Raw genomic sequence first — 69,651 nt, forward strand, 5'->3', positions numbered from 1 at the left:
CTCCCCCACACCACTCCCACTTGGGCTGCTAGCCAGGTGGCCCGGTGCCATCTGAGCTCTGAAAAGGATCAGGCGCCTCGGTAACGTCTTTGTTCTTGGGGCCTTGTTACATGGCATTTTTAGATGGCTTCTGGAGCTCATAACCTCTGGATTTGCTGCATGTTAACACCTTTAAGTGGCTTAAAGCACTTGTTATTTGGCTTAAGTTATGCCACTCCAGGGCACAATGGAGCTCAGTGACCATAGTAAGGCAGCCTGGGGTCAGTTCCTGCTGACACCATGCTCTACCAGGCTGTGCAGGGTCTGGCTGCTGCCTGTCTCAACCTGGCGCACCCAACAGTGACCACAGTTGGCAGGCACCTGAAGCCCCTGAACCCCCTGTAGCAGCCTGTCTGGGCTGGGGCTGATGCTTCCTGTCTGGGCTGGGGCTGCACAGAGCAGGTGGGGATGCTGCAACACTCACAGCCACCTCCCAAGCCTGGTGGGTGCAGGAAATCCAATCCCTGTACCCATGCTCCCAGGCTTGCTGTTTCCACTGGGCAGAGCCAGTGCTGCAGCCCTAGAGCTTGCTCACTCTGCTCAGGCCCAGCAGTCTGGGAACGTGACTGGGGGTGATGTACAGAGATGGGACTTCCCACCCACGCTGGGTGTGGGACGCAGCTCTGAGTGGTGCAGCTTCCCCACCTGCTCTGTGCAGCGCCAAACCGGACAGGCAGCCAAGGTCTGTGCTGTGTGCCCAGAGCTACCTGGCTGCTACAGGGGGTCTTCAGGGGCTTCAAGTGCCTTCTTACGGCAGTTGCTGCCAGGACCTTGCACAGCTCAGCAGAGTGCAGGTTCAGTAGGAACTGATCTAATGTGCTGCAGCTGCCGAGCTCTGCCCTCCTCCAAGCTGGCCCGACCCGAGGTTGTGTCCTAGGGGCTGAATCCTTTTTTTTCCTCTGGAGCTCACCCCCTGCATTGCCACTGATGTTTTTTCTCTAAGCTGAACGACACCAAGCTGATTACTGTTTGTTTGTCTTACAGACTAATGTATAACAAGGCTGTCATGGGTGTACTGCATTTTTGCTTGTCTCTCCCAGCACTGCCCTGCTCCTCCCATCTTTCTCTCTCTGGCTCTCCCTCCTCCTCTGGATCTTTTATATTCTAATTTTTGTCATCATCTTATACTCTGCTTTCTTCATGTCTTTTGCAGCATCTGATGAAGTGAGCTCCAGTTCACAAAAGATACATATACACTATCTGATGAAGTGTGCTTCAGGTCACAAAAGGTATCTATGTATATATGCATCCTTTCTATATATGTACACCCATACACACTTTGGTTAGTCTATAAGGTGCAAGTCTACCCTGCCTTTTGCTTGACTTCAGACTAACACTGTTAACTGCCTCTTTGCTACTCCTCTGGCAGTAGGTGGCCGGGGAGAGCCCACAGATGTGTCCCTGGAATGTCTGGCAATTAATTTGAATGAGCTGCAATTAACTTACAAACATATGCAGTATTGGGTGGGAGGGGGTTACACATTTTATTTCCTAGACTTCACTGGTACTTTAAATAGAACAATGGACTTGTATGTCTGTAAGATCCCAGGACAAATGGCTTTTTCCCTGGAGAAATGTTGTCTGTTTACTATAGTTTCTATTCCTGGATTTACCATTAACTTCCTTACCACCTTGGACAACCCATGTTCCTCAGTCTCCTTGTGTTTGAACTGGAGATGATACTTCTCTGTTTCCTATGGATGTGGTGAGGTTCATTAATATTTATAAACTGCTTTGAAACACTTAAATACAAAATACTATAACACTGCTAGATTTAATGATTATAGCATAGGGAAGGTTGATGAAACAGCCTATTCTAAAAATTAACAGACAATTTCCATTATAGCCCATTTCAGTTGTGCAGAACTTTGCCAAACTTTAGCCATTAAGGTGGAAGAATTTCCAAACTAAATGTCTGCATCCAGATGATTTTTAAACGCTCCAGCCACTATTTAAATCAAAGCACAGGAAAAACTACATTCTATTTGTCCATATAAACATTCATAGGGAAGTTTCTTTGAGAAGCTCTAGCTCTTGTGTGACAACAGCAGCTTAACCTGGGGGTTGGCAACATCTTGCTGATGTGGGCTGCCGTGGTGACCCTGTCATCCACAAGTCTCCATGTCTGGGGGTGTAGATCGTAGTCATGTACTTTCTTTTTCATGTTGTACAGACATACTCCATGCTTGGGAGCAGCCAGCTCTCTGCAACCCTTGGCACCAATCTCCATTCCCCCTGCAGTGAGGAGAAGCACAGGTGTGGTAGGGCACAGGGCGGGATTGACCCTTTAAGTGGGCCCTAAGCAAACAAACTTGTGGCCCCTGTCCTTTTCACTCAACAATTATAATATGTAAAGTAACCACAACTGGGCCCCTTTTTCACTTAGGGCCCTAGGCATGTGCTAGTTTGCCTGTGTGTAAATCCAGCCCTGGTGGGGCAGCAGGGTCTGCAGCGGAGGGGAGTACTGCAGAGGGGATAGGCAGCCTGAGGCAGCTCCATGCCACCGACCCCTTGGGCTGAACTGGACTGAATTGGCTGTCCTTGTGGGGTCAGATCTGACGCGTGGCCTGTAGGTCGCTAACCCCTAGCCTAGCTGGCCTGAGTCCTAGTGCAGCCATCGTTAGGCCAGTGGAGGAGACTTGCCAGCACGTTTCCTGTGGGGCCCTGCTTCAAACTGCAGTAGCCGGCAGCCAGTCAAGGCAGGTGGAGCTGGATGTCCAGCTACAAACACGTCCTACGGGTCCTACTGTGGGAGGAGAAGGGCCAAGTGTGGCCCTGCCTCAGAGAAAGGGGCCCCTTCTGCCATGTCCCCACACGCTGTTTCGTAACTGCTAGAATAACACTGCCTGGGAAGAGGCAGGTGGTCGGGCTCTACGCGTCTCTTCCCTAGCCTGGCCTACAACTCCCATGATGCTCGGGGCTGCCCGCGCTGGAAGCGAGGCGGCGCGTGCGCAGTGACGGGGCGGGGTGCATCGCCTTGCTGAGCTCCGCCGCGCCAGGCAGGAAGCTGGTGCCGCTGTGGTAAGTCCGTGGGCGCGGGGTGCGCTCCCCCCGCCCGCCCTCCGCCCTCGGGGCGCTCCGGGCCGTGCCCCCGGGGCTGCGGGGCCGCCTCTCTCTGTCCAGCAACCTGCTCCCCCTCCCCAGCCCCAGCGCCGGGCACTGCCCCCGCCCTGCCCGCGGCAGCCGGGCTGAGCTGGGCTGGGGGCGCCTATACAGGTCCGGCCCCTCGGGTGCTGTTTGGTGGCAGGGTGCAGGGCTGGGGACCTGGAGGAGCACGGGCGCCGCCTGCCAGCCGCAGGTGAGCCGCTGGCTGCAGGGAGAGGCTCTGGCAGGCGGCAGCTCTGGTTAAAGCCACAGCCCGGCTGCCCTGAGCCCGCAGCCCAGCCAGGCCTTCAGCGGAGCACACAGGCCGGTGGTTTGCACTCCTTTGCGGGCCCTCTGGAAGGGGGCAGAGCTGCACTCGGGTGTCTTGCGCTGCTTTGAAGAAGACATTTGTGTCCCCATTTGCCCTCTGAAGTAGCCTGCATGTGTCAGTGCTTCTGTGTGTTCACGCTACCCTTGGTGTCAAAGTAGCCATAGTAAACGTTAGGATATAACTTTGGACTTCCGAAGCTTGGCTTGCAGGGTCAGGGATGCTGCGCTAATGCTTCTGGCCTGGCTTGTATTGTGGGCTGCCTGCACCTTTGCAGCGCATTTGGTGAGGACTGCTCTTCCGGCACGTGCACAGTTAACTGGAGGGTATGTGCTGTATGTAGCAGTGATGTAAAAGTCTTCCGGTAATGAGAACGGCAGCAACTCTCATGAGGCTGCGTCCAAACAGGAAATAGGCCCATTATAAAGGTATGTTTGCATCTAGATGCATAGCTTGCTTGCCTGACAGGGTTCTCAAGGCCCCTTTGCAATGTAAATATTCATCTACTTGCCTGCTTTTCTTTGCCCTGTGGATCTCACGTACAAGTTTGTGTCTTTGGCCTCTGGCAGGTAAATTACAGTGTGGTCTTTTCAAAATACAGCACTGAGTTCACCAAGCAAGAAAGTTGAGTTTTTAGTTAGGGTGGGGACAGTAGATATCAATGCTCTTACCAGGAGAGGTGAGTTAGAAAATCTTTGGACAATCCCTGTATATAATTTAAAACATGAAAGCAAAGTGCAAACAACTAATATGGCTGTATTTACAATAGGATATTACAAGTAGAGTCAGAAAAAGAAATAGTATGTGGGGAACAAAGTTGATTTTGCAAAAGGCAAGGTAATGTGAAAAGGGTTTAAAGTAACTTGCTTTATTTGCAAACATCCTAATCATCTAGATTTTGCTGAGTGGTTCTGTAAACAGATGCACAGAAACTGATGTGTGTGCTGTTAGAAGACAGTACCTGTTGTTGAAAATGCTATATGCATAAAGCAAATGGGACTTTCAGGAGATGTGACTTTTAAGCTTTGCAATTGATTTCTGGTACAGGCTACCTCCTCAGGACAGTCCCTGACTGCAGGATTTTGGGTAATTTGGATTATGTACATCAAGGCTTGTTATTCTGGGGTGCATATCTATCTTTCTCTCACTCTAGGTAGTACCCAAACAGGACATTGGTGCCCATGGTCTTCCACAGATCTCTTCTCTTTGTGGCATACAGAATTTCTAGTGTCAATACATTCATCCATTTAGATAGGTTGACTTATGTCAAGAGTCTCTGTCTTCCGTAATCTGTCCTTCCTTCTGTCTTTCCAGTTGCAACAATATTTTCAGTTTCTGTTTCCTTATAACAGTGTCCAAGAAACTCCAGCTGTCTCTTTCAGATCTTCCATCTGCAGCCTGCTCTTAAGAAAGTATCTTCATTGAAGTGTGACTTGTCCAATATGCCTTCAAGATGCACCTAAAGAACCACATTCCACTTGCTTCAATACTCTTTTCCATACTTGACAGTAGTGTCCAGTAGGGGTGCACTGATAGAGATCTTCTGGGCTGATACTGATGGCTGTTTTTTAATGAGCCATATTGGCTGATACCAATTCAATTGTTGATATGCAACCCAGCAACGGGAAGAGCCTGGTGCTGCTGTTAATTGCACCCTGCAGCGGCAGCCTGCCCTTGCACCGCGCACAGATTCCAGGGGTACATTCCCCTCATTCCCTCCTGGGTTGCATGTAGTGGCAGGAGCTGTGCCCCCCTCTTCCCACACTCCCCAGATGAGCCACGGCTCTGTCCCATGCCACACCCCGGCTGGTCAGCATCCCCCAACCCCAGAGTCAGCTCCACCTCCTCCCTCACTATGGGAGCCTCGGTCTGCTCGTCCCCCATGACAGACTTATCAGCCGGATGTTGCTTTCGATGCTGCCAGGCTGTGCTCCTGGCTGCCTGCATACTGTGCTGTGGCTGCACATGAATGTGGCATTTATTGGTGACATTACCAGCCACATCAGCCAAAAAAAGCCAGTTACCTATAATGTCAATTTTCCTTTTATTGCTACCACTGTAATATAATACAGATGGATGTATCACTGCACCTCTGTTATCCAGCGTTCTGATGCATATGTGAGGACTGCAATCCAAAACTCTTAACTTCATCCCCATAGAAATGTAACTATCAATATCTTTTTCATTTTCAGAAATGCATGTATTGCTGTATCTGTCTACACTGTAAGTTGTGGCATTTATCAGTGGTCATAATACCTGCCCTGCAGACAGTAAAGTAAGCAAGACCTGAAATGCCTTTAAATAGGGTGTATTGAATTATGCACCTCATTCATAGTGTCCCCAGAAGCCTCATCTCTACAGTGTTATTCAATCTATTTCTTTGCTACTTTGTTTTTAAGTAATAGGCATCCAGATATAGAGTCATGTTGGATAAAACTAAAACAGACAATGTAGCAATAGCATGAAACATCCTGCCATTCTGTTCATTTTGCATACTAATTAAGGTTGGGAAATCATGGTGGAGCCCACTAAGCAGAAAGGCAAGCATTGTATAGCTGTGAGGAGTCTCCTACTTGTAAAGGAAACATTAACAGGATCTGGCAGTATAAGTGTCTCCTAATGTATTCTCTGGAAAGATTTTTTTCCCCCCTCTTCAGGTATGTGGGAATGCAAAACTGATACCTAAATTATAGCTGCATGTTAACATTCGTGATTACCCACAAAGACATCTGCCAGTTTAAACTGAGAGATGGCCTTAGTTCATGTCATTTGAGGGAACAGAATATATATGATATCTGGTGCTTGTTTACCCAGAAAAGTTTAGTGTAGAATAATTTAGGTGTGAATATATTTTAGTCCATCTTGCTTGTGGATACATAGGAAGTATAGAAATCTTTAAGAATGATTTTTGTTAGGGAAGTGCAGCTTGCTTTATATATATAAAAAAAAAATTATGGTGAGAAAAATATACAACTTGCACTGAAAAAAAAAATTAGGAAAAGATGGGAATTGACCTAATGATTATGTACAGTTTCAGACCACTCAGTAAATCTGGTAGTGAAGAGAAAATTGCTTTGTATCTTGCTAAAGATACATCTGGCAGCGATAGCTTACTATTTATTACATGGGTGGTTCTGGCACATTCCCAAATGGCACTTCTGTTGAGCAGCTTAGTAGAGTGGTCAAGATTGTAATGGGCTGTGAGCACTTAAAGGCTAGGGACAGGAGTTGCACACAAACTGGTTTAAGTGATCAGAAACTGTCTTAAACCTGTAACAGAACATCAGTTCAGTGCACATAAACCAGTTTCAAAATGGCCAAAACTAGTTTAAGATAAACTTGGTTGAATGTAGTATCAGGTTTAACTGATTTAGGTCAAACTGGTTTATGCAACTTCTGTCTCAGACCCCTTCCTGATTTAAGTTAAACCAAAGTCCTCCAGGATCCTGGTATGCTTTCTTGGCTGGGCTGTGCTCTCTGCTCCAGACAGCAGGGCTGGCCCTGCCCCTCTGTTCTCCAGTTGAACAGGGATGTGGACAGACCTGGCGAGAAACTGGCAGGCATGGACCTGTTAAGCCATAGTGGGCAGGGTGGAGGTTAATTCTTTCCTCCTTCCTCTTCTCCCTCACTGCAGTCGGGGTCTGCCTGTTGCCTCCAAAGAGCAGAGGGGGTGGGGGCTGGAAGACCACGGCTGTGGTCCCTGGGGATTGGAGGGAGGAATTAACCCCCTCGTTCAGCTCCGGTCAAGGCAGCTGCACAGTTGGGCCATAGGGACAGCGCCATCCCTGGCGGCTTCAGCTCAGTGACAGAGTGGCTGAGCCCTGTCAGGAGCACAGTCTGTCCTTGCATGCATGGGCAGTGGCTGGCCAGGCCAGCTTGGAGGCACCAGCAAGCCCAGAGCCTGGCAGCCACCCACTGCAGGGGTTCTCTGTGGACCTACAAGCCCCCACGGTGCCTCTGAGTCAGCCCAGGTAGCCCACTGCCTGGTTAGCTGCTGGCCGTGCACACCAGACTAAGCTGCACGTGCTGGCAGGGCTCAGCCTCCCCGTCACTGACCTGCAGCCGCCGGGGCTGAGCGAGGCTGGCCCAGGCTATGGGGGTGAGGCCATTCCTGGTGGCTGCAGCTCAGTGACAGCCATTTCCTGTGCCCAGGCTGAGCCAGGCTTGCCAGCCCTGCACGTAGCCCCTGGCAGTGGGGGGGCAGGGCGGGAGGATGGGGGGGAAGAGTCCCTCTCTAGCACTGAACAGAGCCCTCCTCCCCATCCTGCGGGGGGAGAGGAAAGGAGGAGCAGGGAGAAGAGTCCCCTTCGGGGGCTGGGCAGTCCTGTGCAGAGCCTGTCCTCCCTGCCCCACATCGGGTGGGGAGGAAGAGGGGGAAAAGTCCCCCTCTTGGGATGGGCAGGGCTATGTGCCCCAACTGCTCCTGGCTGTCAGGGAGCTGCCGGAAAAGCGGAGCTGCGGAGCTATCCCCTCCTCCTTCACCGCCACAGTGGTCTGGACATGCTCACTCCTCCCCCACCCTCAGAAGCCTGCAGGCCAAGGTTGGGGTTTAAACCCTTCCTCAGTCTTACTTGGGCCTACCCAGGCCTGGCCAGCTTCCCTGTGAAAGGGAAGGGAGGGCTGCTCTAGTGCCCCAGGGCTTCTGTCCTGAGCCATCACAGGCATATTATACCTGCATTTCTGGAATGGAAAGGGAATGTCTATGCACTTGCAAACCAGTTCAGTCTCTGCAGGGTAGACTAATCTACAAAAATTGAATCAATTCAGGCTCAGGCTTTTTGAATGTCTGTTCCTAACCAAAGTGTTGCATATTACTGTTCACAGGGGATCACAAGATTACTATCTTAAAATCCAAATTTGCTGGTTTTGTACTCTTGTTGACTTTGCAACAACTTAAAAGCCATGCTTCTAGTTTCAATAACTTCAGATAAGTTAATGACACTTAGAGCATTTAATATACTCTTTGTAAACATTTGCATGTAATCTCGTATGTTGAGAGTTAAAGTTGCCACTATTGTTAGACTTCCCTGGGGAAAAGCTGTAGATTAAGCTTCATTAAGCAGCTGGAGCTGTTTCAGGGTTCTGATTGGTAGTAGGCATCTGCCCAGGCTTTGATTGATGGTGAAATGCTGATAAAGGGGGCTTATGGACCCCACCTCTTCCACTTTAGGTTTGTCCAGAGGCTGACTGGGGAAAGTCTCACAAGTAACAAAGGAGGTGAAAGGGAACTCTGCAAGCACTGGCCAAAACAGCTCAAATTATTTTTATGATGTCATTTCTATTTTAAAACCTGAGTTAAGGGAACTAGCTTATAGTGTACTTCAGTAAAAATTAAGAACTCAATTCCACCCTGCCCCCCAATCGGACCTAGGACTACAGTAATGTTAGGGTCCCGAGAAACTATGTCCTTAGAAGTGCTAGAAACTTAAATTCTGAGGGATGAGTGTTAAAAAAAAAAAAAAAAGCTTTTCTTAAGTCTTTAATACTATTGTATGCTTTATAATTGAGAACACGTGTAGTATTTCAAGTGTTGTGAAGAGATGTGTGAAAATGGATCAGAAGTCTTTCCAAGGATGATTCAGATCATGAATGTAGAAAAACACTCCCTTGTGGTTACACCTCTTCATCTCTCTCCCAGCCTTCAGCAGCATGATGGTGATTAGTTTTTGTACAGTACAACCTCATAAATCTGGATCTCAAAAATACAGAATTCTCGAAAATCCCGCACTTTTTAAGCTTGCATGCGGCTGCTCCCACCGCCATCCAACATCTTGTCATTAACAGGTGCCCCCCGGCCAAAGAAAACCTACTTTGAAACTTTCCGGCAGGTGCTTGGTCCTGAGCATTCTGGATTTATGAAGTTATACTGTATTTTTCATTGCTCTTCGTGGTGTTCTGACCCAAAGCCTTCATTGTCCATCGACAGAAGAGTTTAAAACAAAATGATGAGTAGCAACTTAGTGCATCAGTTTACTTTTAGAATATATATTTCTGGTGTTGAAGGCCAGCAATTATTTTTATTGAAAGTTTAAGTTGATTGAGGAGTGATGGCTTTGCCTGTTCCTGCTTTCCCATGTTAACTAAGTTTCCTGTGCTAATGCACAGAAATGTGGCTGATGAACAGGATAATAAATTGTTCAGGGTCAGATATATTGTTATAATATCTTAGCTTTATATTCCAAGGAGAGACATTGACCTTTCAGGGTTTTCTTTGCGCACAGTTTAAACATTAACATTTTTGGTTTGTTGCGTAATACTGTTCTGTGATGTGTACACCAGCAGCAGGTACAACTGCAATACTAAAGATGCTGTGGCTGAGGTGGTTGATCTTCCTATGTGCTTCCTAGCAGGTGTCAGTGAAAGGTTACAAATGAATGGCAAGCATGAAACCTCCTCGCTACCCTGGAAATTTGCTAGCCTTACAGATGACCTGATCACTTGGGAGTCTTGACCAGCTGCACTGCACCTGGATATGCTACTAGTGGGGCCCCACAGCCAGCTAAAACAGCATTTCGAATTGACATAGTAATCATATATATAACATAATAAATAAAGCCCATGGAAACAAAAATCTTATATAAAGTGGTCAGGTATCCAGGTTGTAGCTGTATTGGTCTAAAGGAAAAGGCAGTCAGGACTCATAGTAGAGATGATATCTTTTATTAGACCAACAAGATTTTTGCAAATAATTCAATAATTTTTTTTGCAAAAATCTTGTTGGTCTAATAAAAGATATCATCTCTACTATGACTCCTGATTTGCCTTTATATAAAGTGGGTAACTTTTTACCCATTTTCACCAAGATGATATATATGTGGAGAATTGTGACTGACAATGTTGTTTGACAAATACACATATGGAACAAACAAAACCCTGTTGAAGAAATGACTTGATAACTACTTATCAAATTGACTTTGCGTGCAGATTTATGCAGCTTTATGCTCTGATAGGCTTGGTAATTTTTTTATCATCTGATCATAGTCTTGCCACATTCACTGACAGTCCTGTAAACTGAATGAGAACAGACATGCACAAGCTTGAAGACTGTATAAAATTAACTTGTCACTCACTATGCAGCTTGGTCACTAACAATGATGTCTAATTAGCAGCAGGAAATGTGGTTCTTCAGGATGTACTTAATGGCTTAAATTGAAAAGAAGGGAAAAAATTCTTGTTCCAGGAGTCATAAGTTTGCATGCGTTTTGAGTGGTGTCTTCTGCAATAATTATAGTTAACTATTCTGCAAATACTGAGAGTCCTTGACAAAACAGCTACAGCAGTACAAGGCTAAGACAACTGTGGCACTTCTTTGTACCTTAAATATTATTGTGTACCGTAAATATGATTGTCTTTAACTCTGAATCACCAGTCTGGAACACGGACAGTTCTTTGCTTGAATGCTTTCAGTTAAAACGTCTCTTCCTAATGGTCTCTCAAAACATAATAATGCTTTTCCACTTTAGCCTGCTGTCGGAGAAGTATAAACTTACAACATGGTAACTGTTAGGACAAGGGGAGTCCTGGCAGAAATTCTTTGTTTACTTTAAATTACTAACACTTTTTCATGGGTTTTTTTTTTTCTTTTTCAGTCTTTAGAGAATTTAGCTTAGGTTTGGTCATAATAGCTCAGAATTTGGATGTCCTGCCAATATCACATGCTCAGTCTTGGTTAGCTTTGGTGTTTTATTGGTAATGTAATGTTTTGCTAAAGAAAAGCATGATAATAATAGAAGAATACCCTGAACAAAATTGTAGCCAACTGTAAATGCAACAATACAGTAAGCTTGTATTTTGATCATGCATGTAAGTTGACCCCACATTTTCAGGTTTAACTTCAGTGAATATAAGTTTGATAACTACAGATCCTTGAACTGTTGCTGCTTTTAAAAGTTCTGAAGGAGAAACAAATAACCAAGAAATGACCCAAGGAGTTGAACATACTGAAAAAACATAAAATAAAGACTGCACCAAAGAAAGTTCTGATTTTAGTATTTAAATTTTCTTGTTGTATGCACAAAGGTACTAGTAAAACAGACTTCTTATGTTCACTTATTGTCCTCCCTCACCTTTGGCATAGCTCATGTGACTAAAGCAGTGTCATGGATGGGTACAAACTGTTCAGAAAGGACAGGCAGGGGAGGAGAGGAGGAGTTGCACTTTATGCAAGAGAGCCATATGATTGCTCAGAGGTCCAGTATGAAACTGGAGATCAGCCTATTCAGAGTGTCTGGGTTAGGGTCAGAGGGGAGAGCCACAAGGGTGATGTGGTGGGGGTCTGCTGTAGACCACCAGACCAGGAGGAAGTGATGGATGAGGCTTTCTTCAAACAGCTAGTGGAAGTTTCCTGATCACAGGCCCTGGTTCTTAGAGGGGCGTTCAGTCACTCTGACATCTGCTGGGAGGGCAATACAGCAGTGCGCAGGCAATCCAGGAAGCTTTTGGAAAGTGGTGTTGTCTCCAACTTTTTGGTGCAAGTGATGGACCGACTTACTAGGGACCATACTCTTCTTGCCTTCTGGTCATGAGCAGGGATGAACTGGTTGAGAATGTAGTAGTCAGTGGATGGCAACTTGAGCAGCACTGACCACAAGATGATAAAGTTCAAGATCCTGAGGGAAAGGAAGGATGCAGAGCAGCAGAGAAAGGACTCTAGACTTCAGAAAAGCAGACTTCAAGTCACTTGAAGAACTCATGGGCAGGATCCCCTGGGGAGCCAGTCTGAGTGGGGGAAAAGAGTCCCGGAGAGCTGGCTGTACTTGAAAGAAGCCTTACTGAAAGTGCAGGAACAAACCACCCCAATGTGCAGGAAGACTAGCAAATATGGCAGAAGACCAGCTTGGCTTAGCAGGGAACTCTTCAGTAAACTAAATCACAAAAAGGAAGTTTATAGGAAGTGGAAATTTGGACAGACAACGAGGGATGAATATAAAAGCATTGCTTGGGCATGCAGGGATGAAGTCAGGAAGGCTAAAGGACAACTGGAGTTGCAGCTAGCAAGGGATGTGAAGGGTAACAAGAAGGGTTTCTACAAGTATGCCTGTAGCAAGTGGAGAATTAAGGAAAGTGTGGGTCCCTTACTGAATGGGGGAGGCAACCTTGTGACAAGATGCAGAAAAGACTGAAGTTTTCGATGCCTTTTTTTTGCCTCAGTCTTCACAGGCAAAGTCAGCTCCCAGACTACTGCACAGGGCAGAACGTGTTGGGGAGCAGGTGAGCAGCCCTCAGTGGTGAAAGAAGAGGTTGGGGACTGTTTAGAAAAGCTGGATGTGTACAACTCCATAGGGCTGGATGGGATGCACCTGAGGGTGCTGAGGGAATTGACCGATATGACTGCAGAGCCACTGGCCATCATCTCTGAAAGCACTTGGTGATCAGGAGAGGTCTCTGGAAAAGAGAAACATAGTGCTCATATTTAAGAAAGGGAAAAAGAAAGACCCTACTGGGAACTACTGACCAGTTGGCCTCACCTCACTCCCTGGAAAAATTATGGAGAAGTTCCTCAAGGAATCCATTTCTAAAGAGAAAAAGTACATGGTATTGTGTATTGTCTTTACATTTTTACACGTATTCCAATAAAAATAATTTATTTCCACAAAGCTTTGAATTTGTTTGAATATAACATTTAAACCACATTAAGTGTGGTATATTGAATGTTTTTCCTTATCAAATATTTCAGTTCAAATACATGTGGTTATTGGGACATAAAATTAACATGGGGAGTACTTTTTTAGTTCAGTTTACTAAATACAAGTCAAATAAACATGCTAAATCAGATCACACTAAATTAGGGCATTGGAAAATTTTCCAATTCAAAATTTTCCAGAAAACCCACATCTCTGAGCAGAATAATTGCTTCCCTTGACCTACTGGCAAGAATACCTAACAATGCAGCCCCTGATGCCATTGGCCGCCTTGGTAACAAGGGCACACTGCTGGCTCAGATTCATGTGATAAATATTTTTAATTTGTTTGATATGTGTACAGGGAAACTATTGCATCTTGAGCTACCAAAGGTCATGTTTTTTGGAAATGCCTATTTGCAGAAGCAAAATGAGTAATCTGTGAAATGTGTATACTCCATGTGTATGGAATAAGACTTTCCACATTGTATTGACAGGCTGGCACAGCTAGACTGACTGATTGCTTGCACAGCCTTCCTGTAGCTTGTTCTGACCAGAAACAGGCCGTTACAAACGTTTTTGCACTTACAGACCTTACCTGGGTCTAGCTTGGGAGTGGCCAAAATGGTGAATCCAGCCAGCATCTGGACTCCATTTCTCAACAGCCCCTGCCCGCATCGTTTTAGTGGAGACCCCAGGAGTGGTGCTGTGACAGAACGGGGCCAGGGTTTCCATGGAGACCAGCCCCAGCATCACTGGCAGGACGCACAGCTGGGCAGAGGCTGGGATCTTGAAGTGGTGACAGCGTGGTCTGGAGCTGGGCTAGAGCCACAGTCCACTGTCTGCATGCTCTTGCTGAGGGTGTGCGGGCAGCGGATCGCAGCTGTGCTCTGGCTCTGGATCATGCTGTCCCTGCTACAAGATCCCAGCTCCAGAGCAGCTCCCCGTCCAGGTCTGTGCCCTGCCAGCACTGCTGGGGCTGGTCTCCATGGAAACCATGGCCCCATGCTGCCACAGTGCTGCCACTGCTGGGAAATGGGAGTCCAGTGCAGGCTGCCCACCCCGGTCTATCTCCTGGTTCCAGAGTCTGTAATCTAATGCACCTCTCTGGTTTTACCACTTCAGCCAAAACTGAATAGTTATGTATTCTAGTTCTCCAATCTAAGCCCAGCCTCTTGTCTTCAGTTTTTGCAAGCTCTAAGATCAGTAGTGATCATTATTCAGTTGTGATCTTGAATAAGAAAAATAAAAACTTCACATTTCCCACTTTATTAAGAGATGGATAGTCAAGGAGGCTTAAATTATGAGCAAACTAATTAGGATAATAAACAAGGGCATACAAGTTACTAATAACTGCAGAAGTTATTTCTGCCTACGCCTGCTGAGTCATAGTCCTGCACTAGTGAGTAATATTTGATTTGTTCAGTCAGCAAATGAATGACTATCAAATTATATGCAGTTTTTGTTTGGTTATTTTGTTTCCTAAATATCAGTAGCCCAGATATTTAAGGAAGCCCTATTTCAGTTTTAGTGTCTATTTGCCTTTGGAGAGTAAAAGATAGTGAGAATTATAAATTAAGTATTTTTAGGTCTAGTTTGTTCTTCAGATGACTTACAAACAACCATCATGGGCCCAAGAACTGACATTGAGACCTTTTTTTGGATTATTTAGCTAAAGTTGCATGTTAAATACCACAAATTTTGAAAATCATACAGATTTTTAGATATAACAAGTCCAGATGCAAAATTCATCTAAAATGTTGGACTATGTAATTTGATAGCCAAACAGATTGCTTGCCAAAGACCAGTTTTGTTTCTATTTTCATATTCTGAAAAGAGTATTCCTGTAGTTAACACTTTTGCTAGCTATAGCATGATGGCCAGGTAGCAGTGTCTGTTGCTAAGGATGCCCAACACTTCTCATTATAAGGTCTTTTTCCACAGTTAGTCTTAACTTTGTCAAACTTCTGATCTGTGGGCTGAAGTTTTCCATTTCCAGTGTCTACCTCTTATCTGATGTATTTTGACGATATCCCGTTTCTTATGAGAACAAGACCAGGAAAAATATGTTTTCAAGGGTAAAATTCTGGAAACTTTCTTTGGAAAGTTCTCTTGCCCTTATAGGGACTTGAAATTTGACAGGGGAGCTTGCATAATGGGGGGTATTTTTGCTGCCCTTAAGAAAATGCATCCCAAACCAGCCAGTTTATAAGCTTGGCAAAAACTGCAGTTTACAAATGCAGAAGAAACTTGGTAGAACCTAATAGCTAAAATCTCCAGATGTTCTGTTGCAGCGAGCAGGCTCCTCATAGCTTTTAGCACTAACCAGACCTTGTATGTGCCATTCCTACAAGACAAGTGAACAGACTGTGGGGAGAGGGGATGGCTCTTTCCAGGTAAGCAGAGTAGGACTGGGATGATAAGTTGCTTTTTTTTTTCCTTTTTGCTAAAGTTTAAGGGCTCTTGCTGATGTCAGTAGCATAAATTAAAATAATACTGACTGTATAAGCCAAAACTTTTTTTTACTGTTCATGATAGTGTAGAATGATGAGAGTCCCCTGTACTAGTGCTAGGATGCCTGCAGTGTTTAGCTAACACAGTGGTGAGCACTATAAAAACGTCACAGTGTGCAATGAACAGAAATATAGTTTTCATAGGAAATATATTTGGAAGTTGGATGATACCTAGGGATTATTATAGTTGCTTTATTGTGCCTCCTCTTGTTTTTGGTTTCTTTTTTTTTCTATAGGTCTGTTTAAGAGCAAAACACAGCCCTTAACTGCTAGTTTGAAAACCTCGAGTGACTGCTGCCCAAGTCATGACGCTCCCATTCCGAAAAGACATAGAGGAATACAAGGATCTTGATGAGGACGAACTTCTGGACAAGCTTTCAGAAGAAGAATTAAAGCAACTGGAAACTGTTCTGGATGACCTTGACCCTGAGGTGGGAATTGGGGAAGTGAACAGTCTTTTGTTTTGTTACAAACTTTTACCTTTTGCTTTAAATTATATTTTCTTGAAGAGTGGCATCTTCTTAACTTGATGGAATTAGAAATAGTAAAAAATGTAAAATAAACGGGAAGTCCAGGACAATTACATCAAGCTCTTTAGGAAATTATTTTTAAAAGGGAACATTTCCAGTTGGTGACATTCCTGATTAGAAATTCACCTGAAGGTGGATCGTTTGACATCATCCTGTTGTTTGCTTTTTATTACTTAAGTTTATGGCTAAAATCAAGCGATGTAACAGAAGATAACATGTTTATAATTTCTCAAGGACTCAAAGAGGATGGATTAGGGTTATGCTATGAGACATAGAGACCTAATAAGGGAAATAGGATCTGACTCTTCCCTTTAAAAAAAAAATCACATTTACAATCTATGAACAAAAAAGATCAATTATAATATAATCTTCTGCTAACATGATTTAGCTTTCATCTGTCAGTTTTGTGCTCACGGTCTAACACCATGACAGTGTCACACTCAATATTTTAGATGTTTGTAGTATAGTCAGTTTAGGCTTAAACTTGATACAGAGGTGCCACTCAGCAGAATACCTTGTTTTATAGCTAGGTTTTTCTTGTGGGCTCCCAAGAACAATGTTACGATCATCTACCTTTAATTTTGGTGACCCATATAATTTTGACTGTGGAAAATTGATGATCAGGGTAAGTTGTTTTATTTGGTTTGGTTGGTTGATTTGTATTTATTTATTTTAATGAAATGATCATTGGAAATCTCCCCTCATATTTTTTTTTATTCCCTGCTTCTCTACACAACCTTTCCTCCAACTTTCTGTGCAGTTGCAGAAAGTATTGAATGTAAATCAGTCTGTTGCACAGAATGACTTTCATGTTGCTGGCTCTAGTTGTGTTGACTAGAATAGACATTTCTTTTGTGGATATAGAAAAAGTTAGATGTTAGTGTTAAAGGAAGCAGTCTAGGGAGTGTTCATTTAGCTTGTAAACTATGGTTCCTTCATTCCTAGCTATTCATTCAGATGGGGGAATTCATATTGAAAAAGAAATGTCAATGACTGCTGTGTGAGCCTAGTTCTGAGAGCTATGATACTTCTCAGGCTAGAGCTGTTGCTTTAGTTTCTTTTGGTTTTTTTTAAAGCATTTGGGCTCTCTCTACACATTACTTATAAGGCATGATTAGCCAGGTGTAATCACACCTTAAGTTGTGACCCAGCTCCATGTTCAAACAATGAACTGCGTGATAAAACAAACAACGAGCTATAAAGTTATTCCACAAAAAATGTGTAATAATTTTGTAGCTTGCTCTAATCACATCGGTAATTGAATATGTGGCCACTGCCGGGCTTCCGGGCGCAGGGGGACACCACCCACCTCTAGACTCATAGCTAACAAGCCTCTCAGTGGTGGCAGCATTGTCAGCTGTAGAGCTGGCAGCAGGAAAAATACTGCCCCGCCTTGTGAGCCTGCTTGGCTGTAAGGCTTGCAATGGGGGCATTGTCTTTGGCTGCAGGGCTTGTAGCAGGAAGAACGCTGCTTCCACTGAGAACTTCCTGAAGTGTGGGGCTTGCAGCAGGGGCAATGCTCCCCTGCTCTGCCCCCACTGGGAGCTCCACAGCCAGTGTTGCTGCTGGGCTTGCCGCAGTGGCAGTGGACCCTGCTGCAAGCCTTGCAGCCCCCAGAGCTGTGAGGGTTGCAGGGGCAGCAGCGGGAAGAAAGCTGCCACTGAGCATCCTGAGCTATGAGACTTGCAGTGGGGGCAGTATAGGAGAATGCTGCCTTCCCCACCTCCCGTGAACCCCACACTTGAGGCTTGCAGCAGTGGCAGCATTCTTCCCGCTACAAGCCCTGCAGTGATGTGAGGTGTTGGCCTTGTAGCAGGAGCATCACAGGGTATGCTGCCATTGCTGTGAGCCCCATCAACTGTGGGGCTCAGAGCTGGTGCAGGGGGAGCCCAGGATCATAATCCTAGGCTCCCCCCTGGACCAGTGATAAGGTATGATGGGATCTAACGTGCAATCCCACAGTCATGCCGCTTGCCATGCGCGTGTAGCATTGTAAGAGGTGCAACTGTTTAGATTGTACATTAGATCCCATTGTGCTTTTACCTGCATGTGTAGAGGGGCCCTAGCAGTGCCCAGTGTGCAGTCTGCTTACTGAGGTCTCCTTGCCTAGACTTGGCCCCCCCAAATCACTGGCATGTCCATTGCGTTCAAAAAGTAGAGTAAAAAGTATTTGACGTAGAAAAATGATAGTATGTTATAATAACTAAGACTTTTCAAACTGCTACAATACCATTTTGTTTTGTAGAATGCACTTCTGCCAGCGGGCTTCCGACAGAAGGACCAAACTGCTAAAAAAGCCTCTGGTCCTTTTGACAGAGAGCGACTCCTTGCCTTTTTGGAGAAGCAAGCACTAGAACACAAAGACAGGGAGGATTTTGTGCCTTATACAGGGGAAAAGAAAGGTAATGATGCTCTTTTAAATAGTAAGTTTACAATCAAGTTCCAGTATTTTCAAAATGCCCTTTACTGGTTGGGTGTATGGACAGTTCTGAAATCCTTCTTTGGTGGACCCACCGGAACACCTCTAGATCAAAGTTTATTTCAGGTGTCACCCATGGCAGTAGCTGCAGATGCTATCCTTCTTTTGGCTTACACAAACATAATGCTCCAGTGGGCTGGATATAAACAGTAACACTACTCTTTTGATACTGAATTAGAACAGAACAGGGTAGGCAATATTTTTTGCCCGGAGTGCTGAAAAACCCACAATGCCTACCTTGGAAGGTGCCAGACTGCTGACATGCCAGAGGCCGGAGCATTTTTTTGTAGCTTCCCAGCTGCAGCTGGCCCACGGAGCTCGGGCTTGCAGCCTCCCAGCCGCCTGCTGGGAGCGGCCTGGGCTCTGTGGCTGGCAGCAGCTGCTTAGAGCCCGGGCTGACAGTGGTGTGCCGAGAAAAATGGCCTTGCGTGCTGGTGGGTTGCTGACCCCTGGAATAGAACAAGAGCATGCCATTGATTCGACATTGGGTGGTAGATGGGACAGATACAGGAATTAATGGGGCCTGAGTTTGGGCTACAGTCCTCCTTTTGAAGACAAAAGGAATACACAATAAAACAATTCTATAACTGCAGCTCAGGACATAGTGTCCAGAGTTTTGGGAGGAGAATTCCGTTATAATTCAGCTCCACCTACTAGTGATCTAAAATGTCCATGTATCTTTGTCCCAGAGTGTGATTTAATACCAGTGTAAATTTCAAGTCTTTTTGACATTTTTGTAAGCTTGGCTACAGATCACCGTTTTCAAACAAATACTAGAATAGGAAGAATATAATTGCTATAATGTGAAAATATGCTCTAAAAATGCCAATTTAGAACTAAAGTTTCTGGAACTGGAATAATTATGAATTAAGGGATTTTTTTTTTTTTTGTAAACAAGACTGTTCAACAGTTTCCTAGTACTTTTTCCTCTGAAAAAATGTCTTTCCCTCTAACTTTTTTAATTGACCCATTCTATCCCTGTTTATCTCATTATTTATGGTGGTTCCAGTGGCATAAAGAACTTGAATGAATTCCATTTGTTTTGTTTTGAAGAAAAAACTATCCTTTGTCTTGATTGTTGTTGAGGTTTTTTTTAATAAATCTATTCTTTCTGTTACTTGGTGTCTTCAGGGTCCTGTCTTCAGCCTTTTTCTGTTTAAATTACTATATTTATTCAATTTGAAGACATTTTTCTCCATTTTAACAAGGGAGATAAAAGCCTGTTGTCTCAGACTCCAGTATGGGGGAAGGTGGCTGCTGTGGCTTAGGCCTCAGCCCTTACCTGGGATTGGGGTCAGGGTTGTAGTTGCAGTTGCTGCTGCTGCCTGCTCCCACCACTACAGCCTCCCTCACCCCTCTTTCCACCCCTCCCATACCTTTGGTCTGTGCTGACAGGCTTCATCCACATTACAGTCCAGCCGCATAGCAGTGGCATGCCGCTTGCACAGCTGCTACGGAGGCTGGGCTGTGAAGCCATACTCAGTGCCCCAGGCTAGAACGGGAACAGAGTCTGCTGGTGTGGAGCAAGGGAGAGGGGGAGCAGAGGCTGTAGTTGGGCAGGTGGGTGGCAGGCACAAGCAGGGGGTAAGCAAAAACGTATGCAAAAGGCCAAACCTTTGGAAAAAAACACTAAAAAATTAAATCCTTTATCAAAACTCCCCATACTACCTGTCTCCCCACGACTGCCCCACTGCAGTGCGGTGGTAGAGGATGACGAGTTAAAGACTACACTTCAATAATTAGATTCTGCACATGGAAAATGTATAACAAATTCCTCAGCCGCTGGCGGCACACGCCATTCATTTTTGTTTGCTGGCTAACTTACATGTGTAATTGTGATTTTAAATATAAATTCAGTCTAGAAGTTTGTGTGAATAATTACTTACCTTTCTCTCAAGTATCTTCTGATTTTATTTTGTTCAGGAATTTTCTATATCAATGTTAAATTTTACATTTTGTCATGTTGTATTTTCGTATTGGTATTTATAATTACTTCATATTGGTATTTATAATTACTTCCATAGTGGCTTTTCTTTTGTAGCTTAGTTCAACTGTGGACACTTTTTTGTGCAGATATAGTCATGGTAACTCTGCACCAGTGTCCATCTGCAGATGGGCAGAAGCAGAATGCTTTGACTATGGGTCTTTATTGAAGCTGAGGTTAGAAGATTTGTCCAGCAGAATTTTGTAACAGTACCCACAGACCTTTCTACCTCTCCTGTTAAATTGCTTATAGGTTTGAACTTTGCTCTGTGTTGTTCTTCTGTTTCACCATTCACCTCCTCCTCCCATCCCTTCCAGGGTTTTCAGTGTAGAGTGCAAATGGTATAATGGTAAGAGAGAACTACATTGGGGAGGAATCCACATAGAATCCTAGGGACTAACATTTCACCAACCCATTTCTCCACTCAGGGAAGATTAAACAAGATCCCTTATGGTCCATAATGAAACTGTCCTTATTTTGTGCCAGAAAGATTTACTAGAATAATTAGTGGTGTTTGCCTCTTTTATTTTTTTCTTCCCTTTACACCTCTTTGCCCACTCCAATCCAACTGCTTCACGAGATTTACACCTGACAATCTGGGAAAGAAGCAGATCTTTTGAACATGGCTTCATTCAGCCAGGCAGGTTGGTTAGTTCCTTCAGCTTTTTCATTATCTGCTTTGTTAGACCTAAGCCATGTGATTAATTCTGGAACATAGTATTGTCCAGCTGTAATATAAATCATAGTCAGGACGGATCAAGTGTCATTTCCTTTATGTAATGAAGTATTCTTAATGACAGCCAGCTATGCAGATGCAATGAAGTGTCATCCTGGCTTAAAGATCTGTACTTCTAAAAAGGGCATCCCTATTTGGTCACATTTCCTTTATATAAAAAGCAAAACTATCAAAAGCTTTTAACAAGATTAGAGATATGAAATAAGGTATTTTGTGACACCTACGGAAGAATTTTGTACATAGCTTAAATAATGGAAATCCTGGTTATTGTTTGTCCTCTCGTTTTTCAGAATGGGTAAGCAAATTACTTACTTGGGTCTTTTTTTCTCACATGGGAAAACAATGCTGACTCAGAGTTCAGCCAAATCTTGCTTGGACTAATATTGGCAAAAATGACTGTCTTCAGTTACTTTAGTTTTGGGGTATCTAAACTGATTACCAGAAAGTACTGAAACCAGATATGGTGAATTGGGAAATCTGTCTGTACAATTTGTGAACTGCCTCTTTTCTTGTCTTATGGCTACTTTCAGTAGCTCTACTTGTCTGACGTGACAGGATATGGGGAGGGTGTTGGGGCATTTATCTAAGAATAAGATTATCAGTACTTTGGATAGCCATTGTCTATGCAGAACAAAGGAGAAACTGTTTCCTAGGTTCAGTTCTGTGACTTCCCCAAGGGTAGGGTTTGAAGCAATGGAATCCCTTCAGAAAATGAGAGAAGTTGCTGCAGTCTTTTAAGCACATACTGGAACCAGGCAAAGGAAGTTTCTGGTTAGACGGAAGAATAAAGAGGAAGATGAAGATAGGGACTTTGTGGGTGCAGAACCATCCAAGGCTGTAAGAGGGAAGGGCAGACAGAATCCAAGTTGCAGAACAGGACTCATGGATACCCTTGAAGATTGAATGAATGTCACAGAATGCTTTACTGAGGAAGTGGAGTCAGAAAATGGTGTATAAAGGATTTTGTTTTTACCTAGATTATGTGCATCTCTAGGCTAGAGATTAGAAGGAAATTCCTATGAGGGTGATCCAGCACTGGAACTTAGAGAAGTTATGGGATCTCTGTCCTTGGAAACTTCCAGAAGCAGGTTAAACATACACTTAGCTGGGATGGTTCAGCCAAGGATGATCCTGCTTGAAGTAGGGGGTTGGACTAGATGACCTTATGGAGGTCCCTTTCAGCTCTTTCCTAGGATCCTTCATCTGATGTGTTGTTTAAAGTAATGAATGAAATCCCTTTTACAAAACTTGTCTTTCTCAATTATCAGGCATCCCTGATGATGTAAATTGTAAGCCAAATTGGTCACAAGATGAGATCTATGGGACATGGTTTGCTTCATTAACTGGGTGTTTCAAGTTGAATATGCACTTCTTTATGTTTTAATGTTTTCTTACTAAGAAATAAAGTCTGACCTAAGAACTTCAGAATGCAGCATTCATTATTCTGAGAAATTTCCCTTATTTCTTTCTGAGCCTTGCATTGGTAGAGAAAGGAATAGAAGCATAAATCAAACCAGCAGAAAAATCTTGTACTTAATACCTTTCTGTTCCAGGCTGAGCCTGTTTAAATCCATTATTGTAGAGGAAGGTAGGACAACTAGAGAGTTTATTTTTGTGTTTCTGAGTTTGGTATGCTTCCTTCAAATATTTGTCAGAAGTGCCTGTAGGTCCTACTTGCTTTATAAATAAATATCTTTTTGTCCATAGGTCTTACTTGTTTTGTAAATAATATATACTTTTGATCAGTTTTCTAGTTCAGGAAGAAATAAGGAAATAACATTGAATACAGAAATAATTGTAGGACAGAAAATACCCTAAAGTTAGGGCCTCTTTAATTTATGTATTGATTCTTGTTCTGCAAATCACTCTTACAGTTTTGTCCAGGTTACTATGTTTAAGTTTTAGTCAGGAAGATTGTGATTTATTCTGTTCTTCGTGTGCATTCCATTATCACTGTAATACCTAGAAGGTTGTGAGTGCGAGGTAGCATGACTGTTTCTGAATAAAGAATTCTTTGACCTAGATACAAATCAGACATTGTGAACAGGATAGCACTTCATGCTTACATTCAGTGCTTCTCCTCTTCATTTTAAAACTTCTGTACCACCTACAGTACAGTATGTAGCTAGCCAGATGACCCCAAACTCAGTCCATATCGATTCACAATGTGGGAATGGTCAGAAGTGAGAACCATTTTTGACTATTTAGTTCATTCAGCTGACGGTCCTTTCCATTGGTCTTGTGATAGGACACCCTAGTTTATATTTTTAACAGTCACCTTAATTCTGAGCTGTTTCTGTCTCCTTTGTTGTCATGTGGTTGGGACAGAGGCTTTACTGATCTGTTTCAGCATGTTCAGCTACCAAATCCAATAGTAGAACAGAAACGGGTCTAAACCTCCTGCCTGAGTTAGAGTATAGAAAAGCAAACAAATTAAGAGGATAGGGACTTACTATAGGTCAGCTGTTCTGCGGTAATGGTCTGCGTGTTTGCTGTTTGCTCTTACCCCATAGCGCATGAATACTGAACCTCAGTTGCCTTGTTTTGGTGAGGACTTCACAGAGCAAGAAGGGGAAACTTAAAGAGGAAAAGGAATAGTAAGAGTTTCCACTTAGAAAATGTTGTCCCATTGGATCTTGTAGGTTAAGCAAGATGGAGCAGGCCAAGCATTCCCATGGCGAGCTCTGGCTGCTTGATAAAGAAGTGCAGGTGAATGAGGCTTGAGCTAGTTCCAGAATGATGTCAACATGTCTTCAGGGTCTTCTGGCCACTTAAGGTTAGTTAAGAAGCTTAGCCTTAGAGTTGTTAATAACAATGTTCTGCCCAAGCACAGGAGGGTAGCCTTGGTTTGTCTGCTGTTCTGCTCAGTACAGGGTTTTCTTTTATGTGGGTCCTAAGTATTTGCAAGTTAATATACACCATCAGATGAACTGCAGGACATACTCCAGCACTTCTGTAGTTTACTGGTGCATGACATTGTTCTTCTACATCTCTTGACCTTTAACTATCTCCCTGTATGTTATAAAATATGGGTAGCTTGAATCATTGTCTGTAAAGCATTTTGAGATGGTGGGACTAATAGCATTCCAGAAGTGTAAAGTGTAACAGATAGTACATAAAATGAGCATAGTACACTTTTTCATTCCCTGGCTTTGTTTCTGAAAGCATGCTATCAGATACCCATCCCTTCCAGAGCATACATAAAAGCGGACTTTGTTTTTGACCAGCTCTGTAAACTAGAGAGTCACATACTGTTCTGATTAAGTTTTGAACCATACAGTAAACCATTGTTGCCCGAGTAGTAATTCACACAAGAGACTGATGTAGTGAATTTTGTCATGAAGGTCTAGTTCAAAAAAAAAGCTGAGCTCTGTTTCTCTGTGGTACCATAAAAATAGCACTGAAACCTTGTAACACAGTACAAAAAGAAAGGCTGAAGCACAGAGCTGGAGGACAGGCTGCCTTGGTTCCATTGCTGGTGATGAGGCCCACAGTGTCTGTTTATCTCAATTATCACAGAATCATAGAAAATTAGGGTTGGAAGGGACCTCAGGAGCTCATCTAGTCCAACCCCTGCTCAAAGCAGGACCGGCCCCAGCTAGATCATCCCAGTCAGGGCTTTGTCAAGCCAGCATTTAAAAATTTCAAAGGATGGAGATTCTACCACCTCTAGGTAACCTACTGCAGTGATTTCATAGATTTCATAGACATTAGGGCTGGAAGGGACCTCAGGAGATCATCGAGTCCAGCCCCCTGCCCAAAGGGCAGGAAGTCAGCTGGGGTCATAGGATCCCAGCAAGATAAGCATCCAATTTGCTCTTGAAGGTGTTCAATGTAGGTGCTTGAACCATCTCCACTGGCAGACTGTTCCAGACCTTGGGGGCTCGGACAGTAAATAAATTCTTCCTTATGTCCAGCCTGAAGCGGTCTTGCAGGAGTTTGTGACCGTTCAACCTTGTCATCCCTTGGGGCGCTCTGGTGAACAGACGTTCCCCCAGATCCTGGTGGTCACCCCTGATAAACTTATAGGTGGCCATCAGATCACCCCTGAGCCTGTGCTTTTCCATGCTAAAGAGTCCCATGGCTCTCAGCCTGTCATCGTAAGATCTGTTTTTCTGACCTCCGATCATGTGCGTGGCTCTCCTCTGGACTCTCTCAAGCTTCTCCACATCCTTTTTGAATTGTGGAGCCCAAAACTGGACGCAGTACTCCAGCTGCGGCCTCACCAAGGCCGAGTACAAGGGGAGAATGACGTCCCGGGATTTGCTCGAGAAGCATCTATGGATGCACGCCAGCATTTTGGTCGCTTTACTAGCCGCAGCATCGCATTGGAGGCTCATGTTCATCTTGTGGTCAGTGATGACCCCCAAGTCTTTTTCTTCTGTAGTGCTAACCAACATAGCACTGCCGAGCCTATAAGGATGCTGCAGGTTTTTCCTCCCAAGGTGGAGAACCTTGCATTTATCGGTGTTAAACACCATCAGGTTCTCGTCTGCCCATTTGCTGAGCTTGTCCAGGTCAGCCTGGATCACCCGCCTATCTTCTGGCGTGGATGCTTTGCCCCAAAGTTTGGTGTCATCGGCGAACTTGGCCAGTCCACTCCTGACTCCAATGTCCACATCGTTAATGAAGATGTTGAACAGTATGGGTCCCAGGACAGAGCCTTGAGGGACCCCACTGGTCACAGGGCACCATGATGAGTGACTGCCATCAATCACAACCCTCTGGGTCCGACTACGAAGCCAATTTCCCAGCCAGCGGATTGTGGTGGAGCCAAGGCCACAACTGGCCAGTTTGGCCAAGAGGTGATCGTGGGATACCAGATCAAAGGCTTTTTTGAAGTCAAGATATATGACATCAATCTCTTCTCCCTTGTCCAGGTGATAGGTCACCTGGTCATAGAAGGAAATGAGATTGGTCAAACAAGACCTACCCGTAACAAACCCGTGCTGGCTGTCCCTTAGAATGTTAGCCTGGGCCAGTCCCTCAAGGATGGCCTCCTTAATAAACTTTTCTAAGATCTTCCCCAGGATAGAAGTCAGGCTAATGGGCCTGTAGTTAGCCGGATCCACTCTCCTCCCTTTCTTGAAGATCGGCACCACGTTGGCCTTCTTCCAGTCTTCGGGCACTACACCAGAGTGCCAGGAGTTTTCAGAGATCCGTGCCAGGGGCTGGGCTATGATGCTTGCCAGCTCCTTGAGTACCCTGGGGTGCAGATTATCAGGGCCGGCTGACTTGAAGGTATCCAGCTTCTCAAGGTGTTCCTTCACGAGGTCAGCATTGATGGAGGGTAGGGGATCCCCCTCACCCAGATTTCCCTGTCCCATAGCAGGCATGGGCATCCCGTGTGACTGATGAAAGACTGACGCAAAGTACCTATTTAATAGGTTGGCTTTTTCCTGGGCGTCAGTTGTCAGTTGCCCCATCTGGTTTAGCAGGGGTCCAACATTGCCCTTGCTTTTCCTCCGGCTCCCCACATATCTGAAAAAGGACTTTTTGTTGTCCTTGATGCCTGAAGCTAGTTGGAGTTCAGTTGCAGCCTTGGCTTTCCTGGTTTGCTCTCTGCAGGACCGGACCAGCGCGGAGTAATCCTCCTTGGAGGTGAATCCCGTCCTCCATCCTTTGTAGGCTTTCCTTTTTAGCCACAGTAGGTCCGCTAGGTCTCTGGAGAGCCAGGGGGGCTGCTGTGCCTTCTTGCTGCCTTTCCTCCGTGTTGGAATAGATTTAGCTTGTGCACTGAGGATCGCTTCCTTGAGAAGCAACCACTCTTCTTGAACTCCCATCTCCCTGGGGTCACGGTCCCTGAGGGCCTGACCGACTAGCCTCTTGAGCTTGTCAAAGTCGGCTTTTCTGAAGTCAAGGACTTCTGTGTTGCTGACTGACTTGCCAGCTTTACGGTGGATGGTGAAGGTGATCAGCTCGTGGTCGCTGTCACCCAACTTCCCATCAATCACTAGGTCGCCGATTAGGTCGTCCCCCGTAGCCAGTACCAGGTCAAGCAGCGCTTTGCCTTTCGTTGGCCCATAGACTTCTTGAGTCAGGTAGAGGTCATCCACGCACGAGAGAAAGCTTTGCGCCCGCTCAGATTTAGCTGAGTGATCTTCCCACGAGATGTCCGGGTAATTGAAGTCACCCATGACAACCAAGGTCCTGGAGCAAGCGGCCTCAGTCAGTTCCTGGGCGAACTCCTGGTCAAGCTTGGGACTTTGAGTGGGAGGTCTGTAGCAGACTCCCACCGTTGTGTCCCCTGTGCTGAATTCCCCACGAATTTTTACCCAGAGGGTCTCTAGCTGTCCATGCTGGTGCGAGAGGTTTTTCTAACATGCAATGTAAACCTCCCTTGCTGCAGCTTGAGACCATTGCTCCTTGTTCTGTCATCTGCCACCACTGAGAGCTATCTAGCTCGATGTTCTTTGGAACCATCCTTCAGGTAGTTGAAGGCTGCTATTAAATCCCCTCTCGGTCTTCTCTTCTCTAGACTAAATAAGCTCAGTTCCCTCAACCTCTCCTCAGAAGTCATGTCCCCTAACCCGCTCACCATTTTTGTTGCCCTCCGCTGGACTGTCTTCACCTTGTCCACATCCTTTCTTTAGTGGGGGCCCAAAACGGTACACAGTACTCCAGATGTGGGCTCACGAGTGCAGAAGACAATGGAATAATTACTTTCATCAATCTGCTGGCAATTCTGCTAATACAATCTAGTATGCCATTAGCCTTCTTGGCAACAATGACAACCTGCTGACTCAAATCTATCTTACTGGCCACTGTAACGCCCCAGGTCCTTGTCTGCAGAGCTGCTGCTTAACCAGTCAGTCTCATGCCTGTAGCAATGCAGGGGATTCTTCTGTCTTAAGTGCAGGACTTTGCACTTGTCCTTGTTGAGCCTCATGAGATTCCTTTTGGTCCAATCCTCCAATTTGTCCAGGTCACTCTGAGTCCTAGCCTTACCCTCCAATGTATTGACACCAAGCCAGAGGCAGTAGTAATCTGCAAACTTGCCGAGGATGCAATCCATCTCATCTTCCATATCATTAATGAAGATATTGAACAAAACTGGCCCTAGGATCAACTCCTGCACCACTCCACTTGATACTGGCTGCCAACTAGACATTGATTACTACCTAGGGGGTGCTAGGTGGGTGCTGTAATGCTTACTATACCTGCAACAAATAAAAGGCAACCACCTCTACTGTGTTGTTTGGTGTGTGCCAACAAGCTCACTCTCTCAGGAAAGCTTAATGATTACACCTAATGCCACACTAAGACAGCTTTATTGCATCTGCTTTGACATACACTATATGCTTAGGCTAAGGTGGAATGTTTGACTTCAGCACTCCATAGCATGGTCTTGGCAAGTCATTTAAGGCACATCTGTGCTGTTCACTTGTAGCACCAAGCTGAAACACACCATTGTCCTATGTCTGTGTGGTGCTGCAGCCATACTAAATTGATCTGTTGAGAGGCAGAGCAAACTAGCCCACCTCCAGCACTTCAATAATGCAGGTACACTGTTTCCAGTTTTGGACAGAATGTATCCCAAGTTTGAAATTTCCTAGTGTGGGTAGTGAGAAAAGCAGGAAATGGCGGGTTTCCTCTTGCAGGCTGGCAGAATTCCAGCCCTCAAAACACTGCTTGGGGCTGGGGGAAGTGGGAGGAGGACGATTGGAAGCAAGGGCTGTCATGTGCGTGTGCAGCCCGGGCGGTTTGTTCAGGCCGGGTTGGGAATGTGAGGCCATGGGGCTTGGCTGGGGAGCCATGGGTTCTCTGCTCTGCTGCCCTCCCCCAGGGGCCTTTGCAGCAGAGTGGGACCGGGAGGCTCAGTGCCGCAGCTGGGAGCCCCATGATGGCATGGGGCGGCACCTTCTGCCCACCTGGCAGCAGTGGGGGGGGACAACTCCGCACCACCACCACTGGGCAGACAGGGGGTGCCTTGCCGTGGTGGTATTGCCAGTATGGGCTTCCTGGCAGTAGTACCAAGCCTCTCTGCCCCACCCTGTTGCAGAGGTTCCAGGGGGAGGACAGCAGAGCAGCGTGTACAAGCCTGCAGCGAGCCTGCAATCATGCCCCAGCACGGGCTCTGGTCTAGCTGTGCCACTCGTAGGGGGAGGGGGAGCTTGGCTGTGTGCTCCACTTTGGCCACAGCATCCATTGCCTCCCATGGGTGGCAGCCAGGGCTTGGGTGCTGCTGGGAGGGGCGGGGGGCTGTGGGCCCTGGTAACTGGGGACCCCCTCTGGCATGGCTGGGGGGAGGGGACTGAAGAGCATGAGTGAGGAGCACTAGAAGGGATGGGGGTTAGCAGACTGGGTTGGGAGTGAGGGGCACAGGCAGGGGTCTGTGGGTCGAGAGTGAAGACGGGCACTGGTAGGGCCTGGGGGCTGTTGATCAGGAGTGAAGGGCATTGGCAGGGCTGGGGGGGTCTGTGTGGGGAGTGAGGGGCAATGGCATGGGCAGGGGTGCAAGGCAGCAGCATATCAGGGCTGCTCAGCACCCCAAAGCATGGGGTAGCAGGGCAGCTGCAGCTAGATCCATGTCCTGCTGAACAAAAATGGCAAGGGGAGCTCTGATTTTCTATGATAAAAACCCCACACCAAAATCAAAAGCCAACATATTTAGGTATTTAGTATTTATTTTATACTAAAGCTTTCCAGATTGCTTTAAAATTGTAAATACTTCAATAAAACATGTTATGGGGGTGAAGGTTGTAGCCATATTGGTCTATGGACATAGGCAGACAAGGTTCAAAAACCCTTCATCTGGCTAAAGAAGTTTCAGCAGTTGGTGTGTGCTCTTCCTGGATGGAATGAAAAGTAAAGAAGCCAGAGGCTGGGCTGCTGACTGCCTGTCTTGTATGCCTACCAGCCCAGCCTCTGGCTTCTTTACTTTTCATTCCACCCAGGAAGAGCACACACCAACTGCTGAAATTTCCTTAGCCTGACAAAGGGTTTTTGAACCCGAAAGCTTGCTTAATAATTGTTTTCCAACTATTTAAGTTGGTCTAATAAAAGATATCAGATTCACACAAAGAACCTTGTCTGTCAATAAAACATTGTGCTCAACTGACATTCCCTCCCTCACTCTTTATTTTTCTTTTATTTAATCTGAGAATTTGTAATTTTTAAACAGAGTAAACCAGGATCCCTGGTGAGGGGCATAGACAAATCTGTCTGAATTCTCTAACAGTGAAATGTGATGCTTGATTGTCTCGAGTGTAATGTGAAAATTGTTATGATAAGGCTTGAAGTCTGTTTTGAAGTCTTCAAGTAGAGGGGGGCTCTTGCTATGCAAAATAACTTACTTTACACTAATATTTAGCTGCGCCTTTCAAAAGTCTGAATTCTTTTTAGCCCCTTCCCTCCATAGCCACTCCAGTTGACAGAGACACATGCTCTGCTTTGTTCCATCAGTCTTTTACCCATGGATTTGTTGGTCCTTGTGTTTTTCCTGTTCTAGCAGTAAATATATTGAACAAAAAAGCTGGAGTACTCTGTTGCTGTTTTAGATTTGATGGGCCAGTTATATTTAGTTGATCTAGATTTACTGTTCATTTGTAGCATCAAGGTTTCTGCTGGAAAATCCCTCAGTTGCAATTTCAGACAAGTCCCTGGTATTAATAGTGTCAAGTATCTTTTTAATGTAATGTGAGAGGAAGATTGTGGTAGAGAGTGGGGTGAAGTAAAGGGCTGCCAGAGGTACTTTAGTACACACTGATGCTTGTCTCATGCTTGTTTGGCAGGAAAAAAATGCTTTCTTCTGCGATACTTTACATACAGTGATGTAGTTATGTACTAAAAAAATGACGTGTTTCTGGATTTTACTCCAGCAAAAAACAAGTAGTAATATTGTCTCTGAAAGCCTCAGGGCTCTGTGAGGAGGAGTTTTCAAAATAGATTAGCATTCAATTATTTTCAGAAGATGAGTACAACATGTAATTGCAAAACCAAAGACTTCCTCCATTCTGTTGATGAAGGATGATGGTAAAATGTATTTGACCATGTAATTAATCATTTAGTTTGACTTACTAATGTCATGTTGATGGGCCTGAAGATTGGTCCAGATATGTCTTATTGGCTTGATTTTTTTTTCTTTGCGGTATAAGAAAATGTTAATGTAAGAAGCAGACAAGTCATCCTCATGCTTATGCTCAATGGTTTGATCCCCAAATTAACCAACAGCAACACTGATTTGGGGTCCAGTCTTTTTGACATTCTGATAATCACTTAACACTAACTTTAGTGAGAGTTGAATAGAGTTCAGCATTTTTCATGACTGCTGCTTAATGAGTGTTCAGGTAAATGGCTTGATCAATATTGTACTTCCATCTGAATTCTGATGCATGCACTGCTGTGTTCTTTGAAAGCCAAAAAGATTATAACACATATATCAGAACATGCACTAATTGTCATGCATAGAATCATAGTACATGAAAAAGTGTTTAGAGGTCAAATATATTCTGTAGTCTAGAAAGTTTGGGGTTAGAATTGATTCTGAAAAATATAAATTTATTCTTGCAACAGGAGACAGAAGGACAGATTGATTTAAAAAAAAATCACTTCAGTGTTGTTAAAATAACCGTCTTTGTAATCTTCCTTTTTGAATACCACTTTCATTGCTCTTTGAATTATCCGAGATGGTTTCCAAACCAGCAAAGTATCATGTTTCCTCATGTGACCATATCTCTAAATGGAATGTTCTGAATAATATGTTTAATGATTTTCATGCAAGCTGTTGTAGGCTGATGTGCACATGTATCCTGTGTTTATTAGTGTGTGTAAAGAAAAAAAATCTCAAAAAGCTTTGGCAGTGGTCCGGTAGTTAGATCATTGTTTCCCAAGACGCAGAGGCCTTATCCTTGAAGTAACTGAATACAGCACTAAATCTTTTTGAAATATTTGCTCATTACCTGAAAGAGGAAGGGGGGAAATTAAGCTGCTTTCACATATACAATATAAACCTCTGAACTCAGAGCAGCTTAAAAGCTGGGCTCGACAAGATGAAACATGTTGATAACATTCTCTGAAAAGTTTAGTCTGTACTAGAGCTTTGCTTCATGCCAGAACTGCTCCAAGCACAATTCAACCAGATGGAGTTGGCTGGGCTAAAAAGGTGATGGACCTGGCTTAAAAGCAGCAGCCCTGCCCAAGCAACAGCTGAAGATTTAGAGTGGAGCCCAAAGTGGCAACTCTAAGTGTGTGAACAGCAACAGCTTTTTCCTCATCCTCACACCTCTAAATGGTTTTGATCAAACTAAGGGCATAAAAACCAGCCTTTTCACAACCCGTTTTCCTGTTCCTTTCATTTTACAGATTACCATGAGGCTTAAGTAAGGCACTGATGGAGCAAAGGGTCGCTGCATACAAATGAATTAAATCCTGAGAAACAGTATTTCATACCTTTTATCTTAGAGAAAATTAGAGTTGGAAGGGGCTTCAGGAGGTCATTCAGTCCAACCCCATGCTTAAAGCAGGACAATCCCCAACTAGATCATTCCAGCTAGGGCTTTGTTGAGCCGGAGCTTAAAAACCACCAAGAACAGAGATTCCACTACCCCTCTGCGTAAGCTGTTCCAGTGCTTCACCACCCTCCCAGTGAAAGAGTTGTTGCTAATATCCAACCTAAACTTCCCTTGCTGCAACTTGAGACCATTGTTCCTTGTTCTGTCATCTGTTACCTCTGAGAACAGTCCAGCTCCATCCTCCCTGGAAGCACCTTTTAGGTAGTTAAAGGCTGCTGTCATATCCCCCATCAGTCTTCTCTTCTGAAGACTAAATACGCCCAGTTTCCTCAGGTTCTCCTCAGAAGCCATGTGCCCCCACTCTTAACCATTTTCCTCTGTTGGCCTCTTTCATATTCCAGATGTGGCTTCACCAGTGCGGAATAGAAGGGAATAATTACTTCCCTTGATCTGCTGCCAACATTCCTGCTAATGCAGCCCAGTATGCTGTTAGCTTCCTTGGCACCGTGGGCACACTGTTGACTTGTATTCACCTTATTGTCGACTGTAACCACCAGGTCCTTTTCTGCAGAGCTGCTGCTTAGCCAGTTTGTCCCAAACCTGTACTGGTGCGTGGGATTCTTCCATCGTAAGTGCAGGACTTTGCACTTGTCCTTATTGAATTTCATGAGATTTCTTTTAGTTCAATCCTTCAATTTGTCTAGGTCACTCTGAATGCTAACCCCACCCTCCAGCATACCTCCTATTTCCCCCAGCTTGATGTCATCCATGAACTTGCTGAGAGTGCAATCCATCCCATCTTCCATATCATTAATGAAGTTATTGAACAAAACTGTCCCCAGGACTTGACCCATGGGACACTCCACTTGATACTGCCTGCCAGCTAGATCTTGAACCATTGACTATTACCCTTTAAGCCCAATGATCCAACCAGCTTTGTGTCCGTCTTACAGTTCATTCATCCAACCCATACTTCCTCAGCTGGCTTTCAGAAATGTTGTGGGAGACGGTATAAAACACCTTGATCAAGTTGAGGTATATCATATCTACTGCTTTCCCCTCATCCACAGAGGCATTTTTCTTGTCATAGAAGGCAATTGGGTTGTTCAACCATGACTTGCCTTTGGTGAATTCATTCTGACTGTTCCTGATCACCTTGTTCTCCTCTGGTGCTTCACAATAGAATCCTTGAGGACCAGCTCCATGATTCTTTCTGGGACTGAGGTGAGGCAGACTGGTCTGTAGTGCCCTGGATCCTTCTTCTTCCCTTTCTTAAAGATGGGCACTATATTTGCCCTTTTCCAGTTGTCCAGGACATCCTCCCCCCCCATCACCATGAGTTTTCAAAGATAAAGGCCAGCAAACCTGCAAGCACATCAGCCAACTCATTGGTCTCTGCAAACAACAACTGCACACCAGAACAAACGCACACCAGAAATCTATCAAAGACAAGAATACCCAGTTACCTGTGGGGGCATGTTTCTCACAAGATAACCACTCTATCCAATCTCTCAGTTTTAATCCTTAAAGGAAACTTACAAAACACTTCTCAGAGACAAGCTATGAACTCCACTTCATCGGCCTCCTGGATACTAAAAATCATGGACTAAATATAGACCTTGGATTTATGACACATTATAACCTGCATGACATCTGACTCCCCAGGTATGTCTCCACTGTTCATCCCCCTTCTCTCCCCTGCACCTAGCCTGTCTCTCACCCACTGACTCCTCAGTTTACATCTTCACTGATTGCCCATCTTGTATGCAGACCAGCCCAGCCTCTGGCTGCTTTACTTCTCATTCCATCCAGGAAGAGCACACACCAACTGCAGAAACTTCCTCAGCCTGATGAAGGGTTTTTAAACCTGAAAGCTTGCTTATATTTTTTTCCCAACTATTCAAGTTGGTCTAATAAAAGATATCAGATTCACCCAAAGAACCTTGACTGCCTATTGAATATTTCAGTCTTTTCCTCATAGTCTGTCACTAGGCTGCATCTCTCATTCAGTAAGGGACCCAGACTTTCCCTGATCTTCCTCTTGTTGCTAACATATTTGTAGAAACCCTTCTTCTTACCTTTCATGTCCCTTGCTAGCTGCAACTCCAGTTGCACTTTGGCCTTCCTGACTTCACCCCTGCATGCCCAAGCAGCAGTCCAAGCTTCCACTTACTATAAGCTTCCTTTCTGATATTTAACCTCACTGAAGAGTTCTGCTAAATCAAGCTGGTTGCCTGCCATGTTTGTTATTCTTCCTGCACATCGGGATTGTTTGTTCCTGCACTCTCAGTAAAGTCTCTTTAAAAGACGACCAACTCAAGCACTATCCAACAGTTCAGATCTATCATCTTTGGAACCACTCTTCAGGTAGTTTAAGGCTGCTATTAAATCCCCTCCCAGTCTTCTCTTCTCCAGACTAAATAAGCAGTTCCTTCATCCTCTCCTCAGAAGTTCTGTAACCCACTCCCCTCACCATTTTTGTTGCCCTCCACTGGACTCTCTCTGATTTGTTCACATCCTTTCTGTAGTGGTTTTATTGTTGCTTATTACAAAAACTGGGAGAATGCCAGTGGAATTTGCTGAAGACACAAGCCATGAAGACACATACTCAATATAGAGCAAGATCACAATAACATACGAGACTAATGGGATGTTTTTAAGGATTGGAGTAAGAGAAATGAGATGAACTCCCACAACAGAAAATGCAAAGCCATGCACTTAAGAACTAACAAGAATTTCTGCTATAGACCAGAAATTATCATCTGGAAACAACTGAGGAAAGGACTTGAGTTCACTAGTTGATCATAAGATGAGTATAAGCTGCCAGTGTCATGCAACCATGAAAAGGTAAATGTGATCTTTGGACATATCAGTCAAATTGAGTGCCTCAGTGATTGGTCATGTAGCTAATTTTGTTCAATATCTTCATCAGTGGCCTGGAAGATGAGATTTACTGCATTTTCGTTTGTCTTGAAAATCTGATCTCCTATCGAAGGATGGCTTGCTCTGGTATGATCTACTTTTGCTAAACTCATGATTCATTTTAACCTGTTTTCCAGTGACCTCCATGTCTGATTATTTTCTTCAGAATTTTTCCTAAACCCTTAAAGATTCAGCACAAGTTAATGTGACTGGAGTTGTCTTGATCACTTTCTCTCAGCAGATTTAGCATCTATATTTCACATTAACGGATCATATGGTACTGCTGTAGACTTGATACATTAGCCAAAAATACTTTTACCTGGACCTGTGCTTTTATTTGATTGGGCATGTATGGAAAAAAACTTTGCAACATCAATAGTACAATATACCTGTAAGCTTTCCTTGCAAATTAGGTCAGTAGAAATTTGGATAAAAGTGCCATGTATTGATATACTTAGACTATTATATGTAGGACGCGACTTGACTCATGGGTGTATATACTAGTATGCCATGCCCAACTTCACACTACAGTTTAAAATAAAAGGGTATGCTTCTCTATAGCAGTCATTTTTTATGCTGTGCACACAGGGATGAAAACTCTCCAGTTGAAATGTAGAAGGACATATATAAGTCCTCATCAAGTTACAATTGCAGAAGAGGAGTAGAACTGAATTACAAGGCTTAATTGAGAAAGATGTATATTAAAAGAAATAAAGAAGGATCAGTCTTAACTGTTGAATTTTCATGCCCTAACTTCTGCTTCCCCTGGAGTTTTATGAAAGCTGGTATTTCTGTCAATGCAGGGTGGTGGCTAGAGTTCAAACCTTTAGTCATTGTGCTTAAGAGGAAAGAAAAGTGTGTTAGTTTCAACTGTTGGCTAAACAGAGTGACATTTAAACTAATATCCTATATTAATATATGGGATGAAATAATCACCATCCACCGCAGGGTGTCAAGGGCCTGGAGCAAGACAATAGCCCTTGACTTCAAGAGGGCCAACTTCAATGAATTGAGGAGATTGGTAGGAGAGGCACTGGGGTCCTGGAGGGTAGGGGAACTGGGTGTCCAAGACTAGTGGTCGTTCCTTAAGGAGATGATCCTCTGAGACCAAGGGGTGACAGTCCCAACGAGAATCAAAGGGGGCAAGAGTGCTCAAAAGCCCCCCAGCTCACCAAAGGCATTCAGGAACACCTGAAAGCCAAAAAGGAGGCATACACCAAGTTGGAGGGAGGGGATATCACCAAAGAGGAGTACACCTCCATCACTCGGGTCTGTAGGGGGGCTGTTAGGAAAGCTAAGGCAGATACGGAACTAGGGCTAGCAAGGACAACAAAAAGTCCTTTTTTAAAATACATAGGCAGTATGAAGAAGGCACTGGATAACATGGGGCCCCCTGCAGGATATGCTAGGCAATCTGGTGATTGCACCAGAGGAAAAAGAAGACCTTTTTAACAATTTCTTTGCCTCCATTTTTTTGTGCGAGGACTGGGACTCCCCCACTGAGATTCAGGATGAACTTGGGAGAGACTCTGCCAGGCCTAGGGTCAGGGAGGACTGAGTTGAGGAACTTGTGGAGGGGCTGGATGCGTTCAAGTCAGCAGGTCCAGATGCTCTCCACCCCCGGGGTGCTGAGGGAATTGGCAGGGGTTATCGAAGGGCCCCTGGCATGGCTTTACGAGCACTCATGGTGCTCTGGCCAGGTGACAGATGACTGGAAGAAGGCCAGTGTGGTCCCTATTTTCAAAAAAGGGAGGAAGGACCCAGGCAACTATATAGCCCCGTTAGTCTTACTTGAATCTGGGGAAGCATTTTGAGAAGATTATCCAGGAGCACATCTGGGAAGGACCAGCAGGGGGGAAGATGCTCAGGGGCAACCAGCATGGGTTCATTAGGGGCAGGTCCTGTCAGACCAACCTGACTGTCTTCTATGATCAGGTCACAGAGTCATTGGATGCAGGTGTCGCGATGGAGGTAGTCTTTCTGGACTTCAGGAAGGCCTTCGACACTGTCTCCCACCCCATTCTCATTAAAAAGCTAGGTGACTGTGGCATTGCCTATACAGTCGGATGGGTTGCAAATTGGCTGAGGGGCCGCACCCAGAGAGTGGTAATGTACGGGTCATATTTGACCTGGAGGGATGTGGGCAGTGGAGTCCCCCAGGGCTCAGTCCTCAGGCCCTTACTGTTCAATTTCTTTTTTACCGACTTGGAAGGGGGGGGTGAAAAGCACCCTGTTCAGATTCTCTGACAACACCAAGATTTGGGGTGAGGTGGGCATGCTAGGAGGGAGGGACAGGATACAGCTGGACTTGAACAGGTTACAGCAGTGGACAAATGAGAACAGGATGGGATTAAATACTGACAAGTACAGGGTGCTGCACTTGGGCAGGAAGAACCAGCAACATACTGATAGGTTGGGGAACTCCCTTCTCAAAAGCATGGTGGCAGAAAGAGATCTTGGAGTCATTATCGATTCCAAAATGAACATGGGCCAGCAATGTGAGGATGCGGTCAGTAAGGCTAACCACACCATGTCATGCATCCACAGATGCATCACAAGCAGGTCTGGGAAGGTGATCCTTCCCCTCTATGCAACACTGGTTAGGCTGCAGTTGGAGTACTGCGTCCAGTTCTGGGCACCGCACTTCAGGAGGGATGTGGTCAGCATTGAGAGGGTCTAGAGGAGGGCCACTGGCATGATCCAGGGTCAGCAGAGCAGACCCTATGAGGAGAAGCTACGGGCCTTGAACCTGTTCAGCCTTCACAAGAGAAGGCTGAGAGGGGATCTGGTGGCCATCTATAAACTTACCAGGGGGGACCAGCGGGGAATGAGAGACCCTGTTCCCCTGAGCATCTCCGCAAGTAACGAGGAATAATGGCCATAAGTTGTTTGAGAGTAGGTTCAAGCTGGACATTAGAAGGCACTACTTTACAGTCAAGGCGGCTAGGACCTGGAACCAACTTCCAAACGAAGTGGTGCTGGCTCGTACCTTGGGTCTTTAAGAGGAGGCTTGATAATTACCTAGCTGGGGTCATATGAGCCCAGTATTCTCTCCTGCCCTTTGGGCGGGGGGCTGGACTCGATGATCTTCTGAGGTCCCTTCCAGCCCTAATGTCTATGAATCCTGCCCAGGGCAGGGGGTCGGACTTGAAGATCTACTTAGGTCCCTTCCAACCCTACTTCTATGAATCCACTTAGAGGGGCTAAACTTTTATCCTTAGGTTAGAATAGATTAAACATTATCCTTGTGAATGCAATCTATATAGCCTTTGTATGTTGTAAAGTCCATCTTCCACAGCATTGGATTACAAAGCGGTTGTCAGTGTGCTCATAAAATGGTACTAGAAACACCTATCTTAAGCTAATTCCTTAGCAGGGTAGATCTGATTTAAATCACTGGTCAGGAAGCTTCAATTTAATCATTGTTTTCTATGAAAAGTACATTCTTGTTGGTTGATATAATTCTTGTTCAAAGCTACAGAAACAGGCTTCAGGATAGCCAGCACATGTTCTACACTTCTTTTTAGCCCAATGTTGAGGACTTTGGCTATGACAATTCCATCTATTTGATTACAATATTGTTCACAGATTGTCATCAGATTAGGCCAATTCTCAATATATCGCTCAAAACAGTCCACTACTGAGTTCCATCGCACATCTTGTGGGACAGTTAGTTTGGTTCCTCCTGCTTTCTTCAGAGCAGCCACTGCAAAGTGGTTGTTACAGGAGTATTTTGTAATTTCAGTGAAATTCTCCTCAATATTTCTCTTTTTATTTCTACTGTTGCTTCCTCCTTGCATTTATCTCCAACCTTCCTTGCCCAGATCTACCCTACCCTCAACAGTCCTCCATTCACTTAATTGCTTGCAACTTTGCACTTTTAGAGAGAGGTAGGGGCTTGACATGTAACTTGCAGAAAGACAGTAGTGCTGATGGCTACCTAATCAGGTCTGTTCTCTCTCATTTTCATACACAACTGTTAACAAGGCTGTGGTCTCTGGAGAGAAGTCCACAGTTTGAGAACTGAAACTAAGCATCACAGAGATGCTTAATGGGATCTTCTACACTGAGCACTGAGTCCCATTGGGTAGACTGGTTTTCTTTAATCTTTACTAATCTATAGAGGAGCCTCTGGGGACCCCGTAAGATTGGGCCCCTAATATAGTCCATGTCCTGTTGTGACCTATTTCAAAACTTTTCTAAAAAAGTTACATGAATATATTGTCTCAAATAGTAATGAGAAGCTATAATCCCTATTCTGGTGGTGATATCTTTAAGCTTTAACATAAATTAATACTATCTTTAGAGGTTTATTTTTAAACAAATCATCTTTAAAAAAATAAAAAATGTGATTATATCAACAAAAATCTGATTTAAATTTTAAAAAATTATCCACCCTGTCCTTAAGTGATTTGACCATTTATATGAATTTTCAAAAGGGAATTAAATGGAACCAGCTTGTTTGTTATACATCTGTTTTCTCCATTTAAAAAACAAATCTTAATTTTACTTTTGAAAGCATGGACTGCTACGTAGACAAACCATAAATATTTCTATAAATACCTGTATTTAAAATGAAATATATAATGCATGACATTAGTGAAGAACAAATTTGCATTTTTCTTATTTTGGAGAAGACTGTTGCAAAATCTTACCTGCATATCATTTGTTTAGCACAGATTTTTTTTCAAACAATATAGTTCTTGCTTAAGGCATTAATACCGTGTACTTCAATTCAATATATGCTTTTAAATGTTTTGATTCAAATAAGACCAGTTTCCAAAGAAGAGCAGACTATTTCAGTCTGCTACATCAAATATGACCCAATTATCTCCGGCCCAATGCTGTGTGGCTCCTGGTCCACGTGCCATCGGGCTGGGTAGGATCCATGCCTACATATGGGACTTCCAGCACTCCAGTGGGAAGCCTCATGCGAAGGTCAGCAGGAGCCTCCCTGTCCTGATGGCATGCAACTCCATGCTTCCGTGTATGGCTTCCCACCGGCCCGATGGCACGTGGTTCCTGGTCCACATGGCATTGGGCTGAGCTGGTCCTCCACGTGGGACTTCCAGCTCTCCAGTAGGAAGCCACACATGGAGGCATAGAATTGCATGCCATCGGGCGGGCAGACTCTGGCCTCCACATGCTGCTTCCCATGGAGTCCTGGAAGCCCCATGTGGAAGCACTGAATTGGCTGGCCCAACCTGATGGCACACAGCCCATACCCACATGCTCCCCCACCCTGTCCCCACCTGCAGGCAGGAGCTTCCCTTTCCACTTACCCAGCTGTCCAGTCGCACAGCTCTGTGCCTCCACATCATGGAGGTAGAGACACAGAGCCTGCTGCGGTTAAATCATGCAAAGTTATGCAATTATGTGTGGTCATGCTATTTATGCGCAAAATTGCTCAGTTCCCCAAGGTGTAAAGTGTTCACTGGCATTCTTGGTGAGAGACAGTGTTATTTTAATCAGTAATGGCTTTTAGATGCAAAGTTTTAGGTTGTAAGTAGTGCTTTCAGTAGTGCTTCATCTCTTCTCTCCTTTCATGCTTTGTGAAAAACCAAGGCACACAAGAAACACTGCAGCTGGCTTTACACAGTGCTGCTGAATGCACAAAATAAATGAAAGAATAAATCTTTTTTGCAGTCTCTTGCTATTAGTCATGTTAGGTGTTTCTTCAAATGATAGTAGAGAAATTCAAATGGATTTTTTTATTTTAAGTCAATTGTCACTCCTTAAGTTTAAATTCAATGAATTTACATTGTGGTTTTGCAACACGAAGATACAGGCTCACTGGCACAGTAAAAAGATTTGTGGCTGTTGCTAAGAATTCTTATCTTTCACTTACAAGATCCAGGTGTGTGGGAGCTGAGCATCCATGGCTCTAATTAAAATCATTTGGAGCTATTGACATTTCTGAGAATCAAGCTCTAAATATTTATAGTCGGTAGTTATCTCAGGGAAGCTTTAAAAGTAGTTTTCTGTTTTCTTTTATTTCTTACATTGACTTGTCAACTATTGATAGATGCAAAGCATTATGTTAGGTACAGTCCTATTTTATAATGCATGTCTTCTTTAATATTTCTATTTTCTGTCATCAGTAGTTGAGAAACTGACAGCAAGTAGTATCAGTAAGATGTAACTTCATTTAACGTTATTGTCGTTGCTGTTAAAGTAATACCAGTTAAAAACCATTAAAAGAATGTCCTTGGGTGTCTATAAAAATAATACAAACCTAGTTGGCCATTGAGGAAACAGGAAAAGGCAATTAACATGCACTGACTTTTATTAAACTGCCAGTTAGATACTTTTTAAAAAATTAATTTTAAGGCTGTTCAATCAAAATCGGACTGTTCACCACCAACAAAGTGTATAACTGAATATCTAACATTATAAAGCTTCAGGTAGTCTAGGACAGGGGTGGACAATTATTTCAGCTGGAGGGCCACTTAATGAGTTTTGGTGAGCTGTCAAGTGTAGCCCCACCCCACCCCACCCCTGGGGTCACCATCTTGGGACTGCAAGTCCTGCCCCCTAACCCCTGACCTTTGCCACCAGCATTCCCTACCCTTGCCCCCAGAAGTAATCCTTTTGAGGGGAAGGGGGTTGCCATTTTGGAACCAAAAAAAATAAAAGCATGTATTAGAAGTCAAACATCTATCGTAACGTATTTTAATTTTTTTTAAATGTCCTAGTTTGTGTGTGTTTGCATAGTGTGTATATAGAGAAAATTGCATAATAGCTCAAAAATAGTCCTACTCTTGTATGTTGCGTGTTCGGAGAGTGTGGGGTATGGTTGGGGGTATGTGCATGTGGAGGGGGTATATATGTGGGAAGGTTTAGGGTGTGGTCAGGGTACTGGGTGTGTGTGGGGTTTCTGGGGTGTGAGGGTGGGGTATGGATCCCCCCATAGCCTTTCTCCATGGTGCACAGCCCCCACTGGCAGCAGCATTATGTGGTGGACCCTCAGCATGCTCATGGCCTGCACAAGTGCAGTCGCCCAGTGGTGCATGGCTCCAGCTAGTTTTTGGAGCTGTACGTTGGCAGCAAGGAGCAGGGCCGGGCCAGCCCACCTCTATTGCACAGGGCTCATGTGCAGCTCCCGGGACTTGGGTGCTGCTGAGGGGAAGCCCCATGTGATGGAGCCAGCAGTCTGGTGCTGCTTCTTGCCATCACATGTCACTCAGGGAACTCCACCAGGAAGCAGGGAATGTGGTGCCCCACCACTTCTGGCAGAGTCCCATGAGCTGTACGTGATGGTAGGGAGCAGGGCCAGGCCACTGGCTCCATCGTGTGGAGCTTTCCTAGCAGTGGCACGAGTCCTGGGAGCGGCACGTGAGTCCTGCATGATAGAGGTGGGCCAGCCTGGCTCCACTCCTTGTCATCATGTGTAGCTCCCAGAACTGACTGGAGATTTGTGCCGCCAGTTGACTGTGCTCGTGCAGGCCATGAGAAGATTAAGGGCCTGCTGCCGCCACCAGTGACAGCAGGGGCTGTGTGCCATGGCGGAGGGTGTATGTGGGGGGTGGGGGGAGGTTTCCCCATTTTGGAACCCACCTTCTCTCGCATCTCACAGACCCCACCCACGCCATGCTCACCTGAGCGCTGTGCTCCTGGTGCCCTGCTGGGCATGGGCCCCAGGCTCCTTGCTCCTGCCAGCCTCGTGTTCCACGCTCTCCCCCAGCTGCAGCTTCCCTGTCTGCTGCCTGGAGGAAACACTGCAGCAGGGACACAAGCAAGAGCCATTGGAGGCTCAGGAAGCCCAGCATGTCCCCTGGCAGTGGCAGCAGTGGCTCTGCCCAGAAGCTTTGCATGCCGGCTGGGGCCCTCCCATGCAGGAGGCTGGGAGCTGGGCAGCGTACAATTAATTGGTGGGCACCCGTAGGCCGGATGAAATGGCCTGGTGGCCCGGGTCCAGTCTATGGGTTGTATTTTGCTCACCCCTGGTGTAGGATCTCACCTACCTGATAAGTTCAAGGTACTTATTTTTTAAGTGTTTTTCTCTTCTGATGTTGTAGAAAACAAATATTTAATTTTTTATCAAGCTTTAAAAGGTTTTGTGTAAATGAGGGGCAGGATTCAGGTGCTTCAAAATCTAGATTAATCTTGTTAATCCCTCTTATTTTCTTTAAACCATCCAAAATGAACATGGCAGAAATTGATTCCTGTATATGTAAGAACTGAATCAAATGCTGTGCTACTGGCATTCTTGGTTTTCATAATTTATTTCATGGTCATTAGTGTTGGTTCATGCTTGTTTCTATAAAGCTAGAGCTCAAATTGGAGACCTACACCTATAGAGTAAGAGATTTAGCTTTAAAAAAGTAATTAATGTAATGTAATTTCAGACTCTTCTTTTCTTTTCCCACCACCAAGGAAAAATATTTATTCCCAAGAAGAAGACTGTACAGTCATATAAAGAAGAGAAAGTGTCTCTTGATCCAGAATTGGAGGAAGCCTTGACAGGTGCCACAGATACAGAATTATGTGACCTTGCAGGTTAGTTTTTATAGGGCAGCAGTGTGTGCATATTCATAAGTCTGATCCCACATACTAAATATTATAGCTTGAAGAGCTAGTTATCTTAGATGCTGGCCCATGGTATGTCATGAGGATTGAGCTGAGTTCTTGGCTATTGGTATAAGATATTTGAAGAACTGTGGGCCAAAGAGAACTAAAGAAGGATATTACTCTAGTTGAAGCAGTCTTTTAATTTTTAAAAATTATTATCTGGCTTAAAATGAAAATCATGTGAAGAAACAATTAATGGTTTGCAGTCAGCTATAAGTATTATTTCAAAAATACACTTCACGTTTCAAACTTAAGTAGCCAGAAACTATACAATTCTTTTCTTTTATAGCTATCCTGGGAATGCACAATTTGATATCGAATGCTGATTTCTGTGATATAGTCGGAAGTAGCAATGGTGTTGACAAAGAGAGCTTCTCAAGTAAGTAGTCAAGACTTAAATAAAAATCTGTGTATAGTAAGGATTATCCAGCCCTGTTGCTACTACTGTATTAACTATTTAATATACTTATTCTTGCTGCAGAAATACCGTTTAGTTTGCCAGATTTAGTTTACCAGATTTGAATCATGCTTGTTGTGTGATATGCTAGTAGCAAGAATGAGAATTAAAAGACAAAAATCTTGTTTTGTGAAAAACTCAGAAATGAATGAACAAACATGTTTTATTTATGATTGAGTTTTACCTTTAAGATATGCTTTGTGACCCAATTTCCATCTGATTTCCCAAAAAATTACAGGGGATGCTATCTAGAATGTAGCAGAGAAACTTTAGAGAGCTTCTGCATTTAAATATGGCCAAAAGAGGACAAGAGACTCTGGGATGCCTTGGTTTTTTTTGGAGGAGGGAATGAGCAAAAAATATATTTTAACAGGTAGCTTATGACTGTTTAGACACAGTAGTTAGCATACATACTATTTGTTAAGTTAATAAATCAACCATATGATTTATTGTCTTACATTTTAGATATAGTAAAAGGTGAAAAGATTTTGCCAGTTTTTGATGAACCACCAAATCCCACAAATGTGGAAGAAGCGCTGCAGAGGATTAAAGATAATGACTCTCGTCTTGTTGAAGTGAATCTGAACAATATAAAGGTAACTGTTTGGAACTTTTAATAAATGCACTCTGTTTTCTAAAAATAATTTTTCAATATCTTCAGTTCAGTACTTGAAGCTAGCCCCTTATAGACTCACTTTTAAATGTAACAACTTTCTCAATACATTTTGAGTTATATAATCTCAGGGTAGGGACTTGGATGCAAAGTCTTTATCCGGTACTGTTTACATGTCATCCATAAGTGTTATTAAGAGCATAGTGACACATGCATATAGCATATTACTTGATTCATATATGGTTTGATTAAAGTTGACCCTGCATATAAGTTGACCTCATACTTTCCAAATCAGCTTTAGGAAAAACATTTTTCCCCAATGTAATTTGACTGGGGAAATCAGTAGAGACTTCAGAAAAGCAGACTTTAACTCACTCAAGGAATTGATGGACAAGGAGCCCCTGGGAGGTCAGTCTGAGAGGGAAAGGTGTCCAAGACAGCTGGTTGTATTTTAAAGAAACCTCCTGAGGGTGCAGAAATAAGCCATCCCAACTCACAGAAAGACTTGCAAGTATGGCAGAAGACTAGCTTGGCTTATCAGGGAACTCTTTAGGGAGCTAAAACACAAAAAGGAAGCTTACAAAAGTGGAAACTTGGACAAACGACTAGGGAGGAGTATAAGAATATTGCTTGGGCATGCCAGGATGAAATCAGGAAGGCCAAAGCACAATTTGAGTTGCAGCTAGCAAGGGATGTGATCGGTAACAAGAAGGGCTTCAACAAGTATGTCAGCAAGAAGAGAAAAATCAGGAAAAGTGCAAGTCCCTTACTAAATGGGGAGGCAACCTAGTGACGGATGATGTGAAATGTCTGAAGTACTCAATGCCTTGTTCACTTCAGTCTTCACAGGCAAGGTCAGCTCTCAGACTACTGCACTGGCAGCACAGTTTGGGGAGAAGGTGAGCAGCCAACAGTGGTGAAAGAACTGTTTAGGGACTATTTACAGAAGCTGGATGTGTACAAGTTCACGGGACTGGATGCTGTGCACTTGAGGGTGCTCAGGGAGTTGGCTGATGTGATTGTAGAGCTGCTGGCCATTATCTGTGAAAATACTTGGCGAATGGGAGAGGTCCAAGCAGCCTCCTGTCATCTGGTTCAGTGACGGGAGGCAGGGGAGAGCCTGGGTTGCGCTCCAAGCAGCTCTGCAGCCCCATGGAGCTCTGCCTGGTGGCAGGAGGTGGAAAGCAGCCCTGGCTTTCCCTGCCTCCCACCGCCGGGCTGCAATCCGTGGGGCTGCAGAACCACTTGGAGCACAGCCTTGGCTCTCCTCTGCCTCCCACCGCTGGGCTGCTCTGAAACTCAAAATGTTTAAAAATGTTTAGCGTGCCCTTCTTTTGTTTTGAAGCTGTTTTGAAGCTTTTTGTTTGGTTTTAATTTTGCTGTTTCAAGCTTGAAAAGCATCAAAACAGCTTTGAAACAAAACACTCAGCAAAATTTCGCACAGGCCTAGTGGGCAGCATTAGATATGCTTGAAGTAGGGCTAGGATTTAGAGACCTAGAGAAATTGGAGAATTGGACCAAATGAAATCTCATGAGGTTCAATAAGGAGAAGTGCAAAGGTCTGCACTTGGGGGAATCCCAGGCACAGGGACAAGCTGGGGACTGACTGACTAAGGATGTGGACAAGTTGGAGAGAATCCAGTGGAGGGCAGCAAAAATGGTTCAGGACTGGGGCACATGACTTATGAAGAGAGGCTGGGGGACTTGGGCTTATTTAGTCTGGAGAAGAGAAGACTGAAGGGGGATTTAATAACAGCCTTCAGTTACCTGAAGGGTGGTTCCAAAGTGGATGGAGTTGGACTGTTCTCAGTGGTGGCAGATGACAGAATGAGGAGTGGTCTCAAGTTGCAGCAAGGAAGTTTAGGTTAGATCTTAGGAAAAGAAAATCTCTCATGAGGAGGGTAGTAAAACACTGGAACATGTTACCCAGAGGGGCTGTGGAATGTCTATCCTTGGAGGTTTTTAAGATGCAGCTAGAAGATGCCTTTTTATGGTATTTTTATGGAAGTTTTTTGAGGGGGTCCAGGGAAGATTGACTTATTGGACAATACAGCAAAAGTAGCTGTCTATAATTATGATTATTTCCAGTTATGATTGTGACTGACAAATTTTTAAACAGTATTTATATGAAACAATTTAATATATCTAAACCAATCATCAATAGTTTTGGTTTGCTTTTTTAATATGTCCAAATTATTTACTGTTTCCACTAAGAATACAAAATCTATGCCACGGTATAAGAATTGCATACATTAGTTAGACCAGACACCAGTATGCACCCATAAAGCCAACAAAATACAATGTATTGCTATGATGTATACAAAAAGAATAACTAAGTTCTCATCATAGTCATCCAAAATTATTGCATTTGATTCTAATGGCCCAAAATGAACTTCTAGTCTACTTTTGTAAACCTAGTTAAGCAGAACATAAATATTTTAAACAATTTTGCATTCAGAAGGAACTTCTAGTTATTCCTTTCCCTAATCAATCTTTTTTGACTTGTGATATACAGCCCACTTCCTGAAAGAGGCATTAACGTATGCGTGCAGCCCTAGTAGAATATTCATCTTGCATACTTGCTCCTTCCAGGACAAGGCACTTTCTAACATTTCATATGTGGCACTGACTTGAATATAGTAAAGTGTATATAGGTGACTTAAGAAATTACCCTAACACTCTACTCTGCCTATTTTATACACATCTAAACCTCTGCTGTGGGACTAGGTTCTTTGATGATAATTTAAAATTTAGTGTTTACATATAGAAAGAATAAGATAATGTGAAGAGTTGTGCTGGAAAAAAATCTTAATAGTGGAGATTCTCAAGAATGTAAAATATTTTTAATTCAAGAACATCCCGATTCCAACGCTGAAAGAATTTGCAAAGGCTTTGGAAACCAACACTCATGTGAAGAAATTCAGCCTTGCAGCTACTCGAAGTAATGACCCTGTTGCTGTTGTAAGTTGAACTGTTGTTTTCAGCCAATAGTATGTGGTTGGGAAGAGGCAGGGGGAAAATTTGATTGAACTGAAATCTATTTGAAAGTCCTAGTAATTGGAAGATTATAACAATTTCATTCCCTTGTATTCAGAAGTAAAATATTGTTAAATGCACCCCAGCTGCATCTCATTGGGCAAGTATTTTACCATTTCATGAATATGCCAGAGTGCGTTAACTACAATATAAATGAAACTTGGTACTCCGGCCTTTTAGTGCTTTCTGTTTTGTGAGAGATTCTCAGGTAGACCTCGTTCCCTCCTAACAACTGATTTCCCCCTTGCTTAGATGTCAATGCTTCATTCCAGGAACTAGTAATGTCTACAGAACTTGGTTTAAAGGACCTCTTCTCTTAACAAATAGAGTTGTTAGTACCTGTATTATAAGATTCTGTGCTGAACACAGTTTCTGTAGCAGGTAGATCAAAAAAAATATTTTGTAACATGTTGACCTAATATTGATATTCTGTCCTAATTGTGAAATTTTAAATCAAGGTTGAGTCTCAAAGTCTTTAGTTGGCTGGTAAATAAACTCAAATGCTAGATATTTGTATTCTTTGCTTCTGTACATTTTCCCCCCCCCCCCATTAAGTCGAAACCTTTTATCCAGTAGTGCCTTGTTAACATTTCAAATAAATTCAGAATCACAGACTTTCCTTCAAAATAAAGATCTGTGGTTCTGCATTAAGTTTTTTTTTCATTTCAGATTTGGAACAGAAATGAATTCAAAACATCCTGTGAATAAAGTTTTAGAAAATTTCTTTTTAGATTTATCAAAATAAGTTGTCAGTTAAACTGAAGTATTTTATTCAAATTTCTGATCTCACTGTAGCTTGTGTGTTTTGTAATACATATTACAAAAAACAAGTTTACATCTTAGTGAAATGTTTGGTTTATTTTTTTTAGGTTTTGTCAAAAAGATTGAAAGGTTTCCATTTTCCACTGAAACCATTTTCTAACTAGCTTGGTGATTGACTTTAAAAGCCATTCTCTTGCATTTTCTTCTTTTAACAAATGGCAGACATAAGTATTCTGGAAGTCGTATTTCCTGCCTGTAAATCACTCAGATCTAATTTCATCTGCTGTGTGAACAGGCTTGTTATATCTTTCATTGTTTACTCTGAGCAACTTTGTATCATTTCACTGGGCACCACAGAGCTTTCTGCAAAGCTTACAAAGTGGATGTGGTCCAATATGCTAATTTCAGACGATTTATATTCTGTGTAGGTTCTAGTTTGTAGCAAGTGAAGGACACAGACTCTTTAATTGTGTACTGTACCACCGAAACTTGTCTACATTGGAGAAGGCTGGTTGTAGAGTCATCTTCCATTCTCAAAAGGCTGTAAACTTATATTATGTGGTTACTTAAACTCCCACGTAATCCCTGCATGTGTAGTTGATTGTAGCGTCACTTGTAATTAAATCATAATGAATGTTTCCTGCATTCCAAGGCTTTTGCTGATACGCTGAGAGTGAACAAAACATTGAAAAGTCTAAATATAGAATCCAACTTCATCACTGGAGCTGGCATTCTGGCACTGACTGATGCACTAAAAGAGAACGAAACCTTGACAGAGATCAAAATCAATAACCAGGTAAGTGAGCCGATCGTACGTTTATAGTTGCATTGCTGCAGACATGCTGTTTACCCTAAGTGTGACACATTTGATAGAACAGATACTCATTTGTAATAGATTCACATACATTTCTGAAGACAAGCTAAGTGTCTTACAGGATTTGATATACTACTTTTTTTATAACTTATTCATAAATCTTTGTTCCAGAGTGTTTTTTCTAGCCAGAAGCAGGGATGTTAAAAATGGACAATGTTCATCTGAAATGGGACAAAACTTGGAGGAAGAGATGAATTCATAAAGCTCCCATGCATCATAAGTAATGATAAAACATGAAAGAGAGTGTCTGTGTATAGTGATGATCAAACAGTGTCTTAGGCAGGACTGGCTAACTGGGAATTCTGCTGACCCCACAAAATAGAAATGCAATGGGAATTACATTTTAGCAGTGAAAGAAGCTGAGAGACCTTTAAAATCTAGGTTGAAATAAAAGGAGGTGGATGAACAGTTGTATCGTGTTACACTGCCTCCTTCCTCACTTTCTAGTGGAATGAAACTGGGTATTTGAAAGAGCCACGGCCTGGAAAGGGCACAGAACCTGGTACCTGACAACTGTGGGCTGTAGAGAGCAAGGATTCAGCACAGACGGTTTGTTCAGTTCCTCCTGGAGTTTCTCAGCTAATGTTACAGCCTTACAAAGGTCCAGGGCTAGTCATTTGATGAAAGGTGCCAAGTCTGTCTCTCAAGTTTCGGGTGCTTTCTGTTGTGAGAGAATGGGGCAAGATACCATATTTACTCAAATAGAGTACACCCCTGATTATTAAGACACCCCCCCCATAATTAGATTCCATATATGGAAAACATACATTTGTTACAGTTTTCCAGGTATAAAATCTAAATTTTGGAGGTTTGCCTTGAATTTGTCCCCCTCCCACTGCTACAGCAGGGAAAATAAATCTGGGTAGCCCTTTGGTCAGGTAGCCCTTTGCTCTCTGTTTTCCCCCCCCCCCCATTTTTTTCCCTGACAGCCCCTTCCCCCTCTCCGTACTGTATGACCCTGCTATCCCTGAGCACATGAAAATAAGAAGCGAATTTGAAAACAATAACCTTGAAATTAAGCATGGCAGTAGTGATTTGCCTATGGTACTTATAGACTGTTTATTCAGAATTGATGCACATTACCTCTTTTGAAAACTGTTGCAAGTTTTAGCACAGGTACTCCATAAACACTTGTTAAAAAGCACTTTGGCAACTACTTGTACACTACAGTACAAACTATGCATGATATTAGTCTAGAGGCAAAGGCTTGTGATTTTACCACATACTTCATTGGGCTGGGTCCCACCAGAGTCAACAGCATTTCAAACCACAGTGACCCCACAGCTCAACACTGCTTACTTAGTATGTGTGTGTACTCCAGATTCTCTCCCCTCCCAAGGATCCACGTGCTAATTAGCCCCCACTCATGACTGGAACCGGGTGTTCCTGTGAAGTCCTGGCATGCTCTAAAGATTTATGTGCATGAGGCACAGGGCAACCTGATCAGGCTTCACCTCATGGAGGGTGGAGGCACATTAACTGTATGCACCGGGCTGAGGGGGGGTGGTGACAGGCATTCCGAGTGAACTGTATGCAATGCTGTGATGCAGCATGACGAGAGAGAGTCGGTGGTCATGGGGACTGCACGCAGTGGGCACTACCGTATGTCTTAATTCATATGGGCTGCACTAGGTTCCCATCAGCATGTTTGTCCAATGTGGGTCAGGTGTTTTATAGTCAAGCTCAGTGTTGGCTGCATGACTGCATTTAATCAGTTTCATAGTTGGTTTCCATTGTTAAGCACATGCTGCTTTTGATGGCAGTTTAATGATAGACCATGTATTTAGTGAGATTCCCTTGTATGTGATTGTAAGAAGACCGGCTTTTTCTCTCCATGCCAGTGAGGGGGGAGGGGAGGTGTTGAGGACCTCATCTTGTATTCAAGTAAATATGTGCTTGTCGTTCTTCTTTCCTAACTATTGCCAGCTGCAGGAAGCTGTTGTGTGGTTCTCCAGCCCCATACTTCCAGTATCTGGACAGGCTTGTTTAAAATGTCTCGGCTAAAATGCCAACTAACACCTCTGGAACTTGCATGTAGACAGGACAGACTATTCTGGCCTGCGTTAGCTGGTCAGACGAAACATTAGGGCCAAGCCTAGGACTGATAATGACCATCTAACACTTGTTAAGGCATATTTTGCTTTGTCAGCAATCAGGTTTTAAAATGCATTAGCTAACACCTTTTCTCCCCTCTCACCCCCAAGTCTAGACAGATCCTTGTCAAATTTTGAAATGAGGCTTATTATGCCTTTTTTCTAGAGTGTTGTCCCTAGGGCTCCTATACATTTCCACAAATAAAGCCATAACTTTATTTCTTTCTTAAACGTTCTTACTGGGGAGCTGGGCTCCAGGCCCTTTCCGAGTGGGAAGCATGGAAAGTTGAAGGTAATTAATTGCCCCGTAGATGTCATTGCTTGGAATAAGGAGTGCTAAATATGTTATTCTGTTAACTGTTCCTGATGTACTTTAAATATTGGTTTGACTGAAGTGTTACATAGGCTGTAACTTCAGCCTGTTTTCATTGACTGAAGATCGTTTTAGCCCAGAATAGTCATGTCTACCCAGACAGCATTAGAAATTCCAGAGGAAAAGATTTGGTATCATCAAAAAATCCCATAACTTAATAAACAGTTTGAGGTCATGGTTCTTATGTCTTAATGAAAATGGTCAGTCCTTTTTCTTCTTAATTTTGTGTTCTAAATAAACTTCAAACTTAGTGTTCGAAGCACGTAGCACCTTATCAGAGAGACTCCCCATTATATTGCATTTTTAAAAGAGAGATTGCACTTACTCCTCAGTTGTGACAGCAGTAGGAGAGACCTTGCTTTTACCGAGTAAGTGATACATGGGCGGAATAGGTCCACAAATTTGGATAACCTTTCCTTTCTTTTCCCTTTGTGATGGAAAATGTCTGAAGGCCACTACCAGCTACTATAAACTAGATAGCGTGGGACCAATGTTCCCTCTAAGGAGTAGCGGTCCGGGAGTGCGCCGCTTCGGTCCCGCGTGGGATGCTTATTGAAGGGGGCTGGAGGCTGGAGCCGAGAGGCTCGGGCTGAGAGGCTGGCGCAGGCTCTGCTGGCTCTGGGGAAGCACTCCGCTCCCCCGCATCAGGGCCTAGGAGTGGAGCCATCCCTGATGCAGGGGAGCAGAGTGCTTCCCTGGAGCCGACAGAGCCCCAGCCACACTTTTAGTTGTGCACAGCTGTGCACGCGCACACCTTAGAGGGGACCTTGCATGGGACTCTTCCTGACTGTACAGTGCCCATAAGGATACACAGGAACTTGGGCAAGCTTGAGACGGGTACAAACAACAGTGTGCAGGAAGGGGACCATCTCTGGGAAGGAGAAAGATGGTGTGTAACTGATGAAAATATATGAATGTCGGAGTACTTCTCTAGGTGTAAGTTTTAAAAAGAAATTTAAAAAAATGCTCTTAAAGTTGGTGCCAAGTTGCTGTAGGGACTGGTGCTCTGAAGTACGTAGAAACACCTACACTCTGAACTTCTCTGATCAAAACAGAAATTGCTATCTAGAAGTGAAACATCTTCATTGTATAGTTATTTCCTGTTTAAAAAAATAAAAACCTAATATTGAAGTGTTAATGTCTGTTAACAGAGGCAGCAGTTGGGACAACCTGTAGAAATGGAAATTGCCAAGATGCTTGAGGAGAACACACAGATCCTTAAATTTGGATACCAGTTCACACAACAGGGACCACGGACCAAGGCAGCTGCAGCTATCACAAAAAATAATGATTTGGGTAAGACCAGTCTGTGGAGAGACTGTTGAATGACCTTATCAAGCACAGGAGTCAGGGTAGTTTTGCTTTGCATTTTAATAGATTTGCTCAGGATAAAAAGATGCAGGTAAAACTTTCAGTTTTCTTCTGCACTTGAGTCTTGCTTTCATTTATACTGTTTCTTCCTCTTCCTCACTTCTAATGACATCTCTGTGTCCCTAAGCTGGAGTCCAGAATTCTTCTGGCGGTAACATCAAAAATGAGAATTCCAGATAAGGTTCAACTAAAAAGAGCATACTGATCAGTAATTTCACATTTGGTTTGGGCCAGAATAAGTTTAGCACTTTCTTAAAAGGCCACTGTGAAATTGTGAGTTAAAAAGTGCAGCCTACTCTCTTTCTTCTTTTCCACTTCACCCCATTGTTTATTACTCCATTTGGAAAACTAATCCAGTCCCTGGTACCAGGATACACTTCTACAGAAGACTAACCAACTCAGTGAGAGATGAGAACTCAAGTCACTCCTAAAAGAGTACTCTAGAAATGCTAACCCTCTAGCTATAAATCAAATGAATATGAGAAGTGTGGTTAAAACAGGAATGCCTCTTTACCTTTTTCACTGTGTACAGTCTAAATTCCTGGTTAGAGAGATGCACCATGATGCAAGAGAGGCCATGAGCCAGGCAGCTTAGAAGATGTTGCACAAAAACTTGAGGGGGAAGTGAGGACCATTGTTTAGGGCCTATGGTGTAGAAAGCCTGGAAATGGGTCAAGAGATGCCATTTGAGGAAAGCTAGCCTGAGGGTGGTAAGGTTGCTCTAAGAGAGGCAAGGAAGGAGGAGGCATAGGAGAGGCCTCAGTTGAAGGATACAGGAAAGCTACATAAATACCTCAAGAGAGTCTAGATGTTGAAGCTAGCAGTTGGATCTTTTTCTCTTATTTTAAGTGCTGCTCTGCTTGTCTTGAACTTCCCTCTTTTTTTTCTATGAGTTCTTATTTCAGCATTTAATTGTTGGAAATCTATTTTTATATTCTCTTTTGATATCTTGCCTTTTTTTCCCCTTGCTTTCTTAGTCTGGAGTGTGCAAGTAAAAATTTCTGCAAATGCCCTTTCATCTCTCCAGCCCTGAAGCTACAGAGACAGGTTATTGTGAATACCCATTTGGGTATTGAGCACTGAAACTGTGATGTTAAAGTCTCACATCACTGTCTTTGTATGTTTCTTCTGAAAAATTGAGTAGACTTTCTCATGATTTTGTGCTGTACTGCACCCTGTTTTTGTTTGCTTGAGATTTCTGTATAAATCAGTTTTAACTGCATGATTGGAGAAGTCAGTAGTGTGAATGAAACATCCATTTTTGCAACCTAATTAGAAACAGATATTAATGAAATGTACATCAGTTTTACTGTAAAACAAACATACTCCAGTCATTCAGTGAACCCAGCATATTGTTTAATTCTAAACACCATGTGATCTTTATTAACTTTACTCACTAATCCTGTGTTGCTTTTGTAACATCATCTCAGGAGGTCTGCAAACCAATTCACTCATTTAACAATTAACTGAAGATTTTTATCAAGTTGCTGAGCATATCCTAAGATGTTTTTCACTAAATGTATGGTTCTTGGGGCATATTATAAAATTACTCTGTTCACTGTTGAAGTACAATCACTAATTAGAACTATAATTCACCACCTCTTAAGTTTGCTTACTAGACTAGAGTGTTGCAAGATTAGCACTTTTTATTTTTTACTATACAAACATTTTATGGTATTCATAGGTACCAGAATATATTCCAAGTTGCTAATGAATAAATTAAAAATCCTGGGTAACTTCATAGACATTAGGGCCGGAAGGGACCCCGGGAGATCATCGAGTCCAGCCCCCTGCCCAAAGGGCAGGAAGTCAGCTGGGGTCATAGGATCCCAGCAAGATAAGCATCCAATTTACTCTTGAAGGTGTTCAATGTAGGTGCTTGAACCACCTCCAAATGTTAAGTGGTATTTAATAGGGCTGTGCAAAAACAGCACAGTTCCATTTCAGCTTCCATTTCACTGTTTCAACAGGACAGTGTTTTGTTTTGAGTTTTGTTTCGTCAAAACTGTTTCGCTGTTTCGTTTCGCCCATAGGCTATAATGGGGAAGCACAAAACAGCCTATAACTTTCAGTTCTTGATTGATTCGGATGAAACTTGTAGGAATGCGTATCCCCTTCTGAGGCCATGAAGCCTGTCAAGTTTCAAGGAGATAGGTGCAGGGGTTTGTGGGAAACTACACCCCACGCTGCTGACAAGCAAAACTTGTGACATGGGTGACAGAAAGCAGGCCAGTTCAAACAATTCTGCCTTTTATGCTGTTTTTCCATCCCTTCCCCAGAGCACTGGGATTGGAAGGGACCTCAGGGAAGAATCACAGTCACTGGCCAGCTACACACAGTCAATATCAGAGCAGTCCTTCCCTCTCTTCCCCCTCCCTCTCCTTACTTTGTTACCCTGCAGGCAAGCCCAGCTTGAGCTTTAAAACATTTCAAAACTTTCTAAATGTTTCAACTGGCCTCATTTTGTTCTGAGGCTGTTTTGAAGCTGTTTATTTCGTTTAGCTGTTTCGAGCTTGAAACAAGTCGAAACAGCGAGCAAAATTTCACACAGCCCTATTACTTAATTATTTGGTTTGACCAGTAGTGGTTAGCTTGGGTACTGGGGTCTTATGGAAATCCTTAAAGAGGTTACAATTTAAATGTGTAATTTTGTTTTATTTTCTTATGGCTGCAGTTCGCAAGAGAAGGATTGAAGGAGACCATCAATAAATCTTGCTGCTGCCAGAATGGATTGTGTGAAGATGTCATAGATCTTCAAGGCTCATTGTGGGCTTAGCAGTCTCTGACTTCAATTACCTGGGTAGAAGGGAAAAGACTGGAAACCCCATTCCTTTTTTGTAAAATTACATTAATTATCTGTGTGGTATGCATCACGTTTCTCAGTTTCAGGCATAGTACCTGCACCTGACTGGGCAGAGATCAGGTTTTTTAAAAGAATTTTTTTGTATTTCAAGATTTCCTACTATACTTTCTGCTGAAATGATGTAAATTCAGCAATCAATGGAGTGGTTGTCTATTCAAAGAATGGCACATGAAGGATCAGTGGGTAAATAACGAAAACAATTGGAGTATGTTTCTGATAGAAAAGCTGGGGTGGTTATTTAAGTGGAAGGATTTGTATATTTTTTTAGAACAATGATTTAGTGAAAAGGGATTCTTCATGCAGAACAATTGGGCTCTTTGTAGCTATTCAGCCTTGTTCATATGAACCTAAAGATTAATCTTTCACAGCTATCACTGTTGCAGTTCTTTTTTATGTTCTTGATCAGGTTAAAATGCTTTAATACTGTGATTAAGCTTGAAAGTTGTCCATTTTTAAAGCAAAATGAATTGGATAAGGACTTCTACTTTTTTTCAACATTCAGGAATAATATAAAGTGAAGGTGCCTTGAAAAATTAACAGTGTCTGTACTAAACCAAAACGCCTCCAAAACAGCTTATGTTAGAAAATATTCTGAAACTGTACTTTGCTCTGATGTGTCTAAACTGGGCATATACTTTTAGATTTGATTTTTGTATGTTCCTCAGCATTGTTTAGGGTATAGCATTCTTTGTTTAAAAATATCTATATCTAAATATCATAAAAGGCATAGGAGTTTTCTAGAAGTAGTGGACATGCATTCTTTAAGAAATGCTGGCTAGTGGGTGCTGAAAAAGCAATCTTATGAACTGTAAAAATCCTAGGGTCCCTGGTGGTAGTTAGTTGGGAATTCTGTTTGTTAAACTAAAATCAGTCATACTTCCTTCCATATGAAATGGTGACAACTGTATTGGGCAAGTTTTCAACTGTCACAATGATAAAAGGTCTTCCTGTTCCACTGACTTATGATCCTATTGTCATGATGTAAACTACACTGAAACTTAACTAGTTCTAACAAATTTCTAACATGTTGGACAGTATATTCACAATATTATTCAAGACCATTTATTGAAGATAGGTATTTAGTCAAATGTGTCACTATAAATGTTGTCAAGTTCTGTATCTGTAACTAACTGGGTGACAAAAGTCACTTCACTTTTAGTATCAAATAGAAGTGGACTTTTTGGGGGTAATGTGAAATTTAAATAATTTTTACTCATTGTGCTGTTTTTTGAATTGCACTGTATGAAATGCTACAATGTTGCCCCATTATGCCATAAAAGTAGAAGCACATTCTAAGGAACTAGACAACTACATTTACAGTGACACACAGTTCAAACGTTGTAAGTGTCAATATCCTTAAAATGATCATACGTATGGTGAGTTTATATAAACTATGTATAGGTGATGTGAAAGAAGAATGTCTACAACAGATTTATGCATCAGATTTGGAGAAATTTACACTGTAATTGTGCCCACATACGTTCTGTTATAAATCATGGGTTTTTTTAGGTTTGCTCTTCTTTTCTCTGAAAATGAATTTAAACTTGTGGCATGTGTACAATGACTTTTAAGCTATGAACCTCCAATGAAGATGTAAATACCTAGATTTATAAGGGTAGAAAAATTAGTGATTTTTTTTTTTTTTTTTTGTGGTTCATTCTAAATGAACCTATTATAGCTTAGATAGCTATGTAATCTTGCAAGAATGAAAAGGAAGTTGGGACAATTTCTATTAAAACCAAAGATATCTTACATTCACACACTGTTCAATAGCCAGAAATTATGTGATTGGTCATAAAAAGAGTGTGCTCCTTTTTGTCTTTTGGCTTACAGTATTTTACATAATTTAAGAGGTCTTTGAAAGATGCTGTTCTGAAGTTTGAGTTCATAAATATGCTTCCAAACATGAATTAAAAGCTAAGTGTCTTTTCAAGAGATGGTGCTGTACAGATGTGGCCAAAGCATAGTATACATGTAACCTGTCTCAAACTGTATGTTTAAGGTGCCTAATTTATAAAACACCAAGTAACCATTTTGTGTCAAATAATCAAACTGTAAAACTTCCCTTCCATCTGTTTGAAGGTGCTGCATATCCTTCAAATCTGTTCCTATTATTTGTTTGATCAACAGTTATGCAAATTTGCTAGCTGCTGTATATTCTAATCCAGGTGGAAAATGATACACTGGGATGGACTAGGTAATGAAAAATTAGTCTGTTGCCTGTTTGAATAAAGTCTGGCTCCTTAATGGTCCAAATGCAAATCTGTGGCTTAGGATAAAGTGGTCAAGGGTTTTGTTATAATTAAAGTAGCAGACCACCTTGTGCTAGCCCTTGCTAGTGTAACCAGCATAATCCTATTGAAATAAATAGGTGCAGCTCCGTAGACATCCACTGAGCATTTGCCTACCCATTGGCAATCTAAGCAGAGAAAAGTTAGACAGATTGGACATGGAGAATAAACTACTTGGTCTTGAGGATTATCCCTTCAAGTTCGGTTTGAGGCATTTTTGGCAGGGGAGCAGGGAGAAACTTTAATGTTTGCTGCCTTTCGTGCCTGTGGTATACCTTTTCTGGGGATAAATGAAGGTAGGAATCTAGCTTCCAGTGAGTAACCATAAACAGACTCAGAAAGCAGAGCTAACTTTCAGATTTACTGACTTCAAATATATAGTAAAGACTTGAGTATGATGAGTACATATGGTATTGATTTTTGTAATAAATTAGCATATATACTGGGCCTGTTTCCCAAAAGACATGACATTTGTGTGCTTTTTAAGCTTGATTCTTGGTCAAGTCACTTCAGTTTTGAAAATAGGCATTAATCTTGGAAAACAATCCAGTGACCACATGTTTTGTTGTTTATCTTGGGTTCTATCCTCAAGGAAGAGAATCGTGGACTGAATATGTTCCCAAAACCTTTTGTAAACTCTCTTCTTCCAATTGCACTCTAGAGAAATGGTCTCATTGTCTCCACAGCTTTTTTGGTATGTATAATATTGTTTGTAAGCTACAAACAATGGTCTGTTCAATTTAAATTTCCATGGAGGAAATGCAAATTGAGTATATCAGCATGTTGGCACTCTATGCTGTTGAATTGTAATACAGTAAAATATCTGAAGAATCAAAATACAGTTTGGTTTGGTTTTTTAAAAGTATTCAGAAAGCTGAATCTTGCATGTGCTTCAAGCTATTGCTGGTATTTGTCACGTGGAAAATATTAGTTTAGTGCATGGCAGAAAAGAACACTGGCTAGTATAAAACGTCCATAGTAATAGTAGTAAACTACTGTTAACCCAGTCCAAACATTTAAGCCAGTGGCTAGATATAAAAATCTTAATCACGGTCTGCTAGTTCAAGTTATATGGCAGCACAGGTTGTAGCCTTGCCCTAGACATTGCAAACAGTATGTTCCACTACTTTCCATTTCTCCAAGGTGCTTTGTCATGGTGGGATGTGTTAGGCAGGGAGTGGGGTTGGGGGACCAGCTGAGGTGAAACATCTTTTTCAGTACAGCTACCCCTTTAGACACTGACAGAATCCAAGTTTGCAACTTGAAATTGCACAAATACATAGGCATATGAGGATTTGGCTTTTCATCAATAAACATTGATAGACGGCGATTCCACCGCACGGTCTCAGACTGACGGAAAAATATTTCCAGTAGCAATAATCAAAATTAACAGAAAAGTGACTGTAACAAGGAACCCTTACCCCTGTTACTGGACAGTGGAAAAAGAGAGGCGGATGGACAGTGTGGAGAGGTTAAATGGGAAAACAGTGGGTGGCCTGATGACCAGGGATCCTGGTTTTCCCTGATAAAAAAAATCACAAATTCTGCGCTAAAAAATGTCATATTCTCTGTTAACCCCCCCCCAAATCTATGATTAAAATAAAAGTGTACCCCCCCACAGCCCCCTGGTCCTGCTGGTGCCCCTCACATTCTCCCCACTGCCCCCCCAGCTCTGCTGGAGGGGGGTCCCTGGCTGCTAGGGCTACAGGGTCCTGGCTCTGGGTCCACAGCCATGCAGGAGGTGGTGGCTGCTGCAGTAGAGTGGAGCCCCCTGCTGTGAGCTTGGGCAGGGGAGACTGGCTCCCTGCTGCTGCATGCACTCTCTAGGGGGCAGGGGGGACCCATGACCTCCAGATCTAAGAACGGGGTGGGCTGTGTGCCCGGCTGGGTGCAGCAACTCTGTGGCACTGTGCGGGCTCCCCAGGGGGCAGGAGGGACCCATGCCCCACAATCTGTGCATGGGGCAGGCAAAGGCTGCGAGCTCAGGCTCCCACCCTACTGCCCTATCCTGGGGCCTCCGCAACCCAGCGCATGTAACCCAACACAGCAGGAAACAGCAGGGCTGTATGGAGAAGCACCGCCTGGCTGGGCAGCAGTCCCAGCCCTGACCCCCACGGGAGCTCAATACCTCCCTCCAACCTACTTACCTGCAGAAGCTGCTCTCCAGGCTGTCTGGGGCCATGTGCATGACCTCCTTTCTCCTGCTCCCTCACAGGCCCTGCTCCCTCACAGGCCCCTGGAGGCTGGAACTGTGCCAGCCTGCAGGGAGCTCATTGCAAAACTGTAAAATTTGCAGGCTTCTCCAGTAAAATGAGAAATCTGTGTTTGCCTCCGGTAAAAGGTAAAATCTGAAGCTTACTCGGTTTTTCCATGGGAAACGGAAAACCTGGGTCCTTGCTGATGACACCTGGATTAAGCAATTAGCTGCTGGTTCACAGGTGTCAGAAGTGGGCTGGAGGGAGATAACAGACTACTTAAGCCCATGGGAAGGGGGGCAGGGAGAGAGAGAGGGAGAGTATTTGAGGCTCCAGCCCCATGGCAGCAGGGTCCTGCCTGGGCTGGACCAGCTAAGCTGAATGAACAATGATTTAAAACGGGTATAATTTATGGATATATACTTTTTATGTTTTGACGTGATTTTTTATAAAGCTTTTAACAGTATACCATTATTATCATTGCTAAATTGTCTGCCCCCCACATCCCTAATTTTGCACAATCCTGAAAATGTAAATTGATAAAATCTAAATAAATGCTTAAAAATAAACCTCAATTTTAGTTGTCAAAATTATTAAATAAAAATCAAATTCTGCTAAGCCTACAAATACATTAGAAGGATAACTGCTGCCACTCAAAATTATTACATTATCTGTTCAGTGTACACCTGAAACATGTAGGGAGGTTGTGAAAACATCTAAACCCTCTTTAAGAACAGTTTATAGAAGTGAGTATCTGGCTGGTTGATAAATGCATTGTGGGTCTCTTGAGAAACTCCTCAAGTTCCAAAATTAAAATGTTAAATGTTAATCTGTTTCTCAACTAAACTTCCTTTGAATTCACATGATTCAGATTAATAACATTGCACAATGTACCAAGTTAAAGGGAACACTATCTTTGTATATTGGGAAATGCATCATATGAACTATGGGTTTTTTAATATTTCACCAGTGCATGGGCCTTGAAAATTTAACCAAGTGCCTAGCCAGGAACAGAGAGGAAGAGGCCACTGCCAGCAAAACAGCCACATTTCTATTCCTTGCCTCCTCTCAGCACTGTCAGCCACTGGGATACCTACCCAGCCTGACTTAAGGGGCAGCGAAAAGTGCAGCTCTCTGCTGTAACTGAGAATGCTTTGCAGGAAGTGTTCTGAGTTACAGTGATCCCCCAGACCAAACAGAAGCTCATTGTTGGTTACAATGGGGAGGAGAATCTAGCTACTGGCTGCAGCCTACAGTTGATTTCCTGTAGCAACAGACCCTGCTCCCTCCCAGCTGGTGCTGTTTTCAGAATGGGAGGGAGCAGAAGGCGCTCGTTCTAGGAGTTCTCTTGCTAGGCACCAGAGGGTAGGGCCAGGTGTACAGGAGCCTCCTCCCCGTACCCCCCCCCCGAGGTGGGGGGGCTCTAATACGTTCATTCCACCCTCCAGCCGGGGGGGGCTGAAAAAAGCCCAGACCAAACTCCCTCCACGTGCTTTCTCCCCTCCCATTCTGAAAACAGTAACAGGCTGGGAGGCAATGCAGACAGTAGACACAAGTTACAGAAGATGCTCTGTTTTGAAACGTCTTCCTCTGAACCCTCATGCGATGGGGATTCAAATTTTACCCCCATTGGCTATTTTTAAGCAGTCTGCAGCCATGTACTTGTGTTTGGTCAGACAGACTGCTGTCTGTGGCCAGATTAGACAAACCTTGGCACTTCTGTCCATGCCCACAGACCCTGCTCGAGAAGTAAACTGTCACCCACCTTAATATACTTAAAAGGTGTTGAAAAGTAGTAGTATGTTGAATTCCCCCATTTCTCTTCCATCTGTTGCCCTCCCCTACTGCCTCAATGGTTTACATCGTTCTGCCTCCTGAGTAGCTTCCTCTTCAACCAGCTGCTGTTGGTTACATATTTTCCTCAAGCAGCACTGGATAAGACTGATCACTCCCTGTCCATTTTATTGCCAAATGGAAAGTACAGTAAGAGTGAAAAGAACCTGAGCCATATTTTCATTCTGACTGACCTTGAGAAAACTATGGAGAGGAACTGCACTGGGGCTGCCTGCAGACTCTGGGAGAGAGAACTGTCTTGGGTCCTGTTTGGAGAATGATTTTTGCTACCAAAATTCAAGGTAACTTTGTACAATAAAAGCTTAAATTGTTAGCTCTTTCTCCTCCTGCCACTCAACTCTATTTGCCACATGCTCTTCAGAGTGTGTACATAGTAAACGTTTTCTGCCAAGCTCTTGCCCAATATTAATGTTATGAAATGGATTACATGTTAGAATGTTATGGATTACAGCTAAAACATAACATCAAAAATACAGGCCAACCAGCATCTGTTAAGAGAGTAATACTTCATCCTTTGTAGAAGGAATGTCTGCACAAATAATACTCTTGCCAGTCAGATTTAAAACATCAGCTGAGGGTGCCTATAGAAAGGGAATACAAGATGAACATTGTATGTTCACACCTGTATTTGCTTCCTCCTGCCCTGTCAGTAGCACCTGTAATTTGTTCTGTAGTATCTTCTGTTGTCAAAGTATTAATGAAAAGCTAGTGTAGATTGCTATTTAATCTGTAGTCTCCAATGTAACTTAGTGTATGTAAATATGCACCCCCCCCAACTTGTTTAAGGATGAAAAGCACGACCAAATGTTTAAAGCGTCTATGGAGCGAGACATGTAAGGATAAGGTATGTTTAATACAACTTAATGAACTCTTACATTGCTGCTACTAGGAGAAGAGTAAGAAAGCTCTTGGAAAATCTGACAACTTTGAATACTGCCAACCATTAAATCACTGGAAATCCCTGTTGGTCCCCAGTTGCATGTAATCTAGTGGAGGTGTAAAGTATTGGCTGACATAGCATACCAATAAAGCTAAAGACATATCTTCTGTCTTGGCCTCTAACCTTTACCTCTTTATCTACACAAAATGACTGCTCCCTGTCCCCCATGACTTGTTATAAACTGCAAAACTTAGTCCATTCTAGATTATCCATTCCAAATAGTGGTGCAATGATACATTGGTCCGATACCAGATGAGTACTGATATAAAGAAAACTTGCTGTATCGGAAATTGGCCCAATGTGGCCAATAAATGTCCCTGCGTGCATGCAGCTGCAGCACAGCATGCATGCAGTAAGTCATGCAGCCCATGGAGAGAACTGCATGCAGCTGGTAAGTCCCTTGTGGTGGAAGGAGAGGGAGAGGGAAGGGCCATGGACCAGCAGATGAACGCCCCCTCAGAGGAAGGGAAGGAGGGGGCAGGGGCAATGCTGCCCAGCTTGGGTGGGACAGGGCGCAAGATGGAGCTATGGCTTGTCAAGGGGGGCAGGGTGGCTCCCACTACTGCACAGACCCCTGGAGGGCATAGGAGGGGGGAGGGCGTGTACCCCCTGGATCTGTGCAGGGTGGGCAGGCTGCAGCTGCAGCTGAAGCTGCACTGTCTCTTCTCGGGGCCTGGGTCTGGGCAGGGGCTAAGGAGGGGGTTGCAGCCAACCCAAATTTTGCCATAGCCCTGCTCCCAGTGCCGCCTGGCTCAACACCCCATCACCCATTCCCTAGGAAGAGCAGGGGCAGGGCTATGGGGGGCTACAGCAAAATCTGGGGTGGTTACACCCCTTCCATAGCCCAACCTCAAGCCCAGTCCCTGCTGAGAAGAGTGCGGCGCAGCCCCAGCTGCAGCCTGCCTGCTCTGCCCTGATCCGGGGGCACATGCTCTCCCCTACCCGGTGCCCTCCAGGGGTGCAGCAGTGGGAGCTGCCCCCCTCAACCCCCCCACAAGGTGCAGCTCCTCCCGTACCTTGCCCCACCCTCCCTCACTGCTGGGAACATTGCCCATGCCTGTTCCCTCCCTCACTGCTGGGAACACTGATCTGCCCCACCCATGCTCCTTCCCTCCCTCCTCCCTGTCCAGCACAACAGATTTACCAGCTGCATGCAGCTGTATTGGAAATCGGATTGGTATTGGCCAATATGTTTCCTTAAAAATTGTCTATCTGTACCAGCCCCCAAAATCTCCACCTGTACACCCCTAATTCCAAACTGCCAGTATTTTCTCTTTACTGTAGTATTTAATTTCCTGAACTACGAACCAGTATATTACTAGAGGGTAGGAATAGACAGAAAGCACAGGGATGAAGATGGAAAAATTGGATATTGCTATTTACTTTTTAAACTGAATCTAAAGCATGTTCGAATGTTACTTGTAGGTGGTTTCTTTCCCTCGGTTTACAGCAGTATAAACCTGCAACATTTCATCTAGTATCTTTTAGCAAGGCTTATGCAGTGTTGCAAATGTTCCATGTTATTTAAAACAAACTCATTTTAAACTACCTTTCTGTCTGCTGAGGATGACAGAAAAAGAAGTCCTGCTACTGCTAGAACCGTTTCAGAATGTGCAGCGCAGATTGATGTGGCTGAGGTATAATTATACTTGCAATTTTATTAACCATAATGGTGTCTGTTTTTGTAGCAGTAAGGAAGGGTTGTAGCAAGACCTCAGCAAATCAGGCATCTTGCCCTGTTTGCATGGCTTTATCACTCAGGTTAAGGGGACAACCAACTGAGGGACCAGTGTGTTAATGAAGCTCCCATCAATACTAGTAGTTTACTTTTGAGGGGCACATTTATTCAAATAAAACATGTTCAACATCAATCAAATCAGGTAACCCAGGTCCTGTTGCCCCATTCTAAGGTTTCGGTATTAATCTCTACTGCAGCCAGTCAGGTGGTTTCCACAGCAAGGTATTTTCAACTTTTACCTTAGGGTCTATAACACCTTCCTTTTCCCTTCATGTCTCCCTGTTTCTGCAGCTCTTGCCCTTAGCTGAGATGCTGGTGTGCCTTTTATTTCAGGTTTACAGGCATGGAGCTGTCCTAGTGCTAGTGGTAGGGCTGAAAGGCCTTCAAATGCCATCCCAAATTCTAACCAAGTCTCACTTAAACTCTGTTTCACCTTATGTTTTCTCAGGTCTGAAAAGTAACATGACAAAACTGAGCCCTAAGCCAGTATTTTTATGGTACTATTTTAAAGCTATAAAAATACGAAAGGGCATCATTTAATATTGATGCCTATTCTTCTCATGTCCTTCCACTGTACGTATATGCTTTTTCAAAATCAGGCACATCATCTGGCCAGGTCTGTCAGCCCTGGCTTTCCTATCAAAAACATAGCAAATTTATAACCTTAATTCAGTGGTTCCCAACCACAGGTTGCAATAATAAAAAATGGGGTCACAAAAACACTCTTCAGTATCAACCAATTATGATGAAAATCACAGGAAAAAAGCTTAAAATATTAGGTACAGCTGGCAGAGTTCCAGCCTGCAAGGGGCTGTTGGGGCTGGGAGGAGTGGGAGGGAAGCAATCAGGCAGGGGGTGCTACATGCACATACACACAGGCACGTAGCAGGCAAGCAGCATGGACAGCATCTCCCACAGCTCCCTCCTGGTAAGTCTGTGGGTAGGAGCAAGGGGGTGAGAGCAAATTGAGGCCCCCACAGTGAGGGAAGGAAGGAGTAGGACTGGCCAGCTGGTGCATAGGCCCTGGAGCCAGTGTGGGAATGCAAGGCCCAGCTGGGGGAGCAGTATGGAGCCACAGGCAGCTCCTTTGCGGGGGAGGGGGAAAGCAGGGAGGATGGCTCCCTACCACTGTGTGCACTCCTGGAGAAGGAGGCATATGCACCCCAGACTTGTGGCAGGGGTGGATGCAAGTTGACTGCTGCAGGCTCGGGGCTTTCTCCCCTGCTGCCCTCTCCCCAGGGCCTCTGCGGCCCGGCAGGTGGGACCCAGCACAGCAGGACAGAGGAGCAGGGAGGCTCGGTGCCACTCTGGGGAGCTCCACGCCAGCTGTGCCACCATAGCAAGGAGCCACTATGGTGAGCCACCCCCTGCCCACCTGGCAGCAGTGGGGTGTACAACTCTTCTGCCACCACTGCTGCCAAGCAGGCAAAGGGCACTTCACCATGGCAGCACAGCCAGTGTGGGGCTCCTGGCACCAGCACCAAGCCTCCTCATCCTCAGGTGGAGGACAGCAGGGTGGGGGGCCCCAACCCTGAAGCAGACAGCCCACATCCTCCCTCCCCACCTTACAGGCTCTACTCTGGCCATGCCGCCCATAGGGGGAGGGGATGTTGATTTGTCTGCATCATTTTGGGGTCACAAAAAACTTCCAATGTTTAAATGGGGTCATGCTGAGGAAAAGGTTGGGATGTACTGCCTTACTTTGTGCTGTGAGAACAGAGAAGTCTTCTTGTCTTCTACAGCAGTGTTTCTCAACCCAGGGGTCAAGACCCAAAACTGGGTCGCAAGGATAAATGAAAGGGTCATGAAAAAAAGGATTGTTCTTTAAAGGAGAAAAACACAGGCAACTGTGGCTTTCTCCTTGCAGGCTGGCAGAGTTCCAGCCTGAAAGAGGCTGCTTGGGGATGAGGGGAGTGGGAGGAGGGTGATCTGGCATGGGGTGCCATGTGCATGTATGCATGCACATGGTAGCCAGGCAGCTTGGAGAGCAGTTCCCACAGCTCCCCACAGGTAAATCTGTGGGACATGGGTGGGGGGAGCATAAACAATGTGTTGGGGGTGAATAGGAGGGGGCATGTGCCCCCCCAGATTTGTATGTGTAAAGCAGGCATGGGTCTGCAGCCTGGTGGGACCAGCACAGGCAGGAGCCACCTCCACTGCCCAGCGGGCAGGACTCAGCACAGGAGGACAGCAAGACAGTAAGACTCATTGCTGCTGCCACTGCTGGGACCCCGGTGCCAGCCATGCTGCCAGCAATGTGAGAAGTAACGGATGGGGGGGCTGCCAGTCCTCTACCTTCTCACCAGGGCCCAGCTGCTGCCACCTCCACCGCTCCCCTCAGGCTGCAGCTCTACCCCAGAGATCTGGGGTGGTGGGCCGTGTAGGCAGCCTGAGGGAAGCAGCGGCAGCTGGGCCATGGCAGCAGGTTAGAGCTACAACTGAGAGTATGAGTGGCTGGTGGTGGAAGGAAGTGAAGACAGCATGTGTGTCATGTTTCCCCCCACCTTCTCCTCAATCACTTCTTGTGCCGCTGGTGGTACAGCTGGCATGAGGGTTGCAACAGTGGCAGCAGCAAGGAGTCTTGCTGCCCTGTGCTGGGTTTGCCTGCTGGGCTGCCAGCGTGAGTCTTGTCCATGCTAGTCTGGCCAGGCTGCAGCCCCCTACCCACTGTGGTTGCACAAATATGGGAGGGCACGTGCTCCCCCATGCTCTACATACCCACCCCACACACTAGGGGCTGGGAGGCAGTGGGTCAGGTGTGAGGGTGACCAGCAGGCCAGGAGGGGGCAGGCTGTGGGTTGGGAGTGAGGGGCACCGGCAGGACCAGGGGGCTGTTTTCTACTGCTGCATTGGGACTGGCCATCAATGTTTAGAAATGGGTCCTGGTACAAAAAAGACTGAGAAATACTGCTCTACAGCTTGTAACACCTGTTTAAGTTCCCCTTGCTCCACGTTTAACTTGGTCAAGGCTTGAAAACCATAGGTTGTTTAAGACTCAGTCCTGCCAGGCATGGTCAGAGCTTAGATTGCTGCTCACTTCCCCCTTAGCACAGTAACAAACAGCTCATTGCTACTGTAGGCACAACAGGCCCTGCTTTGTCCTGGAAGTTGTGCAACTGGTTTTCTGCATTAAGCAGGGAGCAGTGAGCTGGGGCCGGTTTGTCCTCCTAGGCTAGGTAACAGGAAACTCTACAGAAGTGGGTCCTTTCACTCCTCTCTTCCACCATCTTCAAGGTGACAGCGTGCCCGAGCGCCTTGACCTGGCCTGGCTCTTGGCAGCGTGATGCTGTGTTTGCCAGCTCCATGTCACAGCTGTGTCCCAGGCCAGCACCACTCACCTTTTGTGCTCTGGGATGGCCATGGCCAGGCTACTACACCCCACTGGGAACCACTCCCTTTTCCTGCAGCCCTTAGCCCTGTTTCTTGTCCATGCTTGGCCCTCATGTCCCTCGGCTTCCCTTGGGCTGTGCCCCAGCCACTGGGCCCCATGTCGCTGGCCCTACTTCCTGCCTGCTTCACGCACCTGTGGGCGGCCCCTGGGTCAGTCCTCAGCTAGCCTGATGTGCCACCCCCTCACCCCAGGCGCAGGAGGCTGAGCAGAGGCATCCCATCCCGTGGCCCTGCGTGCTGGTCAAGCATGGCCCAGCCCCGGCTGCAGTGCCAGCACTGAAGCAGACAGTCTGCTTCAGGGTGGGGGCCCCAACCCTGCTGTCCTCCCCCTGAGGTCTTAAATATGAAATTATTGTGTTGGAAGCTCAAAATTATTTTATTTGCTGAAAAACTACTGTACACTGAAAAACTATGTAAATACGTATGCAAATACATCTTATTTCCTTTATATTGCTCACTGTAAGCAGGTGGTGTGTGCGGTGTCCTGGGTCGTGGCAGCTGAAGCATTTCTTTACACGGCTGGCACACCGGCATGAGGAAAC

At 44.2% G+C, this 69,651-nt stretch overlaps 1 protein-coding gene across 2 annotated transcripts; it reads left to right on the forward strand.

The window, feature by feature from the left end:
- Positions 1–2,987: 2,987 nt before the first annotated feature.
- LOC149852229 (tropomodulin-3) lies at positions 2,988–59,829 on the forward strand. 2 transcript variants are annotated; one of them, XM_090029392.1, is made up of 10 exons: positions 2,988–3,060; positions 15,821–16,015; positions 18,360–18,516; positions 44,065–44,187; positions 44,549–44,638; positions 45,182–45,312; positions 48,183–48,290; positions 49,780–49,923; positions 53,619–53,763; positions 56,513–59,829. In XM_090029392.1, exons 2-10 carry the CDS (start codon positions 15,890–15,892, stop codon positions 56,545–56,547), a joined length of 1,059 nt encoding a protein of 352 aa, XP_089885518.1. In that variant the 5' UTR covers positions 2,988–3,060; positions 15,821–15,889; the 3' UTR covers positions 56,548–59,829. The 2 variants fall into 2 exon arrangements, with proteins under 2 accessions (XP_089885518.1, XP_089885519.1); XM_090029393.1 differs by lacking the exons at positions 2,988–3,060; positions 15,821–16,015 and adding exons at positions 32,618–35,613; positions 35,699–35,775 and having other exon boundaries at positions 18,398–18,516.
- Positions 59,830–69,651: the final 9,822 nt, after the last annotated feature.

Source organism: Crocodylus siamensis, chromosome 15, assembly GCF_052110815.1.
Source record: "Crocodylus siamensis isolate JL-2025a chromosome 15, ASM5211081v1, whole genome shotgun sequence".
Lineage (NCBI taxonomy): Eukaryota > Metazoa > Chordata > Crocodylia > Crocodylidae > Crocodylus > Crocodylus siamensis.

Bases quoted from the DNA above. Each gene is read 5' to 3' on its own strand.
- LOC149852229 (XM_090029392.1), top strand. From the start codon at position 15,890: ATGACGCTCCCATTCCGAAAAGACATAGAGGAATACAAGGATCTTGAT. The intron at 18,517-44,064 runs GTAATGATGCTC...CCCACCACCAAG, and splicing joins TTATACAGGGGAAAAGAAAG to GAAAAATATTTATTCCCAAG. The intron at 53,764-56,512 runs GTAAGACCAGTC...TTATGGCTGCAG, and splicing joins CACAAAAAATAATGATTTGG to TTCGCAAGAGAAGGATTGAA.